General features: G+C 38.1%; 1 protein-coding gene across 1 annotated transcript; it reads right to left on the reverse strand.

Annotated features, from left to right (window-relative positions):
* Positions 1–6411: 6411 nt before the first annotated feature.
* Positions 6412–55060, reverse strand: LOC129367757 (A disintegrin and metalloproteinase with thrombospondin motifs 16). The gene is made up of 24 exons (XM_055042403.1): positions 54736–55060; positions 54499–54586; positions 50169–50527; positions 42318–42738; positions 41540–41742; positions 40275–40358; positions 39687–39846; positions 36390–36495; positions 35803–35940; positions 32791–32944; positions 29085–29180; positions 27447–27595; positions 25745–25917; positions 25492–25622; positions 25049–25172; positions 24198–24442; positions 23975–24116; positions 22625–22751; positions 9557–9761; positions 9042–9236; positions 8860–8916; positions 8523–8738; positions 7989–8136; positions 6412–7903 (listed from the first exon to the last, which is right to left on the reverse strand). Exons 1-24 carry the CDS (start codon positions 54823–54825, stop codon positions 7788–7790), a joined length of 3927 nt encoding a protein of 1308 aa, XP_054898378.1. The 5' UTR covers positions 54826–55060; the 3' UTR covers positions 6412–7787.
* Between the last annotated feature and the right edge of the window lie 17029 nt (positions 55061–72089).

The raw sequence follows: 72089 nt of genomic DNA on the forward strand, positions 1-72089 counted from the left end.
ATTGAGAACGAGCTCCTGGAATCGGAAAATAAACATTATAAAAAGTTGATCAAAAGACTAAATTCTAAATTGGAGAAATCAAACATAACAATTGAGAAATTAAAGGGAAATTACGAGGCGACACTCAGATCATATGTGGTTCTAGAAAGAACACATAAAACAACAATAGAAAACGCTGAGGCAACGTTCACAGAAAAGTGCAGAGAAGTGGAATCTATACAGGTCGAAAATCAGGAGCTCACAAAAGAAATTTGTGATTTAAAGGATAAACTTAAAATGATTCATTCCAGGACGAATACAGAGGCTGTCCTGCCAAGAGAGGAAAAAGCAGACGAAGAAAGTGGCACAGAAGAGCAGTTGACAATCCTCCAGAGAACAGGGCAAACTTTTGTACACATGTACAACTCTGGCACATTGAGATATTGGGTGCCATCGTGGATATTTAAATTTTTCACCGATCTTTGGGGGAGTCATTTTGGGGTCACTTGCACCAGGAGCCATAGGGGATGCTGGCGGCAGCAGAGGGAGACATTTGGGGGGGTCGCTGGCTCAGGAGCCTGGGGGGTTGCTGCCGGCAGAGTGCCGTTATGAAAAATATTTCAAGTTAGTGCACGTTAGTGACACAATCGCTCACATAATAATAATAATTAAAAAACTAAGGATAAAGTTTCAAAGTTTTTGATGTGATTATTTAATTGTTTTGGTGCACAATTTCATTTGATACAGCTGATTCAGATAAAACGTTTTTATTGATAAACACATACACGTTTAGTGGTGTATTGATGAACATAACAATTCCATAATTCAGTGTGCATTTGCTATTTCAAGATATGAATAAAAAAACACAACTTCATTAAAATTTTTAGGCATTTTATTGTAAAAACAAACTTTGATAATAGTTGTCAAACTTTAACTACATAAACTTTAGCGTCGCTGCACACAAGTCGTGACACAACGTGGGCGGCGACACGCCATGGGCTTGACACAAAGTGTAATATGTAACATTACACTGTAATTACATATGAAAGTGTAATATTACACTGTAGGGGCCACTGGTGCGGGGCCCCTAATACTGTAATATTACAGTGTAATATTACTATTACACTATATTGTAATAGTGTACAATATAGTGTAATATGTACACTATATTGCAATATAGTGTAATATTACAATATAGATATTGTAAAATATGTTACAATAAATACACTGCTCAAAAAAATAAAGGGAACACTCAAATAACACATCCTAGATCTGAATGAATGAAATAAATATGAAAATAATTTCCACCTGTTGTCTATTCCATTTGCACAACAGCAGGTGATATTGATTGTCAATCAGTGTTGCTTTCTAAGTGGACAGTTTGATTTCACAGAAGTTTGATTTACTTGGTGTCATGCTTGGTTCAAGTTTGTTAACCCACATGCAAGAAAACGATCAGGAGCAGCAGAGATGAATGTAAAATGATTTATTGTAACCAGGGAAAGGGAGAAAGGGAGTGAATACTGGATCAGATGACCGGTTCGTCTTACTGTCAACGAGAAGGGACAGATTAACTGGCTGGCATCAGATGCGTCTTTCCAAGGTAAGCAGGTAAGATCTTACTTGGTGGAGGACTGTGGTTGCAGGTTGGGCGTCGGAGGAAAAAGACTGGTTGGAGGGCGGACAGACAGGAGATCCAGAACGTGGCGACAGGGCGTCAGGGTCAACGGAGGAGATGGCTTGTTAGTTTTCTGAGCCAACCACGCAGTCAGAAGCAACGGAAATACACGGGTAACCGAAGTAAACAAACACTCAGGCGAGGAAGCGAAGTGCCGCGCCTCCCAAATCCACCACAGGTGCGTCCATGGGGTTGGCAGGGCCAAACTCCAGGGCTCAGTCTCCAGGCGACCTCTGGTGGAGGCCACGGAGACTAGCAGAAGTTCCAGGGAGGAGAAAGGAAACAACAAAAGAAACACAGATCCTGACACTTGGAGTTATATTGTGTTGTTTGAGTGTTCCCTTTATTTTTTTGAGCAGTATATATTGTAATATATACAATATATTACACTATATTATACTAGTGTAATATTACACAGTGAAATAGTGTGATATTACAACGTGTAATATTGCACATATTACAGTATATTACATATTATACTGTAATAATATGTAATATTACATATTACAGTGTAATATTACATTGTAATTACAGTGTAAAATGTAATATTACGGTGTAAAATTGCACTGAAAATTCCTTAAGAAATTTAACAGGGGCCTGCCAAAGTGTGCCCATCGGTTTGGACCCAGCGTTCTGATGCTAAAAATTTGCATCAATGCCAAAGAAAGCTGCAATGTAATCAATAGAATGTGGAGAGTCACAAGCATGTTGACTAACATGGACTTACACCATTAAGTATGTTAAAAGTAGTGTATAAGCCAAAATTAGCCAAAATGTTAATGTCAGTGTGAACACTGCCAGTAACATGTGGGGCATCACTTGCATGTTGTCTAATTGACTTACTCTATTCAGTATACTATACATGGCTAATATGTGAGAGAAATAGCTAATATTTTATTTAAGGGAAAAGGCTAATGCTAATACTCTGCCTGAGAGAAAAAGATAATGCTGGCTAATCTTATTGCACTGCCTATGGCAGTACACTAGTGGGGGGCAGTGAAATGCTAATGTCATAGACAGTGCCCTAACCTGATACTGTATTTGTATCGCCTGGCGGACAGGCGCAGGAACTGCGTGAGAACGTCTGCGGTGGCCAGCACCCGGCGGTGCTGGAACCCTCGTTGTCGCCGATAGGCCGGAGCGGCGCTGAGCTGTGAGGGCTGCCCGACGCCGCTTGCGGCTTTAATTCTCATTGTGTTCTAAAGAACATCTAGAACATGCATACAGAATTGTTTGGCCCTGTAATTACAGCATATTGGTATTGTTTTTATTTGTTCAAATTTCATTGTGAAGATGGCTCTGGGGGAAAAAAAGTTTTTGACTATTGTGACATTAAGCATAAACCAGAAGAACACACGTTGAAAAGATTGTGAGCATGGCAGAAAAAATGTGGTATGTCTTTTACAGGCAGCAGACTTTTAAGACAATTCTTGGTTTGTTCTTTATTCAGTCTTGTTCTTTGTCTATAGAGCTGCTACCAAATCCCAAAAGGATACTCTGGGTGAGGAAACTGTCGTGGAGCGGTTGCAGAACAACAGATTTACCCAAAAAGACTGGCACTTCTTAGTCTTCTCAGAAAATACAGCCTTCTTTTTGCCCCCAACATTGTGCTTCATAAAAATTAGAATCAAGTCACCTTTATGTTGCCTTCTGGTTTATTCATGATCATTTCTAAATCATATTTTGTTCCATGTATTGTTCCTTTGATTTGAAATGTGTTGTTTTGCCATTAGAGGGTGATATTGCATTGCCTTCGCCCTTCTCTCACTCTCAACCTCTCTTTCTAAACACACAGGATCTATTATTGCATGGAATTATAATGAAAGACTAACACTTTGTGTTTAGATGTGCAAACAAGCCTAGCTGAAGGTAATTTCTAGTTACTAAACAACTATAATATAAGGTCTATGGCATTCTTATTTTGCATAATTTTTCCTTCCCACAAAGACTAAAGACAATTTGATTCATGATCCCTTGTCTTTTTTGGGGGGTTTTAAAATCAGGTCCAGACATTTCCCACAGCCATTTCCCACAGTATTTGATTTAGATGTACTGTACAGCATCTAACTGTCTGGGAGATATGTTCTCAATGTTATGAATACTGTTGAGTGGTACCTGGGGGGAAAACAGATGGGAGAAGTTGCATGAAGAAAACAAAGGACACCTCAATTTCAGTTCTGGTAACGGTCTTCAAAGGATGGTACAAAAGGCTGATTTCATCAACATCCATCCCTGGGGTTTTGATATCAGCTGCTCATAATGCAAAGATTAAAATCAGAGCATATTGCTAAGCTTCACACAGACTAGCTAGATTAAGTGAATCTAACATTTTTTGTTTTTTCACGTGCAACTCACGCAGGTAATGTGGAGAAAATGGCAAGACCACTTTGTCTGTGAAAGTGAGTCATGTCTTTGTAACCCTGCCATATGTAGATTTTCATTGACACTATGCAATCACTGCTACTACTGCATTTGTAGGGGTATTAGCATGGACAAATCCCAAACTTTGAGGTTAGGGTAGTGACATATTTCAAAAAGAAATTGGCATCAGCACAGTTTTGCCTTTGAGACTAAGATTTTCTAATACTTCCCTAAATTAACTCATTTAGGATGTGAGTTTATCATATTTTAGAAATAAAGGGACACATTGTTTTTTCTCCCGACTGTTGCTTTTTCTGCTTAAAGTTTTGAGTGGAAGGTTTGTCAGGTTTGCTGTAGGTGCATCCTGATGGAATGATAATTAGCCTGTAACTTCAGATGAACCGCCTGAGTGTAGCCTGGAGGCTAAAGAGCCACCTCTCTCTCCAAACAGATGCTGTTAGAGATAGTCCAGCTTCTTTCAAGTGGAAAGGTGAGTGCTGTGTAAGCTTCCTATCTTCCCGTCTGTCTCTCACAGATAATCTGTTGTGCTACCTAACATGAGTAAGGTAACATTTTGAATGTGGCCTGGTTGGTGTCTGTCAGCTTTGTTACCCACAGGAAGCCTTTATCTGATCACTATCTCTTAGTAAACACAAACGCTTCAGCCTTCTCATCTCTTTCTTTTTGGGTGGTTTGTTTTTTATTTGTCTTCCTTTTGCTGATTATGAAAAGAACAGTTCCAGCATAAGAAGAGTCGAAAGAAATACTTTCATAAAGGTTAAGGAATTACATAAGTGATATTTAACTAAGGGTAAAAAGTTCTACAAATTAGCTGCTGAAAGAATTGGATGCCCCAGGTAAATCGGCACTTTTCCGATCAGTGAGCACACGATACAACAACAACAGTGTGAAAACCCCACCAGCTAAACCTCAAAGTTGGCTGTTTTCAGAGCCAATAGAGTGTTTAAAGATGAAGCCGATGGAAGCAGCACAAAGCTAATTAGACGACCCTGCTTTTTCTATGACACGTCCACACATGTCTGTGTTTCCTTCAGGTTACAGTATAGAGGAGACTTGCTTTAGCAGATAACAGAAAGGCTAAATATAGATATAATAATCCAGAGACTCTTTGTTTGATCCCGTTAAGCTATCAATACGTCTGACATGGAATACGATGAATTTAGGACTTTAAGCGTTTTGGAAGTCTCAGGTTGTTCAAGTAGTCTATATTCTCTAAGATGGAGATGATTGCATTATCATGACCAACTTATTCAAAATAATAATGTTCAGGCAAATAAACATTTTAAACACATGGGACAGGACAATCATAGCTACAACTTTTCATCCTGCTCCAGGGAATGCATTTGGAGATAACTGTTTTAATAACGATAGCCGTGCTAGCCAGAGAATTACGCTTTGGAGAGTTGTGTTGCTTTGTCAGCAAATTTTAAATAAAACCCTTTTTTTTTCACAAAAGAAAATTTAGCAGATGAACAGACAAAATTGTCTTTTTTTTAGTGCATAGGTTGCCTCCTTCTGGTTAATTCATCTTCATCTATAACATCACCATCTCCCCTTCCACCGTTTCTTTCTACATTTTGTCATCTCATACTTCTCCACTTCCTCCCTCGCTCTTCTTCTAAAGGCCTTAGAACTGTGACTGCAGGTTGATGACAATGGCTATTTTGTTTTAACCGTCTGCGTTTCTCTGACTGGAGCTGAAATGAGGAAAGAGCAGGGTCCACTCCAGACACAATATCTCATAGGTGCTGAAATTCCCTAAACCACATTGGCATCTCTGTTAGTCAGAGTCTTGGCTTGGATGCCTCCAAGCCACCTCACTGAAAACTAGATCTGAGGATTAGGACTGTCCTAGTTTCAGGGTTTGCTGGAGAACACAAACTCTGGTATGGAAATTTCTTCCCCAGTATTACATTGTTTGAGTCCCATCAAGAGGCTTAAACCAGTGGTACCAGAAAACATATTTTTAATATAAAAATGTCACAGACCAATGGCGTATTTCTAAAGCTTTGTATGATTTTGGAAGACCCTAATCAGTCAGCACACTGTTCCTCACACTGTCTGCCTCAGCCTAAAGCAATAGCAGGATATATTATATTAAACATCCACTGCTGATTAAAATCTCAAGAGACAAAAATCAGAGTAGGCAAATGACTCAAAACTGCATTTAAAGTCAAGTATGCTGTTCATCAGCTGATCAAAAAATAAAGACCATGGGGAAAAAAAATCCTTGCATTAACTGAATGTGTGTGCATGTAATTTATGTATTTCAAAGCAAAACGAGATAACACAAGGCTGTAAATATGTTCAACGTGCGCCACACACAACAAATACAGTGAATTGCAGGAATTCAAAATTTAAAGAGACAAAGAGAGAGTTAGAACATGTTTATTTCTTTACAAACTTAACATACAATTGTCGAAACCAACTGGTAAAAGCAGAGTATTAAACTATGAAGTACAAAACAACAGTGTAGCCCCTGGGACGAAGATAAAAACAGACAAAGACTTCAACCCATTATGAGGGCAAGGTGACAACACCCTGCTGTGTTTAAAACGTGAGCCAAAGAAATATAACTAAAGAGCTCACATTTCTCTCCTGAGTTTTCTCCACATTGCATCTATATCCACTTAGAGATTCGAAGTTTATACTCCCTGTAGGAATACATTCAGTCCCACTTTCAGCTAAACAGGATGACATCAGACCTCATGTTATGGCACAAAACTGTTGATGTTATTTCATTTTAAATGCAAAAGGTCAGGCAGCCAGATCATTAACTATTGCCTGATTGCTTTCAGACCATAGTAATATGTAATGCATTGCTGTGCCTTATTTAAGACACATCAACTGTCACGAGACAATTTAAATAATATGCCAACAAAGCTACCATTGAAGATTTAACTTAATTGTTCATGTTAAACACAAGTTAGGATATAATGAAAAGCTTAAAGTTGTTGTTTGGTCAGTATGTGACAAAACACATGAAAGTATACGGCTTTAGGTATTGTGAAAAGAGTGTGTATAGAGCTTAATAATACAGTCTTTCAGCAATGCTGTATTGTAAAGCAAATAAATAAAACAAACAATACTGTACACATGTGACACAATTCTTTCCTGAATCCTAGAAAAGGATATTACTGTTTCTGTGAAATCAAAGTGACAACTTGTAGCACCACTAAGTATGAAGGCCAGTTCACACAAATATGTCTTCTTTCAAAATACCTCTCTAATGTATGACGTTTGGTTTCAAAGATACTTGTCTCCAGAAATTCTAACTTTTCACAGAATATTTTCATGTAAGTATTTGGCTACATTTTTAATTGTAAATGCATCCTTGAAACATTCTTTTTTCTTCCTCTTAACACCTTGTGTATTTCCCAAGTCATTAAAGAAAGACTCCATAACACTTGTTGATGCCTTGCAGTGTATAAAAACCTCATCTTGTTGCTTTTTGTCCAGGGGATGGTGAATCTTCTAGGTAGAAACCATCTCTCCTATTAGCTTGCATCTTAATATTTCCTTCTCAGAATTCTGTTCTCCAATGCATTCCAGTTTTTCTGTCAGAATCAGATATTCAGATGTCTGGCATCACAGAGAGAACCAAAGCCACAACATCTCTTGCGTGTTTAAACCTTTTTCAGTGCTTGCCGCATGCTTATGACAAAAACATATCTTTTCAAGCAAGGGCATCAATATAGTCCGTTGACTATTCAGCTACATGTATACTACCGACAGTTGCTTTGAATGGTTATAGGTTGGAATTTGAACAGGAGTGGCAGCATTGCTTGCCATAGAACTTGTGGTTGCAGACTCCATGCTGAGGCACAAGATGGCACCAATTGAAGTAATCCCTACAAGCCAGATCTGTGGAAAACACAAAACAAGAACACAAATTGTTCAACGTTTTCGTCACATTTTAGGGAAGGTTAACAAATTAGGGCTTCGGTACCTTTTTTCTCTGGTTGTGGGCAGAAGTTTGTGTTGCAGGCCTGAGACGATGAGGGTCGAAGATGGAGAACGCAGCCAATAGCAGGCTTTCCCTGGATCTGACACTGCACTGTCCTGACTTGCACTCCTCCTCCACATGTTACTGAGCACTGTGTAAGAAAAGAAGTCCCTTAAAATGAACACAAAGTGGACAATTGCACCAAGTACAAGGCTTTTACTGTCTTGTCTCTTGTCAATCATCAACTGCTCATTTGCAAAACATATTTATACTAGAGATTCACCAAATTGGATCCTGAGTAAGTCAGCCCTGATTAATGACCAACTGATCACAAGATTTCAAAGAAAATTCTGATCTTTTTCAAATCAGTGAACACCAATATGCAAACAACGCCAAGTTCTACTCTTCAGAGAGTGCTCTGTTACTGACTGAAGGAGACTTGGGGTTAGCTAATTTAAGACAATCTTCCATATAAGCAAATCAAAATTTGGATACCAAATTCTGATCAGTCCGTTTCTAATCTACATGTCATCTTACCTGAGACCAAGGAGATGAGACCCACTCTGGTGATGGTGCAGCTTGAGGGAGAGGCTGAGGTGGATAGAGGTGATGAGGCGTCCTCCATCGGTAGAGTGGTGGAGTAGTGCGGGTAGGACACTCAGCCAGGATGCAGGGCCTTTGGAGTTCCACTTTGGGCTTGGGAACATGGTGGCACTTTTTGGCAGTAAGTTCTCTGTACTTTCCTGCAGTGTCCTTTGTTATGAAAAGTGATATCCAAGCAGGGTCATTTTCAATAATGTTTATGGCGAGTGTGAACTTAAACATGGCAGTGCCAGTTTTGTTGCTCACTAAACTAAATGCATACAATACACACCTTTTCAGCACACTTGATGAAGCGTGCCTGATAACCCCGGCCACATGTTGCTGAACACTGAACATCCACAACAAATCACAGAGAGAAACAGCAGACAACATCAGCACAAAATGAACAAAGTTTGTGAACAAACACATTCTAAAGAATGTTCTAAAATCATTGCCATTGTACTGTTGCCTTACCTCTTGCCAAGTGGAGACAAACCACTGGGTCTTACGTTGTTTCTGACAGCGTTTGATGAAGCAGGATTCTTGAGTGGCAGGTTTCTGCAGGCCTGCACACTTGCTGTCAGGCAGCGTGTGAGTCTGAGCACTTGGGTTGCTGCTCGTACACAGCACGCTCCTCTTCTTCAGACCGTGGCCACACTTGCGTGAGCACTGCCAATCGCAGAGCAGCATGAACATACTTAGTGTGCTACTTAAGATCATGTGGCATAAAATGGAAAACTTAATCAGATATAGATTTTATCTGTGACCAAAAGATAGGAGTTCTTCTGAGCTTGTCGTCATCACAAATGTAAGAAAGTAGGTTCATCCAACAACAGTCATGTTATTTTTATCAGGGTTTTAAGGTGCATACATTATTCCTTAAATGTTGACTAAAGCTTTTTGGTATAAGAACATTTCTTTATATTCACAGACGTCTGTCAAAAAACAAAAAAATCTTTCTCAGTGAATGTTATATTTTACATACTCACCTGAGACCATGGCCCAGCGCTCCAGACTGGCGGGCAGCTGTGTGTGTTGCAGGTTTGCCTCGTTGCCGGGGGTGAATGTGGACACTGAGAATCTGCCAGGGTCTCTGCGTTGGTTTGACTGGTTTTCTGGACACACTGAACCTGCCGCGTCTGCTCCCCTCCTCCGCAGCTCTGGCTGCATGGCCCCCAACCCCCTGCAGACCAGCTGGAACAACACAACACAAGTCCACTGAGTAAACATGCACAGCTCCTCAATCACTTACTCAAGACAAGCCTGAAGGACTTCATGAACGAGAGCATGATCACTGTACAACAGCAGTTGCTGAAGACCACCTGGGGTGCTTCAATTACATATTTTCCATTTTGAGAGAATGATTCAAAGGAAGGGTGACTGTAAACCTTATATGTGGTGCTTTATGCTTCTTGCAAAGCATATTTAGTAAATTAATAGCACTTTATAGAAGTACAAATCCAGATTTAACTCCAGAGGGTATAAACAATTTAGCAGTGTATGTCAAAACCACATCCTAAATCCTAACTCAAAAACTTTTACCCCCTGCTTGCCCAAAGCCAGCCTGTGCTACTGCTGACACATCAGCAAATATTTCTGTTGTTATAACCTCCATTTGTGCTGAGTATTTTTAAGCAAATGTACACAAGAATGAAGAACATTTTCTGGCTTAAAATAAACTGTTTATTTAGCTCCCTTCAATCTACTGTTTCTCAGTTTCCAACAGTGCAGTTCATGCTTGAGTCGGAAGAAATAAATTGCACAATCCCCAAGTGCTCTCTCTTAAAGCTTTTTTTGCACCTCCCGCTGACCCCAGATGCATGGTTCAAGCGGCTAAATGTCTGACCTCATCCGAATGTACCCGTACTGTTTCAAACCTATCATGCATGTTTAGCTACGTATTTGACAGGCTGTTGAAATACATGGCCAAGCATGCAGGCATAAAACAAGCATGTAAATTCAGTAAATTGCAATGTTTATTGGGTTGCAATCAGGCTTTTGTGGAGGTCAAATGATATCAAGAATTTTATTTGATTTTGTTAAAGCTTCTTTTGAACCGGCTGCACTAAGATCTTTCTCTATATATTACGTCTTTTACTAACTGGCCACGTGCATCCCTTTTGACCTTCAGAATTGCATTGATGACAAATATATCCCAAAGCGTAGGAAATATTCCCGAGAGTCTATGTTGATGTGAGACCATCATGCATTTATCATTGCACTAACTCCCAAAGGCGCTCCTTTGGATAAAGATCTGGTGACTGTGGAGGGGATTGGAGTTCACTGTTCATGTTCAAGAAATCGATCTGAGACAGTTTGAGCTTTGTGGTACATTATGAAACTGGGCACACTCTGGTTATCAAGAGATGGATATGGTTAGCAGCAACACTCAGATTGACTGAGGTGCATAATCGATGTACAATTGTTTCAACTGAGGATACATCTTGTGATTGGCTGGGTTACAGTTTCTATTCACCATTTAAACCAGGCAGTGAGTGTATATCATGAGTTCTCTCACAACACTGAGAGAACTTTTTGCAAATCAATTTAAATTATGGCTGCCTTTCAAAAGGAATACCATTCATTTCATAACATTTCAAATACCGTGGCACAAGTAAGTTCCGGAACTGGAGTGAAAATCATGAAATTTAATCTGAAGAATTGTCATTGGTATACGTAAACAGAACATTTCATTTGAATTATTTAAGTGTTTTGTAATTTTTTTTATGTTAATAAAAACTCAGCTATTTAATTGATAATCAGCTGGTGACCTAAAAGTTCAAACATAGCAGAATATTGAAACCTAATCACTGAACTTAAATAGTAATTGAGGTAATTTTTCTTATTTTAGTCTCAGCAGCAGTCTGTAAGCGTGATCTAACTATGAGTAAGGGTCAAACTCTCCAGACAGAACCACAAGGGTCAGATGTCCAGTTGAGAGCGTGTCAGGTGCCTCTGAGGAGACGGACCGTAGCGGCATTAATAACTGCTAACAAGTGTTTATAGCTCTCCTGCTGCGTGTGTGTGTGTGTGTGGTTGGGGGTACGTGTTGGTCAACGAGGCTCAACTTTCACGAGTGGATATCAGTGGGGTTTCTTTTTACCTGTGGTAGTCCAAATGCACAACCACACTAAAAAATAGTATGATATCATATCATAATTATAAGCGGGCATCGAGAACCATTCCCCATGATGTAATGCACATTATGTACAAATCACTGGGAGCAGACAGCAAAATTAAATAGCTAAAACATCTCAAAATAGTAGTACATGTAGAGATGACCACAGCTGGCTTGCTTTACCCAGCATGTTATGCTCAGCACAACATATGTTTAATCTTTCGTCACAGTTCATCCAGGAAGGGGTCCAATAAATAAGAAAAAAAAAAAATATCACATCGCAAAAGCTCTCCAAATGTTGGCTGCTCAAAATGAAAGTTATCCTCTTTACAAAAACAATTGAAATTTAATTGCCTTGGAATGCATCTTTTCTACTTAAACATTTTTGGTTGGGCCAATGTGACGCCAGAAACTCGCAATGAGGGAAGTTTCTAAAAAATGTAAAACCCAACTCAGAAACGTGTGACATTCTCAGTCGGTGGAACTGTATTCAGTTCATGGGAAAATGCACAGACTTAAATTGCAGGTAATGCTGGAACAAAAAAAGAAAAAAAAATCTGCTTAAGGCAGTAAATAACTTAAAAACACAGGGGAATTTTAATTTCTATCATGACAGCAACCACAAACATACAACCAGAGTCACAATGGAATGATTTAGAGCAGACAAAGCATGTTTATACAACTGAAAAGGGATTAACTTGAGAACTGTTGTTCACAGATGCTCTACATCCAACTAAGCTTGAGTTATTTCCTAAAAAAGGGGAAAAAACATTTTGCCTTCAGATGCGCAAAGTTGGTAGAGACATACTTGAAAAGACTTGCAGCTGTAATTATTGTTCTAGAAATTGCTGAGTCAGGAGGGCTGACATGAATTTGTAATTTTTGTATCTTCTTTTCTGTCACAGTTACCAATTATTTGTTGTGCCATTTCATTATGTAAAATCCCAAAGAAAATGTAAAGGATTTTGTGATTGTAGCGAGACGAATCCTGAAAAAGTTCAAGGGCTATAAATACTTTTGCAAGATCCTGTCAACAATAGTTCAACATTGATGATAAAATATTTATCTATATTTAGGGGGACTCTTGTAGTATTATGTCACAGAAGTACATGAAATGAGTACAAAATATTAGAGTTGAGTGATTGACATGTAGAATTACAATACATCTATTTTGCTAGAGCAAAAATTAATTGTCTGTAATTGTCTTAACAATCCCTGGTTTTACTACTGTTTACATTCACACAAACAGTATATAAATAGAGATGCATGTGCAAGCACACCTAAGTAGCAAATGGCGGAGATAACGAAGCAGAAATAGCCAAAGAGATGACTGTAAACAGTTGTGGGATTACTTTACAGGCACTATCACTGCTTCCCAAAGCCAGTGTAAACACACCGATCCATTAGTGAGTAAATCCTGATCGGAGCTGTGAACATCTAATGGGGGGGGGATGTGCCTAAAGAGAAAGTAGACGGCAGAAAGGAAAATAAAGTGGAAAGAAATGTGAGAGAGGAACATCCACATCTAAGATAAACACCAGTAAAAAGGCGAGAACGGGTGTTGGTAGATGTAGGTGGGGGATGTGAAGCTGTACATAGTTACGGGTGACTAAAACAATCCAGACAGTGAGACAAGCACAGCAGCCGAATGTCAAAAAGCCACAACACCACTGGGAGATTAAAAGTGTAGCAACATGATCACGACTAAAACTGAATGACAGTTATCCTTGGCTGAGCGCCAGCTGGTATAAGTCTGTGTGCGCAGCTGGACAAGGCTGGACAGGTCATAAAGGGAAAAGACAACATCAAAGGGCCCGGGCCATTAGACTTATGTTTACAGCGGAGCCTCAAACCACCAAGATAATGGACGCGGCAGCGGGGGTCATACAGCAGATTGTGTGTGTGAATGAATGAAGGTGGTTAAGTTCCTCATACTGGTCTTTGAAAGTTTCTCTGCGGGAGAATTAACAAACTGAATGCTTGCGTTTTCTTTTCTAAACACATTTAGTTTCAGTGCTTCACAGTGATTCATTTACAAGTAAGAGCCTAATTTGATGTTCCACTTTCAATGTGGCATTGTAATATAATCTAGTATATGAAGTTGTTCCTTGTGCATACAGCATTCTTATGCATTAACATGTCAGTTTGCATTATCTGATCTACTCAAGGACGTAATCTAACAACATAGCTAAAATAATTCAGTCTGTTTTCATAGAGTTCTTTTAAGGATGTAACATATGAGCAGCTTACGCTTAGATAACGGCAAACTAAATAGCAAGTATCAAAAGCTTTGCTGCGAACATATTTTTAATTACCCTCTGTGTCTTGTCAGCTGTGGATTTCAAAAGATGTAAAAGAAAAAAAGAAAACCCATACAAAATATAATTCAATATACCAACATAGCTAAAAGGAACAAACAGAAAAATCCTTTAGAGTACAATAAACTAATTATGATGTTCAAAAAACACGTTCAGTGCATCTTATTCCAGGCTAATAGCAAGGAAATATAGCTCCTCTTGTTGTATGGAAAGCCTAAGCCCTAAGTGTTTTTGACATTGGAAAAAATCTTCGGTAATAGAAATCTCCCAAATACAGTCCTGCAGTTTATTATGTAGACAGCAGAAAGTAGTAGCCACCCTCACAGATCACTCTACAAGCATTTTCACCCGCAGTGCCTGACAACGCTGACGTTTGTCATCTTGCTGGAAATCATCTGTACAGTTGGCACATGTGGGTTGTGCTTAAAGCATCAGTTTTTTTTTTTCCTTCCCTGGAATTAGCAATGAAAACAAGCTGGTCATGACTACATGACACTCAGCATATTACTGCACATGATGCAGTTAACCACAAACCTGCCACTTTTGCTTAGGGTCTGACAAAGCTCCCGAGAACACGTGCCACAGTTCTGAGTAACCAATGCAGTGAAATCAATAATTCGTAGGTCATTTCTTTCTGTCGCAGAGAATGACTGAACTCTGTGACAGCGCTTCATTTTCCTAGGATACTTTTTCCAAAATGGAGATATACAACATTAAGGATGATGAAAATATCCAGCCAGTCCCACTGCTATGGAGAGGGAAAAAATCCCCTTTGAACAGCTGTTTGTTACCATAAAACATGCTATAAATTCTAATATAGCAAGATTCCATGATTTCATGGGTAATTACATAATATTGGTACGCCAAATAATACTGCACATATCACCGAGACAAAAAACCAAAAACTTTCTACCCCAGGTAGTGTAGCTTCTGGTGTATTGGGGAAAATGATTTCTTTATTGGAATGCCTTTTAAAAGGAAAGTGACAATTCATACATACAGACAAAAAATTGCTATGGTTGCAGTCTGCTCTGATTTGGAAGCTGTTAAAATATGACAGAAGAGAGACAGATGAGGGAATCAGAGTAACTGAACACCACTGCCATTTCTTCACTATGTTGCTTTCTTTCCACTTATATGTGCTTATGTGTCAGAAAGGAATTTTGATTTTGGGAGCAGCAGCAGCAGGGTCACACATTATGAATTTGTTGCATTACACAGGCATCCAAGCACAGACCAAACTGTTGTATTTCTGGCACTTGTTTTAATTTTGTGGTCATGTATGTCTTCTTGCATCACTTAACGCATCACACAGTTCAAATGCTTCTCCCATTTTACTTCATTAAGGGCATCAATACAGAAAATAAGACATGATGGATTATGCACGAGTCACACTTTTCCGCCAGCTAAAATGCACCATAGCCTTTTCGTACCTGGTGCTTGGCTTTTGTAGAAATGAGAAAGATTTTCACACCACTTAGACTTTCTCCTTTGTCCTGCTACAATCGCATGATTCAATGTATTTTATAAAACAAATATGGACAAACACAAAGCAGAGCCCGATTGTGAAGTGGAAGAATAATAATACCTGGCCCTATGATTTGTTTCCCAACCAATTCTAAATCTAATTACATCTGAAAAGTGTGGTGTGCATCTCTACTGAAACTTCTTTACTCCAACATCACTAAATAAAGTGCAGCCCAACCAATTTGCTTCAAAAGTCAACTAGAGAGCAAATGGAGTTCACTAGTGAAGAAGTTAATTTCACCATAAATTCAACTGTTCTGTGAAGGCCTCAGTTATTTATTTATTTATTTATTTTTTTTAAAAATTGTTTTAAAAAAATTGTCAACTAACAACATCCTGAGACCAAGGAACATAGCAGTCAGATCGGAGATGAAGTTGAGGAGATGTTTAAAGCAGGTTCAGATTACAAGGCTTTAGACACCAGAGAACTGTTGAAAGAGCAAAGATCACTCTTCACTGACATGGCAGTCTTCCTAAAATAAAAATCTGAGCAAGGAGAGCAAAGGACCGGACAAGGGGAGTAAGAAAGGACAATCAAAACGACAACGTTTAGTAATTCACTCCACAAATCTGGCTTTTTTAGAAAGTGTCAAGAAGAAAGCCATTGTTAAAAGTCATAAGCTTTACCTATGCAAAAAATGCACATCATACTAAAGGTATTGTTAGGAAAATTATTATCTTTGTTCATTTACTTTTATTTGAATGGTTATGTTTTCATATCATTCCGTGTGTTGTTTTCTTTCCCTTTCTTTTATTGTATATTCTTAACTGCTTTTTAGGGTTTTGTCTTGAGGGTTGGAAATGTCTCACACATTTCTGTGTTAACAATGATCTTTGTCTGTATCCTGAGAGTGGTCATCCTTGTGTCCCAACAATGGCACATCAAAGATCCTGAGAGTGGTCATCCTTGTGTCCCAACAATGGGACATCAAAGATCCTGAGAGTGGTCATCCTTGTGTCCCAACAATGGGACATCAAGGATCCTGAGAGTGGTCATCCTTGTGTCCCAACAATGGGACATCAAAGATCCTGAGAGTGGTCATCCTTGTGTCCCAACAATGGGACATCAAAGATCCTGAGAGTGGTCATCCTTGTGTCCCAACAATGGGACATCCTTGTGTTCCAGAAGACTTCCAGAACATCTTGTAGGATAGTGTATTGGTCAATTGCTTTCATGTCTGAGTGAGAAAGCCAACCTCTTTGTGTATTCACATAAGAATAAAAGGCAGTTGGGGACTAAGAGCCGACGGAGTTGATCTCAGACAGCATTTGGCAGTGGTTCTCTCCGCGTTGAGCTCTTCTCCCCTTTTCTGCGGAAAAGTAATTTGTGTCTTCGGTTGATTCTTGCAGGTTGGGGAACAAAATAAACCCAACGGTATTTATATGCAAATAAATAGATAGAGAACAACGTACTTTTCCTTTCACTTGACAATCATGCCCCATGTTGGGTTAATCTGTCTTAGAATCATAAGAAATACACCCAAGACTTTGGTTGCAATGTAACAAAATCTCAGGGTTGTGAATACTTTTACGAGATGCTGTATCTCGGGATACAGTACAGTTTTAAAAGCAGGAAGACAAAGCCCCATTTGGACAAAAGTTTTCTTTCTGGACACGCTGCTCCTTCTCGAAATGATGTCAGCGTCTCAACTTGAATCCCTCTCTTCTAGTAAATCAAGACAAAACCTGTCAGAATTGTCCCTTTCAATTAAATGAAGCTTGCTGACGCTTCATACCGCTTCTAAGATATGTACATGGGGAAATTTAGAAAAGAGACATGTAATAACTCTACTTTAAACAACAAATGTCAATTTTTTTTAATGTAAATTCCCAGTCCATGAACACTATAATCTACATTGCATCTCTGACACACACTAAGTGGTGGCTTCAGCAGAAAGTACACATTTCTCCAGCAAAGAAGCTTTCAGCCAGAATCAGTCAACTGTGTGTTGAATTGTTTTGAATTGTAGTGCAAAACAATTCAACACTTCCTTATCAAAAGAAAACAAAATTCAACAAAATTAGTATAATGTGGAATATATGTCCTACCAAATACGATTGCCACAAAGCAAACTGCAGGGCTAACTTGTTTTAAAGAAGTCTTTGACATCAGCACAGCTTATGGCTTTTGTTAATATGTGGAAACTCACTAGAAAGAGGCTCAAATCTTTCAGTTGGCCTTTCTGTCTGGAGTTTACATTGGCATCTCTCTACATACTACAGTTTCCCCAACACACCACTGCATGACATACTTGCTAGATTGATTAGAAATTCCAAATGGATTGATAGAGTTGAAGAGTGTTGCACATTTTATTGGACCGCTGACCGGTCCATGGCAAACCCCACAACAGCTAAGGACGGGTTCCAGTCTCCTGCAGTCCAGGCCATGATACAGTGTGCATACTTTGGAAAATTAATGAATGATACATTATATGCCTAAGAGAGTTCACCATCACCTTCCCCATATGTTGTACTGGTTAAGCTCTTACATGAGTTCAAAAGGTTCATGATATCGGGTCTGAGTCGTATCTTGGGGATGCAGAACTCTGAGAGCAACAGCTGCTTTACAAATGACATTGTATATCTCAGCTGGTTCCTGCACAGATTTAACTGGGACGGTGTCAACAACCTGATATGAGTGTTATATATGCAATTTTCCAACCTCAGTGCTCTGTATGAGGTATTTTGGCTTTGAGAACAAAAAAGAAATGATTACCAAAAAAAAAAAGCATCTCAAATTTGCTCTGTGTTGAAGACCACTGTTTTCCCCAGTGCCTCTTTCATTCATATTTTCTGCCCTTTATGCTTTCCTTTTTGACACTGTCCAGAGTGGTGTAGACAAGGCAGGAACATTCTTCTTGTGTGTGCATGACTTCACTTGTGTCCTGTTTGTCATTGGGGGAACCACTCCCTATGATGTCTGCAACATCAGAACCCATTGACTGATCAACTGTCTGGTCCCTGAATATTAGGAGTGTAAGCAATAGTTTATTTAGCCAAGCTCTGACATAGCCCCACCCTGAGACCTGAGTATTTCTTGCGCCGAGCTCTTGCTCTGTCAGGCATTGTTATTCATCAAAGAAACTCAAACTGACACATACCAGTGACAGTTTACAACATAGAGGAACACCTGCTTCCCCACAGCCATTTCAACAGAAACCTCAACATGTCTGATCACCAGCGTTAAGAAGTGAATCAACATGTCCCATCAGATAAACTGGCTGTGAGCACATTTCTAGAAGAGCGAGGTCACAGAACAAGTGTTTCCGAAGGAGCTTGCAAACTAATGTGAATTTAGACATACGAGTCCTTAGTAGGTTGATTTTGACAAGCTACAGAACCTCGTCGTCACTGTCGGATGGTGAGATTTCATGCTCACATGATAAGAAAATCTTACAAAAGTTTATTTTGCTACATCGACTATGCACATATTTTCAACCAGAATGTTAGTTGCTTTAAAATACAGAGCAGAAAATTTCATTCTCACAGCACATGTGCTTCACCAGCCTGACAGCTTTCATTTGCTTTCATGAGATAGAGTGGGAAGATTGGAATTGCCCAATAAACATGTCTTTTGATACACCACATCAAGAAACTACAGATGTGAAGGTGTTGCAGGCAAATAATACATCGCAGTCAAACAGAATGGGGGAGGTTCAAAAAGAAAAGTGTTGCTGTCAGGGAAAAACAAAAAAAAAAAACAAGGACAACTTAATTACAGCTGAAGAATAGTTAGATAGCTGTAGCAATCAAGTAAATGGAGTAACTCAAAAGCTGTGAATTAAAAGGATGAATCCACTACTAAAATTGGAACAGGAACAAATTAATGGATGAGTGTTCAATAAAAGAGGAACATGCAAACCAATAATCAATACCACAATTATTACAAAAACTTTTACAGGAATTAGAATATGGATTAAATCAATAATGAAAAGTCTAATGCAAATAACAGTAAAATAGCAAAATCGATGCTGATAACATAAAAAATGTTGACCTAAAACCTGATGACAACTCTTCAAATGGATATTTAACTGACTGCCATCATGCTAATTAGATACATTATTAACTTGGAAGGCAAGTATAAACAAAACTTGAGAAAAATCTAAAATAATATGGCTGCCAGACTTTAAATTGAACCGCAAATGTGATGGTCAATCTTAAAATCTAGAGGGGTCATTGGGTTATTGGGTTATTTCAAGAAGATTAGAAAAATATCAACATGAATTATATAATGTTTTAGCCATGTTTTGATAGATGGAAGAAATTGGTTAAAACTTCAGTTTTTCTACAAGGATTAAGTAATTGACGGTGTTTAGAAACTTTGTACGTTGCAGATTAGCAAAGATGAATTAGTGTAATGATGAAGGATATCTTGATTGCATAATGTTGTCATGTTTTGGAGGTTTTTTAATCTGTTATGTCCTGTTTTTATCTAAGAATGTTTTCTTCTTGAGCACTTATGATACCTTTCCTTCTCCCAGAACAATTATCAGATTGTTATCAATGATGCAATTTTCCCATTTGTGACATAGTTACCACATATTAGACTCTTCATTAGAGTATTCCCTGTGTGTTCATTGAGTTAGTTTCTGCCTCTTGTTCATTTGTTTCCCTCCCTGAGATGGAAGACTCAGAGTGCACTCTGAAATGGTATTTAGCCGTAATTATTTAATTTTGTGTCACCTAATGAATTTGTAGTTGACAAACCCGAATGGCACCCTGGTTTTGACTTCATGACCAGAGGTAGGAATTACATCCCTAAAGATATATCTCTTCATCCATCAATAAATAGCAGACAGTTATGGTATTTTGGATATTTTCACCTATCAGCTATAATATTAAAATGACTCATGTCTTTAATTAATCTTCAGTAGTTCAACCTTTTGCCAACAAAACATTTCAAGGCTTCAATAACAACTTGTGAACAATTTTGCAGTTTTTGGTACTCTGATCCTAGCAGTAGATTATTTTGAACATAAATTATGTCATCTTTCCAGAAATGCCACCATTGCAAAAGTTTGGAGGTTGAACGTTATGTTCTTCGGTACCTTCCAGAACGATTTTGATTGGGACTTTGGCTAGTTTAGTTGGATCAGTGACCAACCATTCTGGAAGGTGTTCATGCATCTATCCATCCATGGTCTGTCCATCCATGGTCTGTACCCATTTAGTATTTGTATGGGATGCCTATTGTATGCCTGTATAGCATTGTCAAAGTAACTACATGTTAATCTCAAAAAACAGTGTATTAGAGCAGTGGTGCCCAACCCCCGGGCCATGACCGGTACAGACCACGCAAGAAATAATTAAATGTTTCCGTTTTATGTATTATTTGAGTTTGGAGGATCTTTTATTTTGAAAATCCTTTAACTGGTGCCTCTTGGTTACATCTTGCACGCCAACATTGAGCCCACAAGCACCAAAATGAGTCAGAAACAGATCAGATGTCTTTGGAAAGTTTCTGGGGAAAAGGAGAATGGATTTATCTCGATGGGCGATTCCCACATTCCAAGCCTGCTCTGCATAATATGGTGGCCGGTTTGTTAATGAGGCAAAGAAGCTTCAAATTGCTTCTCCACGTAGAGACCAAGTAGCGCCCTGTATATAAGCAACACTTTGGGTGTCATTGTCTCTCATCACTCCCAGATGGGACCATCGCGTTGCAGAGAAACTAGCTCAGGGCTCCCATTAGTCATTATCATGAGTTAAAATTTTCGCGAAAGTAAAATGTTCGTTTTTGTGGTGCATCTGTGACTTATTTTAAAGGGGTACGTAAACATTACCATAGTGAGCATTGTCAGAGAGCATTAGGCCAGTGGTCAAGACGAGATGAGAGGAGTAGAGCATGTGAGCTTTAGGTCTGGTTCACACGGCACGAATTAAGGATTGTCGGCTGATTCTCCAAACCTCTGTGACCACAAACGAGCCAATAAAAGTCCATCAGGTTCGATCGGTTCGTGTGTCCAGCCACATGGCAGGAGCAACACACCACACACAAACCAATTCCACTCATGAACATCTCGATTCCAGAAGAAAATCCAAGTATCCATAATACTGATGTGAGGCAGTAAAACCCCCAACATACCATACGTGAATTTAGAATAATTAAACACAGACGACGGTGTAGAAGCAGCAGTGAAAGTTTGTGGACTCATTTTAAGTGATAAAAGACGAAACAAAAAAAAAAGATGTTTGATAAAAGATGGTGAGAGCAGCTTTATTTGCTGCACTATGATTTGGAAGTGAGTTATGTTTTTTCATAGTTAACATTTTTAACTAAATAAACATAACCACATATAATAAACAAAATTGCAAAGTCTTGACAGGTCCGTGGTAATAAAAAGGTTGGGGACCACTGCATTAAGAGTGATCCGTACTTTCTTTACCAAGATTTGGAGTCTTCTAGCATCTCTCGTGCTCTACTTGTTGTTGATCTCTACCCTGTAGAACATCCATCCATCTGCCCTTTCTGAACCTGCCAGGTGCCCTATAGCTCAGGTTTCCAACCTTCTGTCAGGTGAGCTTGCAGTCATGACATCCAGTGCCTATTTTTCCACTTCACCACTAGCCTTTTGTTCTACCAGTGCAAAGGTTCTGCTTTGAACAATGATGTCTGGTCTGACTGTGCCTGAAGGCTTTACTTGATGCATTGGCATTTTCTACCAGTTTACTTCTTCTACACGTTAAATATATTCCACTGACCGTGCAGGTGGGGAAACATAGGATTAAGATGAAAAATGGTAATAGTTTTATTGGCATTTATTTCAAAAACAAATCTTCATACACATCATTAAGCTTATATGATCCCATATGATCGTTGATAAATGAGTTAAGTGGAACGCAAAAATACTATGTGTATTTTTGTCATCCTTTGGTTAATCTATCTGTTTTCTTCTCGATCTTTATGTAGACCACGTAATACTGATGTGATGCAGTGTTATTTTACTTCACTGTGATATTGGGACTTGGCAAACCCTTGATCTTAAATTCTTACAAGGCACAAAATTCTTGAACAAAACAATCACATTTTATGAAACAACTGTATTAACACAACATGAATTGTATACCACACAAGCACTGAACACAACACTGACCTGGCAGGACATGGGTGGGTATTGCAGGGTATCGTTCCAATTCCTGGTCTAGTTCTGGGATTGCAGTACGTCACATTAACCTGAACTCTCAAGTCTTTGTAGCATGCTGCCTTGGTGTTCATATGTCCTGTTTGGAGGCACAGACCATTAAGTACACATTTCTTGAAAAACAAAATGAATGTTTTTCACAGATAGAATCAACTAACATTGAAGCAAAACTGTAACGTAAAACCTTACAGTACATTGCTGAAGCTTGGCCAGTAATGTACGTTCATCAAATATTTAATTATAATAAAAGCTGCACAAATGTATGCAGTCATGTGAACAGGTCACGTGACTGTAATACTGAGAAAAAAAAGTTTCTGTCTGACAAGCCAACACCATTGAGATAGGAGAAAAGAATGTAGGCGCTCATTAACAATATCTCGCTTTGCCCGTCTGCCATAAAAGAAATTATTTTATTAGATGTTGATCAATTTTTTTTCCATTGTAAATATGACTCTTCTTTATTGAAGTTAAACTACACAACATTTTTCTTTAGTAATTTTTGGTGAAGGTAAAATTCTTGTGTTAAATGTGCATGTACTCCAGTGTTGAGATGTTATTCACCCTAAGGCAAGGTCACTCTGCACATATTTACTCAAAAAGACCAGTTAGTCAGTCACACCCTTTAATAAAGCAGCCCGCCATCCACCCAAACCATCACAGCCTCCAATCAGGACATAAAGAGGTGGAGATGGTTAGGAGTGGACTGCAACAGACAAGAATGGGAACTCTAACCTTCAGGGTCAGCCAGTAGGAATGCTACACTGGGGGCTTTGTTCACACTTATTGAGCCAAGTAAGTGCACGTGCACATATATATTATGCATGTGTTTAAGGAACTCAAAAAGACAAGTGTATTTGAGCAAACACGCATGACCACGCAAAAACGCTCATGTCCCTTAACCTTTGCTCACATATTATTTGCCTAGGCAACAACATCTACTTGTATTCATGAGCATATGTGCATGTATGTGTATGGATTTTTGTGTACAATATCAGGCCTTGATGGGACTAACTCTAGAGATACAAGCTTTGAGAGTGTGTCTAATAGAGGGTCTCTAGTTGAGGAGCTCCCTGCCTCTAATGTCTCATCAATAATGATGGGGATACTCCCCTCTCCATTTAACCTGCAGCTAAAGGCCTTATTACAGGTTGGCCAGGCCAGACTTTTCATAAGCTCATCTGTTCGTCCTCAAACTGTTCTCATGTATTTATTTACTTTGATCAAGCAAATATTTAAATAAGAATTAAAGTGCCTTTGAAATCTGAACTTTATCAAACTCAGCATTCAAAAAGTTAAACATACCTCCAGCACAAGTTGCTGAGCAGTGGGAGCGTACGATAGCCCAGGTATAGCTGTGTTTAATGTGGTTCTTAGCCGCTTTTTCATCCATTTTGTTCAGAGAATATTCCCAACGTATTCCGGGATTCCAACCCTGCAGCAATACCTAAAAGAGGAATCATTTATTGACAATCAGGATGAATATCCGTTATCAAAACAAAATGTCTTTGTTCGCTTATCTGCTTACTTCAACCACCAGTGTCTCATTTGTAGGTCCTGCTGATATGAGACTCTCTGGTCTGTTATATGGTCTCTTGTACTCAAACGTTGTACCAGCAATAGGGTGGCGACCTGGCCAGTCCACTGTCCAGCGACCATTGAGATAGTAGTGTCTCTGGGTGTCTCTGACCGCTAGGTAGGAGCTGGAAGTATTCATTTCCATGACACGGATACTCCGAGCTCCTGCTGGGATGGTGACAACCCCGTAGTACTCTACAAAACAAAATGCAATCTCTAAGCAGATAAGCTGAAAACAAATTACGACTCTAACTTAAGAAGAGTAATGCACAAATCCACAACTCAAAAACAGTTTATATAATTGCTCATTCCATGAGCTGCCAAATGAAATCGATTGACTGATGGATTTCCAGTCAACCAGTTGTCCAATAATGTTTGTAAAACACATGGGAAGTGTGTGAAGTTTTAAGCTAGCATCTGCTATTGATTTCCGCAAGCAAAGTATTTTCTGTTGGCATATATTTGTTAAACATTGGTGCCAAATTAGTTTACAACCAACTCTGAGCCTAAATTTTTATAATCCTTGTAATGGGAAGCGTATTCCAGTCAAAACTGATGCTTGTTTTTAACATGACGCAATTCCTTGAAATCCTATTATTATGTGTAGTTTAGCAGTGCAAAAATGCCCAGCGGGGTCCGACATAAAAAGAAAAAAAAGAGTTCTGAAAAAAATATATTTCTTACTTAAAAAAATAAAAGCTGCTGCACTAACACAGTGGAAAATTAAGAGGGTAACATAAACTTTTTTCAAAATAAAAACATCAAATGCAGTCACTGGAACAGTTTATTGGGTCGACCTACGGTTAGTATAATGCTGCTTTGTGTACTGCCCGTTATAGATCTTGCAGGTGGAGTTGTCTCCTTTACACACACCACAAGCATCAGCCACAGCTGCTGAGCCCAAGACACGGTCACACCCCACTCTCTGTGGAAAAAAAAGACATGCATACATATTTCTTTAAGGCTAGGGAGAATAAGTACATAAACTGTCATGTTACATGACAGATGGAAATTGTCTAAAATGACAAAACGTATTCTGGAACTGGTGACAAGTCAACATTTCATGTACATGAACATGAAAGTAGCTGCGAGACAGGGACACCGCCTACTCCTTAATCCTTTCGTAAAATTTACAGCTCAATCTAAAAGACCTCACTGTTGAGCTCACGCTTTCAGTGAGAAATACTGAACCAACTGTAAGAACTGAAAATTGAATTTCTGCTTTAACATTAAAACAGCATTACCTCACACAACCCATCAATACAGACATTGGAACTATCCTTTGCACAAAGTGTCCCATCCCTAACTTTGCTGGCCAGGGCAAAGAAGAAATCGTAACCCTCAGCAAGGCAGTAAAGCTTGCAAATGTCTTGATCTAGAAGAAAACAGATAGATTTACCATAAGATGACAAAATACACATAGTGTTTTTGTTGGTATATCTAATATTTCCTTAAGTTATATTACTTCAACAAAAATGGGGAAAGCAAGAGTCTCACCATCCACTTTAGTGTACGGTCTCCAGGTGTAGTACCATCCTCTGAACTGCTTGCTGTTAAATTCAGCACACTGTTTTGCTCTGTAATCAGCAGTGTTTGTTGGACAATCCACAGTGTTGCAAAGTTTGTATGACCGAGTGGAGCCATCACAAAACTTCCCACCATTGGTAGGTCTGTAAAGACAAGTGAAAACACATGGTATGCAGCCAAGGTTTCCATCCCTTGTACATTATTTCTGATCACACGTTTGGCATAGTCCTGAAGAGGAAAATCCTTAAGATGCGTCTGACGTACATAGTTAGCAAAAATCTAAACTTAGGAATTACACAAACCACATTGGATTTCATTGTCCTGTAGTGACTAGTACATGAGAGTATATTTTCAATTTGCGCATGAATGTCTGTGAGACTGCCTTTGTTGAGGCTTATATCACAGGTGTATATCCTGAGGCTGCATTTCCAAAAATCCCTTCCAAGGCACAATTACACTCTCTATGCGTCTTTCAATTCACATTTGTGCTTATCTATAACTCAATCGCAAACTCTATCATTTCATATCTTAACATTAATTCCTTCATTTTCTAAATCCCCTCTCTGTAGACGTACTTTTTGATGCCTGTCTGGCTTATTCTTGAGGCCTGTCTTTGTGCATCTTTCATCAGCTTTCTGTCCTTTCAGTGTCTTTCTTTCCATCATTCTCAGGCCAAATTAGCTTACTGCTTGTCAGGATTTAGGTCTGATAAAGACTGGGTCGGGACATTTGTGAGTGGGCTCACTGAATGACTGCCAGAGAAATTAATTATGTAGTTGATGGATAAGTAAGGGAATGGCTGAACCAATAAGCAATGAAACACTTGTGAATGAGCTTTACTATTTTAATAACATATACCAATATGTTCTTGGTCCTAAACTATGGATATTAAGCCATCGATATGCAGGAAACCAAAACACTGCTAAGCCTTATAAGTCAGGAATGTCACAGATAAGGTTAATTTTGAGATGATGTTCTTTTATTCCTTTGATAACGCTGTTCAATCAATTTTACTTCTCTGTAATATGATGAGGTGAGATTAGCTTAGTTTGTCACATTGTTTGTCAAGATAGCAACTTCAGTCATCTATACACCCTCTATTAGTGCCCCAAGTGGCCAAATAAGTTTTAATTAATTTACTTAAAAGAAAGGGCCACGTTGAAAGATTTTTCAGCGATTTGAAACCTTTTGAGTTGAAACCTTTTGAGTTGAACGTTTTGAGTTGAATGACTCTTAATTGATGCAGACAGTGCATCTGTAAAGAATTAATGTTGCGTTGCATTTCTTTTGGAGTTATTACTATGCCATTTCCTTTTCACTGCAGCATTAGATTTCTATTAGATATGACACCTTTGGCTTCCAGTTTTCTCCCCAGGCAAATTCACATTTCATTTTCTAATTCCAAATAATTTTCTCATTTTATGACTGACAAAGACTACACATGATGTCAAAACAAAAGAAAATATGAGAAGACATCAGAAAACCTCCAGAACATTTGAGATAGCTGAAGCAGATAACTCAGATAAATTCAATGGTCAAACATTTTTGTCTTTTTAAAGTCACACATATTCTCATAAGCCTCAGAAATTCAATTTGCACACAAAAGTGTGACAGAGGTAGAGAGAACACAGTGCTGTCTTAATTAGAGACCAAAACCTGGGATTTGCTTCACCTGGGGTTGTTACACTGCCTCTCTCGATAGGTCACACCACTTTCGCAGCTTCGAGAGCATGTAGACCATGATGACCACTCTGACCAATGCCCATGCTGAGGTCGGGGGCCTTCATCGCCCTGCTTTACACAGTGACCTCTACGACACCACTGAAGATGATGGACACATAAAAACAAAAAACAGAGGTTAGGGAATCGCAAAGTTTCTTATGGTCATGGAACAGCCAACTTGGAAGGCTGTGTAATGCAGCTATAAATTTGTTGTACAATATGCAACTAATTACCAAATAGTTAGGTTATAAAACTTGCAGAGCTTCTCTTTATATGTCCTGAAATATGAACACGCATGCAAAAAACCCGCAGACAAGCCTCTGAAAATATTCTCATGGTTTCACTAATCACTAGAACAGCTGATTTCCCCTCACAGGTTTTTCCCTACAGCTAAGTGCCATGGATTCCTATGCAAGACTGTCATTGTTTGTGTTCACGTAATTGCATTGTGAGGGGAAAGAGCAGGATTAAAATTTCAAGTCTAAAACTATGAGCAAACACAGATGATGGGCTGTCAGGACAGGGACTCTTGGGCTTCACTTAGTCATGAAAGAAAGAGGCACAATTAAGGCACATATAAGGAACCCAGTGGCATATGTCTCCAGCAGCAGCTACAAACCAGCTGCTCCTTTGGATAAAGAAAAGTATGTGTGGTTTTTCTGTTCGAAGCAATGATTTAATCTTCTGTCACCGTCAAAGTAAATTAAAAAAGTTCACCCTAGAATATAAGTGCGGTGTCACTAAGTTCAGGGCTTTTGTCTTTAAATGGAAAGACTCCGTGGAGGTATTAGCACCATATAACAGTAAAACACTCAATAAATTTAGGCTTTTATTATAGTATAGTTGCAGGCTGTCCACAACATAAATTATTGTTGCTTTTTGTCTCCTCCAATTTACTGACTCAGGGGTCTGTGGTATCCTTTGGAGAAGGAATGTGTTTGTCTCTGTATGAGACATCACTTTTTACAAGCTTTACCCCCGACTGAACGCAGCACAGTTCATAATGTTAACCAGCGCACTAACAAAAGAAAAAAAAAAAGTCTTGTCACAAAAGGAAAATTTACTCCTGAATCAGCTCAGTCTATTATTTCTAAGTGGAGAACTTTAAAACCGTCACTTTTTATGTTCTCGTTTGATTGGTGTTTTGCTGTTGTATAATTTTCTTTTCTTTTTTTTTTTTTTTACAAAAACCACAAGATGTGTCTTGGAGGCCCTTGTTTGGTGCCTTTTGTTTGCCGATTTATTTGGTAAGATGTTGCCATGGAGCATCGGATTGACCCCAACAAAAAAAGTAAATGAAAAAGAAAAAAGCTGACCTGATATGATAAAAATCTAATTTTCCCAAGCATATGTCAAATGCAAGTTCGTTTTGGGTCAACGCATAGAAAAATGCTTTTTTTTTTTCAATTTTATTTTGGTATTTCTTTCCAAAAACTTGACAGCTGTGCTCTGTGTCTTTTCAAGATGAATGAATCAAAACTGTTTTCTATTGTGGTCATGTGATGTGTTTTTAAAGTGAAAAGACCTTTAAAAGTACGACTGAGTTCAGCCTTACGCTCATGCAAACAGACTAAGCATTTTCAGTCACCATATTGGGGCCACAGGCAGAGCCTTCAGCAGCTGGCATGAATTTGGTTTCACATTTCCTCCCAACGCGATGGCACCAGAGAGCCTTGCAGATATCCTGAAACAACATTACAGAAAAAGAACAGACATGGGATGTCCGGGATTCTCCACCCAACAGCGTTAAACAAAGCTAGCACCTGGAGAAACGATAATTCATTATTATGATTTTATTTTCCCCCCCCCTGGGTGCTTTTATAGCATGTTGATAAATGCTCACTAAAATAGAGATTGTGTGAATATATTATCATTTGGCAAGCTGTGGCTCTGCTGCAATCATGTATCTTGTAAATATTTATGCTTCTGTAGCAACAATAGCAGCAGGGTAGAGCATGTGAACACTTCAGAACTGACCTTTCACCCGCAAGAACACATTTTTCTTTCTGCTAGAACTCTAGGAACAAAATGTCCTTGCAATACCCTTAGATACAGTCATACCTTGTTATTCCACACAAGTACTATCTCAGAAACTCTAAAATGTCAGTGTTTTTTTTATGACACTGAAGAGTTATGCTCCAAAGTAGTTTGACCAAATTCAGAAAGCATTGAAAATAATCAAAATTATTTATAACTTTGAATATTGTTAAACTCTGAAATGTGATGCTGTCTCATGGAATGGGTTTGAGTCTTAGACTCTCTTGTTTGTATGAGTGTTTATTAAAATTAAAAATTGATTTGTGAATAGATCTAAGCTGATTTATAATGCTTTTATCTTATTAGTGCTCATTAATGCTCAGAAAGTCTTGGAGAGTTTCTGAGCAGCTTTCTATTTAACTTGATGTGCAAACGTTCAGGGATTGATCCTGAATTAATCCTAATCTTGAGAAATACATAGAAATCTTCTGATCCTTACTGTGTAACAGAAATTACTTAATGGAAAAATAAATTGATTTTAAAAGCGTATGAGACTGACTGCTTTTTGCTGACTAAGGTTTAACAAGCCTATACCCAGTACATGAGTAATGTCCCTCCCAGCCAAAAAAAAAATTGCATTCTGTAAATAAAAAGGACATCTAAAAAAAAAAAAAAAAAAAAAAAATCTCCATGGAACATAAAAATAACAGAGTTGCGCTTCGACAAAACCTTCATGATGTCATTTGCTCTGCATTGCCTAAAAGATTCTGATGGGATCAGCAGGTGGCTTTTCCTTGCTAATATTGCCTGAGAAATCAAGCCTGCTACTTTTTAACATGTCCACTTTGTTACGGTCTGAATGACTATATCAGATTTTGACAACTTTCTGCAGATGTTGACAAGCACCTTGGCCTTAGCTTGTTGCTGCCAAGAGCCACCATGGAATTCATCCCAAGGCATATTAGTCCAGCTGTTTTGCTTGCTCAGGGTTTTTCGGGCCATAAAACTTATAGACAGGTCCAGTGATTGAATGAGGACACAGACAGAGACAGGGATAGATGATAGATTAAGTTTGACAGAACCTGAGAAAGAAAGAAAACAATGACAGGGAGTCAGTTTTTTGCTTTTTGTTTGGGGAATCCTTCAATATTTACCCACATACACAATGGAAGGTATTATTTGTCTCCTTATGCGTCATAAAATGTTCAAGAGCATATATTACAAATTAGTCCCATCAATCATCAAAATACTCAACAATGGGCATCTTATTAGAGTAATGGAAGGTTGCTTAGTCTGATGAAAACTGTCATGTATATTATTATATGTGGACATTGGTTATCTGGGGAACACATGACACAGTCATGTGACATGGGAAGAACATAGACTTGTGGAGTTGAAAAGCTAATTTGGTTTACTGGTAAACCTTGATTCTTGTCATCCATGTGGAGAATACTCTGACATGTACTTCTTGCCTAAACATGGTTGAAGACCATCTACAGCCTTCTGTATTCCCTGATGGCCGTGACTTCTCCCAGGAAGATAATGCATCCTGGCACAAAACAAAGATTGTTTCAGAAGGATTTCAGGAATGTTGGCTAGACTTCCATCGTCCACAGCTCTAAATCCAATCAAAAGCTTGTGGGAGTTTTATAAGGGTCCAACATACAGCTTTCAGGCCACTCCAAAACCTTACTATGTTTTGTATGTTCAGAGTTAGACTTCCTGGTGTACATCAGATTATTATGCTGCTAAGCTCATGTGTGCTTGAGCTTAAGGTGTCAAACCAATGGCGAACCGTTGGTGTTTTCTGTTTGTCGAAAGAGCAAAATTGGAACTTGCATTGCTTATACCACACTATGCAACCACCATTTGGCTCTTTGGGTAGAGTAGCCATTTTGCAATTGGAAAGTTGCACCTTTCATATGTTATTGATCCTCTGTAGAAAGCCAGTTAACCCTGATTTGCCCATCCATCTGCTTATCAGTATAAGATGAGGGCAGGTTTGTGGGCTTTGATGGCTCTGTGTAACTACAGAAGTGCTATATGAATCCATTCCACTAATCATTTTTGATGGTCAATATGATGATCTTTTTGTTAAATGTGTACGTTTTTTGCGAGATTTAATATGACGCATGCTTGCTAAAAAGTTAGTTTTTTTTTAAAAAAGAACATATTCCAAAATGTCTTGGGAATCATCAAGATGTTTTTGGCAAATACAAAATAGGCTTGCGTGTTCTTTTTGTTCAGCAGTGATTTTTACCTCTCCTGTGAAAAGCTTTTTTTTCCCCAGACTCATTTCTCATTGCTGAAACATGAATACTTATTTTAACAGAGGCAAGTGAGGTCTGCAGAGCTTTAGATGTTGTACTTGTTTGAGCCATGGATGAGTCATTGATGCACTTTTGAAGTCCTTTGTGTAGACCAGCCTCTCCTGAAAAAAAGCTCATCCCTATTTTATGTTTTCCATCACTGTGCGATGGATTGCAAAAGCATTAAAACAGCTTTGTAACTACTTCAAGACTGCTATATAGTTAAAACTCGTCTCTCACCTACTGAATTTTTATTAAAGCAGCACATGATGGTTTCCCCAAAAAATGCATAAAGGTGATTTCCTAGTTCTGAAGGTCACAATGGGATTTATGGCAAACTTTTGATTATTCAGCACTCAAGTTATTAAATAAGAATAATGCCGCGGTTTAGGGAGTAGCAAGTGACCACCTACACATTTCCCTCAACAGAGAAAGGTTAAAATCGTCAACAGAAAGCTTTCAGTTTTCTGTTGAGAAAGCTGGTTTTAGACAGATGCAGAAAATAGCACAACTGACTATTTTATATTTTATTAATTATATAATAAAATCAAAAATGGTAATTTATTGAATATGTTCCAAGGTCAGTTAAATAGCAACATCAGCAGAAGTGGTACAATGGGAGAGCAACGAAACACTGGCAATGTTCCAGAGTACATTTAGTCATCTTTCCCACAGTGTAAGGGGGTCATCTTACTGTTTGCATTGTGAGTCTATGTGTGTCCGTGTGACTGCCTGTGTGTCAGAGATATTAAAGTCAAAGCATAAGTGTTTACAGCCATGAGGATATGTAATCCTAACCAGTTATTTCTTGTCTTTCATCTCCTTTCTACCTCTTCTCCATCTGCCTAATTCATCCCATCTCCCTCTCAACTTCTTTGTGTTTCCTGAAACACGCTACATAAAACCTTTTTTTTTATGCCCCTGAGGTGCTTTGCCAAAAATGTACTGAGGAATTACAGATCAGGTAATGACGTCAAGCACATTAGGTGTACACAAAATGGTTTTTACCTTCTTGAAATCCAGAGTGCAGAGTTTGGCCTTCTCTCCAAACTGCCATTTGCACTGTGTGTCTGCGTCGTACAGTTCACCTGGCAATTTTTCTGGGTACCGGTACTCCTTGACTGCTTTGGGTTCATCCGACAGGCAGAAAGCCTGGGCAGTGCTAGTAGTTGGAAAATGGGAAAACACGGAGAAAGTAAGTGAGGGTATAGGAGTTAAGGAAGAGCAGAAGAAACATAGAAAATAAGTGTCCAAGAGGTGAAAATAAGAGTGCAGTAAGATGAGACAAGAAAAAAAATAAAATAATGAAGGACAAGATACAAACTAGAACCCACAAAACGCTTTCATATCAGTCAAGGGGTCCATGGGGACACATGACAGTTAAGCGGTTTTAAAGAAGAGTCACTACATCAAGCAGCAAGTTGTTCAACTCCTCCTAACATCAGGGGCAACTGTAAGAATGCTGCCATTGTAATATAACATGCTGCCAAACCTGACAGACCCTTGTAATGCATCAGTCACTCAATTATGAGAGACATATAAACTCTTTGCTTATATTGCTCATATTCTTCCATGACCAGACTGGTTTCCAATGTTAACTGATATCAATGGTTTCTATAAAGAGATGTTTTACAGCTCAAACACAGCTGTCAGGGAAAGTTAATGCAAAAATATGGTGGAAAGAGGTTGAAAAGGCAAAAAATATGTTGGAATATTGTTAGTGAGTGGTCCTGATTGCTTTAACAGAATCATTGTGCGTGTGTGTGTGGGTGTGTGTGTGCGTGTGTGTGTCTACATGAGGTTATTCCAGGGCTTTGAGTCCTGTGTCTGCAGAGAACAATGACTGCTCTGCACATTTGATATTCTGTGATGTTCATTTAAAGGAGATCATGAAAAATTGATTCCATAATAACAATGGACAGACATGAATGAATTAATTCATTTAAACAGACAAAATATCCCACAAAATGTTATTTTCAAAGGACCTCATGACAAAAGTCAAATTTTCATATTCAGCGATGGCTCCACATGATCCTCAAAATAAAATGTTTGCCCCAAAGTTTCAGTTTTTAGAACACTGGTACACATTATGTGGAGCATAGAGAAGAATATTGAAAAAGATCCTTTTTTTAACATTCTCCACAGATCTTTTGACTCATCTCTGCCTGAGGAAAATGTCTGGGCCTTTCACACTCAGCACAATTTGCCGGCGCAGGAAGCAACAATGTCTTGTTAAATGGCAAATTTTAAGAGCCTGAAAGGTCTCAACAACTTCCAACCACAGAACCACCACAAGGACCACCGGTGGACATTGGTGCAGAATGAACATCAATTGCTTAGCTGAGTCAGTAACTGATTAGTTATTTAGTAGCGTCACCTTGAAGCTGTAATCAATACAATGATTTTGTTCAAAGTGTATTTCTGTGATTTGAATGACCCAATCACAATCCAGACCTGAATCTAATTGAAAATCAATGAGATTTTAAAAAATGTTCCTTCTTAACACTTACATTTTGTAAGTGTTAATATATATTTGTATATTTGTAAACAACTATACACACATATTTGTTTACATGTAAAAATGTAAACAAATTTACATTTCTATATGTGCGAAACTGGTACTGACAGACTCAAAGTCATCCAGCTATACATAACTGCAGTAAAATTTGGAAATTAAACTATTAAGCAGAGGATCAAAAATAAGTGCACCAAGCAAACACTTTTGATAAACACTGTCTCTTCAGTTGGCACCTATGTACTACCTTTATTGTACATGAATGTATGTTAAAGGCAAATAAATACCTTTACTTATATTGAATCCTATGTTGGATTGAACACCTGTTTCTTTGTTAAAGAAAAATTTCTACAGCATTAATGTGTGAAAGAACATATAGGTTTACATATTAGCCTCAGACAATTTTTGACATGACAGACTTTAATTAAATCTTCAGACTAGCTCAGACCTCCATAGCAGCAGACTAATGAAACTTAGATTTAAGATGACACAGGAGGCGAAAGCCCCCCCCCCCCCAAAAAAAAAAACCCATTAAAATCCATTAAGAAGTCTTACAAAACTCAGAGATACATATATTCCAAAAATACTTGTATATCACAACTTTCTGTTGATTGCAACAAGGAAAAATGTTGAGAAATTCAGGAGTTTTACAGGAAGAAGATCCTAAGCATTTGGTGATGTTAGGGGTCATTTCCACATGGCTTCAATGGGTGATGGGACTTTAATATAAGGCTGACAGGCCTAACAAGGCTGAGGTCACCCCAGCTCTAATAACTCAGCAAGGAAATACACTGTCTGTCTCCACCACTCAGAGAGGGGAGACCTGACAGTTCAGTTAACACACTGGTAAATTTAGTGCAGGGCACTGCCTCGGAGCTATCTAGTTTCAAGCACACAAAACTTCACACACGAACACGCACATACGCGCTCACGCACACACTGACAGACGCAGAAACACCGCCAGACATATGGACGCTATGTCAGTGGTGGTTGTGTTCCTGCTTTGGTGAGCAGCCTGTTTGCCTGGAAATGCAGTCACTGCACAAAAACACACGTAGCTCAACACATAATAAATATTATTTCTGTAAAACATCACAAGCGAAGGCCGTCAACGCATTAGTTCATGGAGTTGCTACGCCAGCTTAATTGTGTATTTCAGCTGGATCAGATGCAACGATCCGGTTTGTCTAATAGCTATTAGATGAGTGCATGTCCTCACATAGCCACACTGCATTCCAGTTGGAGGATTGACAATATTTTTTTCTTTACAAAATGTACTCAATCAATGATGCATAATGCAAATGAGTGTTTATTCCCAGTTTAATATGACCTTTGACCACTGCAGTGCTGTGCATGTGCCACATCGACACAAAAAGTCTTGTTACACTTCCACTACTATGTTTTGTAAATTTACAAAACCTCTGACAAATGTACCTTTCAGTGTACATTTTAATGTTAAGAACTTCTAACATAGATCAGTAGCATTAAAGAGTAGAGCTACTTACTTTAGAAAGCGACTGAGATACTGGCGACTGCAAGGAGACCAAGAGAAGATACCATTGTGACCGGCTAATGTTGGAGACATAATGTTGCCCTCTGACTTTTTACAAACGTTGCCCTCACCGTCATGGACCATTCCAAAGCTGGAGAAATGACAAGTGCACACAATATTTCCTTACATAAGCATCTGTGCTCTAGAACATTGTGGAACAGAAAAGTGCTGCGGTGGTTGGTCAGTAGAAGTATTTGCATTGTTGCAACAGCAAAGACCAAACAAAAACAAAGCCTTTTGTTTTTTGATGCAAATCGGAGAGTTATGTAGAACAATAAGAATTTACTATGCATGAGAAAGAACAGTGATTTACACTAAATGAGAAATGTCATTAACATCAAATATTTGTTAATACGTTCCATGTTTTATTCTTCATCAATGTTTTTCAAATGACTTATTTATATTACCACTAGTTCTTTTCTTTTCCTTGTAATCAAAATAGAAATAAACACGATGAGGTAATTTTATTTCAGCTATTGATAAGTGCATTTTTCCAGTATCTGAAATATTTTCATCTGCGGAGGTGATGGCCGTTCTTACTTGTGTCCTGATTCATGTGCAATGGTGAAGGCCAGACCCAGGCCAGTGTCCTCATTGACTGTACAACTGCGGTACTTGCTGCACATCCCACTGATTGGAGCAAAGCCTGCAAAGGAATTAAAGCTTATTATTTTTTTAATCCGCTTTATGTTATTATCATCGAATGTAATCTTTAAAAACAATAGCATTTGACAATAGGAATGTCTTCATCTCATCCTAAGTATCAGAAAATGATTCCACTTGAGCGAAGAAATTCCTGACTAAGTTCAACTTACAAAATCTATTATGTTGTTTGTGACATCCCCGAGGCAACTTCTAAAAAGATCTCAGTCTATTTACAGATACATGGTTTACAAAACTATGAAAGGTTATATATACTATATTGTTGGTTTCACAAATCTGTTTAAGTGTTTATGTCTCAGTGACAGAGAGACTGCATTAGCTGCTGCAATGTGATGTGATATTTTACGAAGTGTAAAAACCAATATGTTTAAAGCATGGATACAATTTTTATTTTCTTGAAACTGGGATTCTGCAGTTTCTTCACGGACAAATTTCAAAAATCCAGATCCGAACATCCCTCATTGACAAACTGTGTTTCTTTGCTCAATTCACAAAGAAAGATGAACTCCAAAATAGTAAAAAGAAATCTGCCACAAATTTCTACCGTCTATGAACTGTGTGTGTAAGAAAATCGAACAAGGACATCGCTTAGCAACAATCGCTCCCACTTTGCAAAACCCTATGCTACTCATTATTCCAAAAATAAATCCCAACCTTTTTCTTCTATCTCTCATTCTCTATTAAACTGCCTCTGTGCTCGTCTCTGTCTATTCTCCCTCTGTCTCTGTTTTCCTGGCAGACACATATATGTGGCTGTGAATCAAACGGGATAATGCATATGGGGGCCCCCTAACTGTTTTTGTCTCAGTGTTTCTTGGAGATATAGCCTCATGGTTTACTTTATTTACGACTTACAACCATTTGCCACGAAGTGAAAACCCCCAAAGGTAATGTCCTCATGTATATATTTAATGTGAGCAATGATATTACACATAACTAGGCACATTGACTGTGAGAACTACGATTTAGTCTATGTCAATGTCAGGAAAGCAGCAGGTTATGCATTATAAATTGCTTTTGAAATATGGACAAAAACACTGGGAGAAAGTGACGCATTGGCAACACAAACAAACTTTGTTTTATAATGACTATGTTTATTAGGGGCCATGTTATCTTGCACCCTTGAGAATCAGTCAGCACTAACTTTTTTGATAGATAAAAAACAGACACCTACACAAACAATCACATATATAAGGCCTTCACAGCAAAAACTGAAGCTAAAGGTAAACAGTTTGAGGAGGTCAGAATGAGGCTGAGGTCAGAATGAGGCTTAAATATGCAACAGAAGTCTCCCTTTACTAATAATAATAACGGACAAACTCAGTCCAGCAAACTTTTAATTGCCCGAGGAAATGCTTAAGACTTAAATTGTATCTCTTCTGCTTACTCTTCCAATTGAAAAGGATTTCTGGGGTTTGTTTACGCTTTCAAATCCTCCAGCTGGTTGTTCATAAAATCCTACATAATCCCCATAGCACTCCTTCAATCTGCAAAGCTGAAATGCACTTCTACAGCCAGCCGATGTGGGGCTCTGACTACCCGAGTCAGCGGTGTACCAAAGGTTGACTTCTTCTATGCTCACTGCTTTGGTCCAAGACTGCAAAGATGATCTTTAGTCCTGTCTTGAGGTTTTGCAAAAAGGATTTCAACACTGAGATTACATTTTCATTTGTTTTGGCAGCAAGGAAGACCAACAGTTCCCCCGTTCATATCATCCATTCATTTCTATATCTATTATATCTCTCGATCAGCTGCAAGGTTGCAACTTGATCCAACAATGTTACCTCTGGGGCCTGTAATAAACATGTAATCACTACCAAATGCACGGGGTAAGATGTCATTGCAGAACAAGCTTGAATCATTGCAAAGATGCCAGCATCAGCTGTTCAGTCTCAGGGTACAGAACAGACATCCTCCAGTTTCCATCTGATCTGACAACAATGTTGATCTGCTCACTGATTTCAAGACTAATTCTGTCCTCAATTTTCTGTTTTCTTTTTTTTTTTGGCTATTGTGGAACTTTAATGCGAAAGGTGCATCTAAACAGACAGTCCCAAGCAAATTTGAAGGTTGTGATTAGCAAAATATCTTTCATTATGTCTAGTGGAAAACCTCACTTTTATTCCCTCCAAGCCTGAAAAATTGTTACCATCTGGTTTGGAAAGTGCCATGCCAAGTCACAGATTGAGAGGTAACAGGAGCATCCTGGCAGAACACAGCAGAGCAGATTTGTAATAGTAGGCTGGTGTGACATCGTATTATGCTGTGTATGTTTGTGATTATTTTAAAAGTACAGTCAGCTAGACTGTACTGATTTTTTTTTAAACTTTTGCTTCTCATTAAAATCTGAAACGCTAAGTATTTTATTACATTAAAATGATTTTTGATTTAGGTCAAATGTAACTTCTTCTGGCTTTGTACAAATATTGGGTTTCAACCTGTCACTTTTTTACGGAGACTAGATTTGTACATGATGAATAATTGTCCTACCTGGCGGAATTTCGGATCTTCGCATCTCCTCGAGTGTTATCATTGCCACCTAAGCTCCTTTTCTGCTTATTGCTTTCCTTATCTGGCCTCTCAAATTAGCATTCCAGTTGGCCCGTCCCCTTTGATTTTCAGCTTATAGATTGACCAGTGATTTAAGGCCTGAGCTCTTGATTCATAACCTAACCCTGTTTTAAACTGCTGTGCTACTTAAACTCAAATCTCTTTGCTTTGTTTTAGTCTTTGTGATGTTGTTTTCCATTCAGTTCTCACAGTTATATCACTTTCTGTTGATCTGTCACATAAAATCCAAGTAAAACTCAATGATGTTTGTGATTTTAGCATGTTCAAAGTGCCAAAAATCTAGAGGAGTATGACTACTTTTGCAAGGCATTGTACCTTTGCCTTGTTGTACAATGGCCTCTGTGCAGCACATTGCCTGGCTGCCAGATCTCTCAATGTGGACAGCACATGTTCCTAAAAAAAGCTGTCAGAGTGTTTCTTTGACTTGAGAAAAACTTGTGAGTTGAAGTACCGATGTTGGTGTTAGAGTGCATATTACGTCCTCAAGAGTTCATCGCCACACTACAATCATTACAATCACTACTCATCAAAATTTCAAAGTAAGTGCTTGCTGTTTTTCAAATTTTGAACACTCCAGCTGCAATCAGGCCAATGAAGTCATACCAAGGGTGTCGCAGGGTTCATTCTTCCAAGAGCAGATGTCGAGTCCTGTAAGCAGGATGGCATGATCATGGTGTCGGCCTTCTCTGCCCCCAAGAGTTGACTGCCAGTGGCAAAAGCTGTTTAAAGTGTGGTCAGCATGGTGATTGATTACCAAGCCATCCTGAAAGAGACAGTAGATAAAAAAGTAGAGCATAAGACTGCATAGTCTTCACAAAGATAAAGAATTGTGAACCATCTGTTATTGCAACACTTCCTAAATTCATCAAAATGATCTTTGGATGGATTTTAAAGTTTCATCCTTCTATTTTCAAGGAAAGATGAAAATCTATTTGATGTACTTTACTGTTCGTGGGACGTAAAAGTCTATTCTCCGACTGAAGCATGCGTTTCTATGCTTTATTTCTACTCCTGCCCTCATTTTTCCCTCATAAAACTTACAGCAATCCAACGAAAATAATGCTAATATTTACCCTTTAAGAATGAGAGACCTGACACATGCAGTCTTTTTCTTTCCATGGCTCCATGCTACTTTTACATGGCTCAGTTTTGATGATGTGCGGTCATTTTACCTGGCATGTATATCCTCACCTGCTCTTCATCCAAGAGAACGAGACCCACTATGACTATGTTTATATTGCCTCCTATAGTGCCATCTTTGAATAGACTGGAAACCTACAAGGAAGAGCACACAAAGAAGACAACATTTATTGACACACCTTGTTTGTTCTTTCTTTTATCTATAACTTGCTTTTCAGCGACACATTATGGCAGAGCAGCGGTGTTTGACAGATTTGCACATCCTACTGTGATCAAAAGAGTCCCAGTGACTCAGCATGTTTTGGCAGCCACCTGTTCAGCTAAGGAAACAGTTTCCATGGAGCATCTGTGTTTTCAGGTACACATCATAAAATACGTTATTTTAAATTAGTAATTATAAAACACATTTGCCTTTTCATTCTGCTTCAGGCAAAACAGAAACCTATGTGATTACTGTATTTAATTACCTTTTCAAGAAATACCAAATGTTCTTCTTAACACTCGAGAGAGCTGGCAGGTAGAGTTAAGGATTTGGGTGTTTTCTGTGGATCTTCACTCTGTATTTAGGTGACTCCTCCATGGCGGGTCTACTAGACAGAGCTATGTTTTGCAAATAGAGGGATTATCTTCGGATTTGTCAGTCAGTCATTAAGAAGCAAAATGAGCGTGACGGACCTTGCTTGCAGATGAGCTAAGATCAGCAGAGGGACACTGAAAGCCGTTCCAATGACCTCACTCCGTATCAGTTTCATGTTTGTAGATGTGTGCTTTCTGATAGCTGCCTGTGTCTTTCAGACTTTATAAAAGACATGGATATCCAGTTACTAAACCCTGAGCCTTCACACCTCAAATCAACTGCATGTTCAGCTAAAGTTACAATCTGTGGATTGACAACACATGAAAGGACTCTTGATTAAATATACCCAAAAAAGAAAACAAACCACTGCCAGCTCACAACCTTGTATTTTATAACTAGTCTACTGTCTTGATCATTTGGAATATGATAGGCTACCATGACTATGTTTTAAAAAATGTATGATGGACTGGACCACTATTTGAAGGTTAAATGTTTCCCATATTACAGTGCTATGATTATGTTGCTTCATATTGATTTAATGCATCAATTTCAGTTTTAAGCTACCAGAATAAAGCTTTTTAGCTTGTTGCAGAATAAAAACAGTGGCACTCATTGCCCAAAGAACTATCATAGCTTGCATTTTTTTTTTTTTTGGACTTTCCCATGACAGTCTGGTGTTAACTAATTCAAACATCCATGGCCCATAGCCTGTTAGTAGCAGCATAGAAATTTATCTCACCATGTTGAGCACAGTAAGAACATATGTAGTGATGTTCGAATGGCCGTGGTTGTCCATCATCTTTTTGTCAACTACAACCAGCATCTCCACATTGAGCTTCTGATTGGGTTGATCCTTCATCAGCACTGCCCGCTTGTTCCTGGGGACAATCTTATACTCCTCTGGAAGGATAAAAACGTCCTCCTCTGGAGGTTTAGGCATATCTGTGAAAAATAATTACAAGACGAAAAATGAGTAATTACATCAAGTAACTAATTCCAATTTTTCATTTTGTCACAACTGATCAGATAAGTTGGATAATGTTAAGTAATTTGTCTAGTAAGTCTTTCACACCTCAAATAAGCGTCATGTTCAGGTAAAAATTACAATTACCATGAAATGTATAAACACTTAAATCAAATCTATAAATAATAAAAGCAAAGCACTTCCAGTGCAGAACCTTATATTTTGAAACGTTCACTGTCATGATAATATTGAATGTTACAGTCTACCATTGCTATGTTTTTAAATTTGTGGATGGAAATGACCAGTATAGAAATACAAACAACTTAAATGTGGGGAAAAAAGTTGCATATTTTGACCTGGTAATAAATTTACTTACATCATAAGTGAAAAAAAAAAGAAATGTTAATGTGGTTTTTCTGCAAGTCTTCATTCTAAGTCTTTTGTTTGATGTGTGGGCTCAAAGCAATTGCAGAAATTCTAAATATTTGTAAGCACAATGAGGAAGATGAATGTTGCTGGTTTGGAAAATGAATGAGAAATTGCCCTTACATACATTTCTTCCTTCTGCCACAGAAGTGTTGCCTCTGCCTCTCCCCGTGTCTGTAATCTCTGTGGTGATGGCTGCTTTCTCGATGCTTCAGTCGGTCTCCAGGACTCGTGCTGTTAATTTTCCCACGCGGGTTTACGTGGATGTAACTTTTTTGCTTTACAGGTGGTCTGTATTGATCTCCTTTGTATGCCATGTAGGTGGGTTCTGTTGAGGAGAGGAAGCTTCTGTGTGCTTTGTGATGAGATGCATCAGTGGATCTCTTCTGCAGCTTGTGATAACTCTGCTTTGACCAGGAGTTTCCATCGCTCCTGTAGAGGATGTGTGGCTGGTGACTGACGGGAGCGGTGAAGTTCTCCTTCTCTGCCAGGCTACGTGATACTGGTCTCAGAAAGTAGTCTGCATCCTGCGTTCGGATCAAACCAGACTAGAGACAAAACAAAAAGTTGACTCGACTTACTCCATTACTCTTGGGCAGACTGTGACTTTTCAAAGAATCCATCAGCAGTGAATAAATATGTCAGGCTTTGGTGCTTTTTTATTATCACAAAATAGTTAAAAATGATAACAAGGGGGGAAATTATCCTGCACACTTGGGAGGTAGATTTTTTTCTTCTAACGAACATAGCCTAAGGGCTGAACTCACTTAATAGCTACAGCATGTTACCTCGCTTCTGCTGTCGGTTGAGCTCCTCAACTTGTCTTGGTCAGCAATTAGACAGAATGTGACCTTTGGTCACTCCAAACCTGAACCCATTAAACTTCTGCGCAGCTCAATTATTAGCCTAGGCTCTTCACCCCTAACATCTGTTTTCTTGTTTTAGGTCAGTTGCTAGTTATCAGCAAGACTTGCGTAGTGAGAGAAACATTCACTCATTCACAACTTACATTCTTGCTTACAACTCAGGTTAGACACGTTTACTGCCTTGACTGTGTTAAATGTTTTAAATTAAGTTTCAGAATACATTTTTCAAATAACTTTGCAAATCTTGCAGAGTTATTTATAAGATAACTTTGGTTGTTGGAGTCAGACATGCTTGTCTGAGTATTACAAAAGACAAGCTACTTCTATGATTTACAGGAAATGGTCTGAAGAAAAGATGTCCAGTTATGTGTGGATGAAAATGCAGTGTTTATGTCAAAGGGAAAAGAAAAATAAGTACCACTTGCTCTCACCAAGATATGCAGATCTGCTGAACCTTTAAGCAGATGGCTTACGACAGCAACAGCCCGTATCAGGTCCTCTGTCAGCTCAGAACATTAAAGCCATAATTCCCACTGGCTCACTAAAATTGGCCACTAACAGATCGAAAGAATTTTCCCTGGTGTGAAGAATTTTAATATCCGATGTGACATTTCAATGGTAGATTTTTGTTGTAAAACATAAAAGCATGCCTTACATTCATGGCTCACTCTTGTGGTGGTGCAATGCTGTGGTGGATATATTTGGCTGTAGGCCTCTTACTATTAACTAAGCATTGTCTAAACATCATAGCCTAACTGAGCATGTCTTCTGGAAATGTTTATTCCTTTATGACCACAATGTACCAGTCTTCTAATGGCTACTTCCGGCAGTATAAAGTGCTACATCGCAAAGCTCAAGTCTCCTAATTTTCATGTTTCTTGAACATAAACATGAGATCATGGTCCTTAACTGGCCTCCACACGCACCACATCTCAATCCAACTGAGAACAATGAGGATGTGGTGGCACAAGTGATTTGCAACATTGGTGTGTGGCAATAAAAAAGCAACTGTTTGACTATTAGCTCATGTTTTTTTTTTATCAAGATAGCAAAAATTTTAATGCCCCATTTCGTACATCAGTGATTACAAGTTTCCTTTTTTAGGATTAGGTAAAGAGGAAATGTTTTAATTTTAGATATTAATTTTAAAGGTTAAATTCAAACTCTTAATCTATTGGCAAATTTGTCTTTTTCTGAAAAAAAAAAAACAAAAAAAAAACGATCCTCTAATGACTACTGCAGACTCAGGGACTTGGATGCACTTTTCTCTCCTCTTTCATGATTGTCTCTTTCAATCTCTCCATAGATGCAGCATATCTGTGCTGACACTCAGCTGGCTTTGGAGCATTAGACTTAACGCATTTGGCAAATTCTGTCATTTCTTTGAAACGCATTTAATTGACTGCAGTCCCTTTTTTTCCTTTTCCTTTTGGTGAGTGGAGTGTGAGGTCTTTTGTCATTACAGACAGAAAAATGGCCTGAAACACATAGTAAAAGCTGTCTGACAAAAAGAGTGTTTGGAGAATGTGCAGTATGTGCAAGTATGAAGATCTGAATACAGTATAACATTTATGCGTATATGCAAAAAAAGGCAATAACATTGTTACAGTTAGATGAATGTTTGCAAGTGTAAATATAAGTGCATACTTTTTAATTTTTTTATGGCCTCAGAACAGACTCATGGAAAGCAGTTCCTGTTTTCAGGTGTTTCTTTGTCAGCTGCAAAAGTAACCATAAAGTTACTGTTGAACACATAGAGAGAGCGAATCAGAGCTGGAGACAATCTTGGACTTAAGCCCTGTATTAAAAAAATAAATAATCATCCCCTTATGCATATGTTTTAATTGTCTTTCCTCAAAAGCTGGGAGACAGCACAACTTTCTCAATGATTTAATAGTTTGCACAAAATGTCTGCAAAACGTGACTTTTTGCAGTCTTTTTGTCTATCTCAGGAGACTTGGTCACATTGGTCGCAGTTCTACATTGCCAGAGTCATCAGATTACACACTGTCTTCCACTAGGTGCAAATAGCCGTCATAAAATGCTGAAACACTTCTTGGGAGGGCGCAAACAGCTGGGCTCTCCAGAGTCAAGACTCACACGGACAAGCAGCAGCATGAATGGGGGTGGGCGGGTGAGAAAACTATAACGGAAAGTAAGGGGGGCATTCAGTGCATTACAAGGTGCACCTGAATGTGCAGTATGAGTCTCTCTTATTTAGTTCTCCAAATTAATTGGGGTTTTCCACCAGGACACGACTCTGATCCACCTCAAATCTAATTTTCTTGACTAGGGAAACAATGATTGATATTCACACATGATAAAACAGGTAAGACTGTTTTTTCTAGATTTGTTCATGAATGGTATGCAACAAATTGGATATAGAAACATGTCAAGACCACGCTATTCTCTTTTCAAAGCTCTATCAGATCAGTAGAGCATCCCTCATATAATCCTGGAAATCCCAGAGGTGGGACAAGTGTGCAGCATAAAATTATCATTGCTTCTGCTGGCCTCAGGGCGAAAATAATACACCAGCACTTTTGCAGAAGAAAGAAAAAAAAAAGGTTTGTGGTAGAAGTGGGAGAGAATAACTTTGTACAAAGACATACAGAAGAATTTGAAGGGAGAATATCAATGAGAATTTGAGAAAAAAAATCCTGAAATGCTAAATTTTTTACTCAACTAATGTCTTATTAGCACTTTAGAAAATAGTCTTAAAAAATCTCCAAATGTTATTTTTCCACATACCACTACTATTTTCCACATGACTATATAGACAAAATCTTATTTAAAAAAATAAAAAAAGTTATTGATTAACTGTATTGATTCGGGTTTTATTCCCAAAAATATTACAATACTAGACTGATCTTAGATATTACAATATTACAATATTTCTTTGACATAACCTGTGTCAGATTTAATTATTCCAGTCCGACACTGGTGTTCTTTTTAGAAACCAACAACTTTAGGGTTTTGTAAAAATAACTACTTTTAAAATTCATGTTTTATTTAAAACAATTATGTAGTCTACAGTCATGCTACCAGTTTTGGAATAATTTTAATATAGAAAATTGGTAAACTGTACATAATCATAACACCACTATCTTGACAACTCAAACCAGGATGTTGAATGCTTGGAGTCGATTTCAACAGGATGATAGTCTCATCTGTTTTGTCATCTTATTTCATTTAATCAAGGTTAGTCTGTGGAGCATTGAACGTTAAGTACGACAAGAGCAGAAACATAAGACAGTAGTATGACAAAAAGTTACTTGCTAAGCCCTTACACTGCATCTCTGCATTTTACACTATTTATTTAAAAACACACATTGCAAAAATAGAGGTGTAACATCAGCTATGTTATTTATGTTTATTTAGAAACTTCGCCACACATAGGAACATAACATGTACCGTCACAACTCCACGCAGAGGGACTGTAAGATGAAAACTAAACAAAAAAGATTTATGTTGCTAAAGTGAAAATGTCTGCAAAGCATTTTGCTGACACTGTCATACCCACCCTAATATAAGCCAGACAAGATGCAGCAACTTAAAGTCGACTCAAAGAAGGAACAGAAATACGATGTTTCCTTTCACCTTTGTCTGACCATCCAGAGTATGAAAATATTTGGCAGGTGAATTGTGAACTTAGTCAGACTGGCATGCTATATTTCTTCCACCAATGTCTTGGTTGTGAGAAAATGGACTTTCATGGTCTATATCTCTACTGTTATCAAAACTGGAATGACCACTTGCCCTTGTAGGGATTTATTGTTGTAAAGACCCTTAAAACCTTCATCTCTTGATCTTTCTTTTTTAAAATATTATCTTTTTTTTAAATATGACTTCTTATGCTTTCTTTTTTACATTTACCAACCAGAGATATCTGTGCTCTGCAAAGGCTTTGAAGCAACTTTTTTTTTTCTTTAAGATAAAAGACCCAACAACGGTTAACAAAAAGCAGATCAAAGTTGTAACATGGTAAATTTAGTTTCACTAGGGAGATTCTGTTGCCAGTATTTGCTTGTTGCCAAACTTAACCTATATAGGTGCATCCATAATAAAATAGAATATTGGCTAAAAAAAAATAATAATAATAATAATTTATTGTAGTAATTACATTTACAAAGAAGATGCAGATAGACTGTGACAATGCTAAGGTTTTAAGGAAGCCTCAGTTGGTTTACTTCTGGCGTGTGCCTCGTTGCCCTGTTCATCATGTACGTTATATACACACGCTTTTTCCTTCCACTATTCTTTTTGCTAATATGCTTCAATATAGCCCTAATAACTAGCTTCTTTATGAACAAAAATTTAAGACTAATTCCTCCAAATGAACAGAAATAAATGCCTGAAAAAGCATTACTTTGTGTGTAATGAATCGATGTCATGTTTTTATGTTATTGTCAAGCTAGACTAAAATAACTCTTGTGATCATGTCATTTGTTGAGATACACTTGTACATCAATCAGCCACAGCATTAGAAGTAAAAAAAAAAAAAAAAAAAAAAAAAAAAAAAAAAAAATTGATGACTCTCTTATGGACTATTGACAAGTGAGCAGTCCTCTCTTTGCTCTTTGTTTGTTTATGTAGGCTGTGGCATAGCATCTCTCTAAAAAATTATTATCAATGAATTAAAAATGTATTCACTGCTTAATTATTGATGGTGATGTATAAGACATGCACCTATGCATTAAGACACATGTGTCAAACTCAAGGCCCGGGGGCCAAATCCGGCCCGCCGTAGCTTTTTATGTGGCCCTCCACAGACTAGACTAAACACTAAGTGTGATTAAATATTATATTATCAAAGCAGTTTTTATCTGTTTACTGCCAATTTATATCAATCAATCCCTCCAGTTTCTTGAAAATTTAGTTGATGCATGATTGTCCATGATTTATACAGCGAGTAAATAAACAGTCGCATTTATTATTAGTTCCTGAAGGGACTGAAAAGATCTTCAAGAATATTATGTAATTTTAAGAATTCAATGACATATTAATAGTTTGTGAACAGGTTTTATCAACACGGCCCTTTAAGAGCTTTCATGATCTTGATTTGGCCCAAAACGAAAATGAGTTTGACACACCTGCATTAAGACATGCTATGATTATTTTCTTCTAACCTAAAACTAGCTAAATCTTCTCGACATAAAAAACCCACTAGAAATACAAGTAAATATAACTTGTGTTATAGGTACTTCTTCTGGGGAGTTTAATTTAATAGCTAGATTAATGTTAATATTTATCTTACAATCAGTTGCTTTCGGTGGGATAATTTTGTGAAAATATGTGCTTATAAAAACAAAACCGACATGGTTCGGAGCCTGGTATGGAACATGTGGACATTTTGGGAACCTTATCTTTATCTTTCCCCTGAAGCTTCGATATCTTTGATTGCAGACAAATAATTGTAGTTCCCCAACTTGCACCAGAAAAATCCCAAATCCCTTTGGATGCATTGCCCCACTTTGTCCTGCCCAACATCAACCGTGAGAACCACATTTATTGGCACTGCATGACTAAATCTTTTATTTGGAACTCCTCTGAGCGGATACACACGTACAGATGAGCAAGTGTCCCTTGAGATGTGCCATTTGAAACCTCGAGTTTCAAAGGGCAATTCTCAGACAGAGCAGTGGTTTCTACAAATCTAAACATTACCAGTGTGACTCAGGCTTTTAATACTGTTAAAGACAGAAAAGCACAAGACTGTGGTTAAAGTGAGTCATATTATTATTTAAAAAAGTGTTCCTTGTGAAAACTGAGAAAATAATATGTATAGGATTTTAAGACTAAGAGAATTATATCAACGGAGCCCTCCAGGGGACATGGGCTTTTTTTCTTTTCTTTTGCATTTTCTCATCGAATGTCATTCTTTCAGGATTATTATTGTTTTGTATTATATCATATTTGTGTCAGACAAAGACCACGGTGGTCACTGTTAAAATCAGGCCATGCTTCTACACAAACTAACAAAAAAAGTATGAAATTCTTTTTAGCGATGCAGTTTCTGAACAAAAAGACTTTTATTAAACTTGGGAGGGGTGCCTGTTTGAAACAAAACATGCAGGTAGTGCTTTACACACTTAGATGGGATTAAACACAGTTTATGGTTTCTGAATGTACATTGTTTTTATTCTGAAAGGTTTGCATAGACAAGTGTCACTTCTATAAGGTGTTTCACCAGATTTCCACTGATATTACCTCATGTAAAATGATATTTGGGGAATACCAAATAAAGTTTTCAAGGCTTTCACTGAGCATCAAGTAGTCCAGTGCCTAGTGTCTATTAAGTATTTCTGGGTTAAATGCCACTTTTCTCCTCTCAATTTACAAATATAACTGTAATATGACCATGTTGTCTGATTTACTTTTGATTAAATCTTAGTCTCCCAAAATGGGTTGCTAACTTCTTTGTTTCTTGAACTGTGAGCTTCAGTGTGTTTATATATATCACACTATCGAGACCAGTTCATTTTATTTGGTTCCCAAACTCCTGATATTTTGTAGTCCGGGGAGTGAGATTAAAGCACTTCATGACAAATGTAAATGCTGCCAAAACCTAAACTAAATCAAGATAGCCCAGATATGCACTCTCAGTTCAATTGACCTCTTGGCAGATTAAAACAAAAACAAAAAATAAGTTTGTTGCAGCTGTTTGGTGACCTACTCTGCCATATTGCAACTTCAAACATTGAGGTATTTATGGTATTTTATTTGATATGGAAACACAAAATATCACATAATTGTGAAGTGGATGGATAGATTTTTAAACTACTTAAAAAAAAGACTGAAAGAATTGGTGGCACATGTATTCAATTCAGTTACTGTTAAACAAACTCAGGTGTCGTCAATTGCTTTGAGAACACACCTAATTAGTAAATAGAGTCCACCTGTGTGTCATTTCATCAGCCTACAACACAACTGTTCCTTGACAGTTTCTCAGTTTAGCTAACGGACATCCCAACTAAATACGTCACAGTGTGCGGTTGTAAGATTAAAAAGTGAAATAAAAGTTCTTGTATAGCTCTACTAGGTAATGGATATTCTCCCTTCTTTCTATCCAGCATAGGCTGCAACCTGATTCTGAGCGTGTTCAGACTCACCATTCCCAGGCATGTGGACAGTGCCACTGAGGAGTTGACCCTTGACCTCAGCGACCCCTGGTAAAAGCAGTGGTCGTCTTGGTGGTAAACCCTTAGGCTCTTTGTGCCGTTTCTTCCCAGGACCTGAACAGTGAAGCCAGGTGCCATGAGGCTCTCCGAAGCCTCCCTCAGCTCCAAGTGGAAATCCTGGCCCAAGCCCCTGAGCTGGAAGTGGACTGCTTCGCGGCTGCTGTCAGTGTCTGGATGTTCTGCGTCTGAAGTCAGGGATCGATGTCGTCTTCTACGCTTGTGATGGGCGATTTCATGAGAAATGTACACACCTTGGTGGTCAACCTCATATGGGGTTACTATTTCATATTCTGGATGGAAAATAAAAGAGGACAGGAACAAACGGGGAAAGACAATTATTTATGAGAAACTGTATAAACACTGAAGCCTTTGAATTAGAATGCAATCTAAGTAACTACACAAGGATCCCAGTCATTTAACGGCAGTGTTTACTCTTTGGATATAGAGAAGGAGTGGAAAATGTTTTTGTGTCATTATCAAAACTTCAGACTTTTAAGAAAACCTTGAACCCAAACAAGCAAAACACAATTTAAGAAATATGTGGTGATATAAAACTTGGTCTTTTACTCAGTGAGGCAAAAATAAGCCCAAATATCTTTTATGTTACCATAATGGATTCAAGAGATTTATGATGTTGTAAAGGGACTCTCAGCATAAAAAACACAATAATTATCCAGTCCACTTAAAAACAAAAAAATGTAATCTCCTACTAATTTATACGATGCAATACCCTAAATTGCTATGTTGGTGTTATTGCAAAGCAATGCCATCTGATTAAAGTTTAAAATATTGTAACATTTTCACAACATTGTGTGTTTGAATGAATTTTGTTCTACATTTATTTTAGAAATGCATAGACACAAGAACTTAAAAATCCCTGCAGCATCAATGTTGACAAATCATTCAGCTGCAGCAGCAAAACGGATCCAATCCATGAACCTACCACCCCCATGTTTCACCCTGGATGGTCAGCATGCGAGTATCGACGCTTTGATTTGAAAACATACCACTGCTTCTCTAACTCATTAAAAAACAGAAATGAGAGAAGTAGTTTTTTTCTGGAATGATAGGGCATTTGTGTGCAGATGTTTTATGAGAGAGATTAATACAATTTGAAATGAGGCTGTAACACAACAGAATGTGGAAAAAGTGAAGCACTCTGAATAATTTCCAGATGCATTGTAAATAGGCTGACACCATGAAATTGGGTCCATGGCATTACCAAATCAACTGAAACAACCCGAGGTCTTAACAATACTTCCAGTCTTATATAGTAGGCTCTAACAGGATGATTGGTATATAATTTCACACAATATCCTTTTTCACATCTACATCTTTGTTATCACACTTGGTCTGTTTAAACTCAGAGGACCCAACTGCCTACCTCGCTCCTAGAATATTTCCTTTTAGATAATCTTGAATAAAAATCATTGAATATAAATTATGGCGAATTAAGTTCAATATTAGTAGCTTTGATATTCGGTTTTTCTTTGTGGGAAATGACTCAGAAATGACTGGAATGCAAGAAAAAACAAGCACTTTTTTAATTCCTTGGCAAGAATGGAACACTTTTCTCCTAAGTCTTTGCTAATTACAACAAAGTCAACATTGTTCTCCTCGCTGTATTTCGTCTAGAATAAAAACGTATAACATATTTTTTTTTTCCCCCATTTCTTTTTTTATGTTCTCCTTGACCTTACTTGTATATTTCTGCTGGCAGGGTCAAGACATAATTAAAAGTAAAGCAGGCTTTTCCAAAACAGACCCCTCTGCAAAATGTGAGTTATGTTAGACTTGGTGTTTTACTGCATTTCAGGCAGCATAACTGCAGGCCATACAGAAGCATGGTAGGGGGTCACAAGCCTGTCCCCTCAAACCTTTATACACACAATGGTCCTTTGGTAAGAGAAACTAATGGACAGTTCTCCAAAATGTGATGATTGCTTAGTAATTCCCTTAAAAGGACAAACCCTCAACCACCAAACATATCAATAGTTCTATTATTTATTGTAGCAGAAAGACACAATTTAAATTGCCTGGTAAAAAATTCCTACTCTGTAGTTGTAATATTGCATCTGAAAAGTTCAGAGTAGTTAAGAAGGGTTTTATGTGGTTGACCAATAGAAAATGAAGCATGATTTTGATTTGGGAGAGTAAAGATTTTTGGTTTTGAAATAAAAATCCATTTCTAAAGCGCACTGCTAATTTGAACAGTGAAGTTTTAAGTCTTCACTGTGACCTCGTCATGAAGGTCACGTTGTTGCAGTGAAACTTAAAACAGGGTTATGTCATAAAACAAAGTTCCAAGTTCTGGATGTATAGTACAGTGTTCACCAATCATTTAATATTTAACAAAGGAAAGAATACTTCAATATCCAACTCTTGAAGAGTTGTAGAGGTAAAACAGATCTTGTAAAATAACCAGAGGAAATAAAAATAACATTGAAAGAATGCCACAGAAATCAGTTTGTCACCAACCATTGGGGGCAATGCAAACATAGGGCAGACGGTACCGTTAAACTAGACCAAAATTAAAACGGGACAGAGAGCTAACTTGGCAAATCACCCTGACATACCTCCACCATGTCAAGAGTTTTCTTCAGCAAGGACAGGCTAGCAGGTCAGAGTAAATGGTTAAATAGATGGATCCAATACTGGAAGAAAAGCTGCTAGAGAACAGAGTGGAAGTTTACCTTCCAGTAGGACAATAATAACGAACAGCAGCTAAAATGTAAAGGTTTTTGATCAAAGCTTCACATTTGAGCTAAACCTGACAGATCAAATGTAGTCAAGCTCAAATGTAGACACTAGCTCATTATTTGCATTTCACGTGTCATATTTGTCATAAACTAAAAGGCAATTTAATAATAGCAATCTTGAATGTATTCTGAGTTATAATAATTTTTTGGTCATGTGCAGGGTGAGCTGCTTTAATAGTAAGTAAATATAGTCCAGACACATGGTTTGGCTCTGCAGCCTGGTAGACAGTGTGTCATCACAAGCAGTGCTACTGACTGGGGATTTGAACTTTGTTGTGCGGTCCATCTGGAGGCAGTCATAAAGGTCTTGCCCACAGAATGATGTACATGCACTCTCATTAACACATGCATATATTTTAAGCACCTTGCGTAGACTGCACCAGTTTCTAGCTACAGCAGAAGGCAACCATCGGGTCTTTAAGCATTAGCCATTGCGATTAATCTGTTTGATTGAGTAGAAATGCAGCGATTGGGCATGTAGAAATGTAGGCAAGTGAAAATGGATCCTCTCAGACACAGCTTTGTCCCGCATCACTAGCACAGGCACACACACAGTTATATGCAGACACCCCCTCTTCTAGTTAGCAGTCCCACTCCAAGTTAAAAAAAAAAAAAAAAAAAAACAGCTGCACTGACCCGTGTCTGACAATACTCAAACAAAGAGTCTGCGGGAAAAAGTGCACACAGACACACAAAGTTTGTCTGCTGACGTCTGCTGAACTGAGACAAGATCTTGCAGTTTGTTAGTGTGTTGGTTTAGTGAGTCCTGACGGTCATTAGCACTGATAAAACAGTGAGCAGTCTGACTTAAAGTCAACACCGGTGTGAGCAGTTATGTCCTCCATTATAATCCATTTTGACAGTGTCAAACATATTGTGAGTGTTTGATGCAGATGAACATCTGACGTACCAATGAAACCATAATGAGGAAGTGGAGTATCACACATAGAAGTGACAACATATTAAACAAAGTATTTCTTAAAAAAAAAAAAAAAAAAAAAAAAAAAAAAACAGACAGCCTTGAAATCCAAACTCAAAAAGCAGATGAACATGCTGGCTTACACTAATCATTAGCTAATAGGTAATTAGTGCATTTTCTCAGCTCTTTGGCACAGTTTAGAAATCTTTGCGTAGTCTATTCTATAGTTTTAGTTAACATGTCTCGTTTTATAAATGTCATTCACACAGAAGGTAAAACATTTTAATCACTAAAACAACAATGCGGACAACAGAGATCAGCTGCAGCAGCAGCAGACGCTGCCGGCTATTTTCTGCCAGGTTGCGTGTCGCCACCCTGCGGTGAAGAGAGGAAACGCGTCGCACAGGTGAGCGGTGGCTCAGAGATGCAAGCGGCGGCGGAAAGACTTTCTTGGACTCGGGACACTGCAGAAAAGCCCGCTATGATAAAAAGTGCGCTGGCACGCGCTAGTTTTCACAACGCGAAAACTAACATTTGGGCCGTAATCAGTGAGATATTTATTAGCTTTAAACACCTGACCTACCTGTGTGGAGAGGCAAATTAAGCGACCGAAGAACCGCCGAGGCACCTTGATATCCGGCTCGGTCTGCACCATTATCCAGAAGCACGCTCTGCGGAGAAAATGGGAGAATGTGCGTGTCTCCCGGAAACCTACTGGTATGCGTTCAACAATTACATTATAATGTGATGACTTAATAAGATCTGCAGACATGTGCGTACGTGCGCGAAGGAGATAATTAATCCACTGCAGCAGACTTACTTTGCTCGATGGGACAAAGCAGATGAAGCACAAAATCCACCACCGCGAGAGGTTTATATCTACTCCATGAAAAAGACGCAGCAAAGCCATCTCTGTGGATCACCTTTTTTTGGTATACAATATGTTAAGAAAAAACAAACAAACAAAAAAGAGATTCGGGAGATCTTCCTGCAGCTTGAGTTGAGAAGTCAAACAGCGGCTGCAACAGTTTGAAGAACAAAGCATCAACCAGATTAAGATGTAGTCTTTCTTAGATGAACCACTTTGGTATCCATTCCTCTCCAAGCGCAGAGTCCAGATGGAAGAAGAAAGTGCATGAACTCAGGTCCTCTCCTCTGTTAAGTCATGTTTCCTTTTCTCCCAAGAACAATCATTGCCCCCACCACCCCCCAGTCTCTCTCACTCCCTCTGCCGCGCTCTGTGTCTCTCGCTGCCCACTGACCCCCTGCGGACCACTTGGACTCCCAGTGGAATCATGTGATCGTCATAAATAGGCCGTGATTCTTATTGGCAATAGCAGACTTCAATGAGAGTCGCACTGAGCCCTTTTCTCAGTGGAGTCTGCCGAGGCAGCACTGAACGTAACAGTGTGTGTTCAGAGGAGTGAGCGCAGGGGGTGGCGATAACTAGACTCCGGCTTGCAGCCAATCACGTTTGGCACCTGCGTTTGTATCGATTGCTCCCGCAACCCATTCATAACAAACGGCAGTAATTGATAAAAAAAAACAATACAAAAAAAAAAGTTCCTGTATCCCATCAAATCAGTTGGGATGAAATGTAATTGACACTTTTTTGTGTAGATGTCCCTAAATTCTATGACAAAAAATGCATTTGCCGCCATTACTTGGTGATATGCATGATCAATCACCAACACAAAAATGTTCCCAAGTTGTTTTTTTTTTAACTTCCTGAGATCATGTGCACATGTCTTAATTTGCTTTCTATTATTAATTAAGTGATTAATTAATACTGCACTGAGCTAAAATCAATGACTTTCAGTTTCCATTCTTAATTGCAACTGAATATGTTTTAACTGTTAATTTATTTATTTCAGTACAGTGTATTTACAATAAATATTTCAGTACAATTCACAATAAACATCATCTTAAGACATTTTACTAGATAAACATAGACAATTTATTTGCAGAAATAAATAAATCTGATCAGGTCAGTCATCCAGAGAGATTCAAATTGTCTTGAAAACTTGGTTACAATACAGTGCAGTCAAATTCATTTAATGCCAATTTACATATAGATATGTAAAAAAAAGTCATCCATTTGTGGAAGCCCAGCCGAATAAATGATGTTAGGAACTTTGCCACAATTTGTTGTTACAAAAGAGGAAATTAACATTTAACAGGAACAAACCTCTACTTGAATTGGGGTCAGTTTGAATGGCTACCTGCTGCAACGGGACTTGAGAAGCCAGAAGGGACACATACACACAAAAAGAACGAAACACAAGAAGCAGTGTGAGTTCACTTTCTATGTTAGCAAAAATCTACCTTGCAGCAGTAGCTCCATGTAGTGGCAACTAAACAAACTACAAGTAGATTGTGACTAAGTTACTCATTCAGCTGCTTTGTCCACAATAGACAGTGCTATAAATGAAATAAAAAAAATATGTGCAACACTGAAATGCAAAAAGGAAAACACTGAAATGCAAAAAGGAAAACAACTTCAGAAACATTTCACAGATAGCAATTTTTTTTTTTTTTTTTTTTTTTGCAGAAGAAATAAAGTAGCGTCTCTTGTAACAACATACATTTAGACAAAATATATGACATGTCAGTCTCCTCAGATGAGGTAACATGCGATTCGAAATGGGCGGCACATAATTATAAAGAACTGCACAACTCAGAATATAAACTCAGATCCACTCACTCACTGGCTGAGTGAGCGAGTGAACATTTCAAACTCCGCAACTCTCACCATAAACTTTCCAGATTTGACTCCGACTGGCACAATCTCCTGCCTTTGGTGTAAAGGAGTATCTGCAGTAGAGTAAGAAAACTGCAAATTTTTTTTTTTACCACTTCGCTTTCTGGCCAGGTTTACAAGATCTCGCGACAAAAAACGACAGCACGGTGCCTGCAAAGCAGACTGACATTTGTCTAGTTGTGCACATACTGATTAAAAAATAAATAAATAAATAAATAAGTTTCTACATGCAAGGTGAAAACCAAGAAAATCTGCTTGAGAACAAAACAAAAAGTAAAATGTCATTTCATAGGATTTAATTTCCATCCCTTGGCATCTATTATAGTGTATCTGATTATGCAGAAATAAGACTTCATAAAATCCTTCTGGTGTTTGCTCATTTGCTGAGATTTCAAAAGCTCCAACTGGTTTTATTATACAAATACAGTACATTCTATTAAAAATAAGTCATAAATATAGAATACCAGAGACACAAAAAGTAGAGCTTTGGCCAGCATGGACAAAATGACAAAACAAAAAGAAATAATACAAGACTTACCAAAACTTTGTATGAACTAAAACTTCACATGGAAAGCTCAAGATGAGGATTGGTTTTTATGTTCCAGTATCGCAGTGAGTCCAAGCAGATATCCACTTCAATAAAAGAATAATTTCATAAGAGGAAAATGTGCCTCTTCAAAAGATTTGCATTGACTCAGCCAGACTCCAGAATTGAATTCTGCAGAAAATCTGTGGCTATCAAGACGGCTGTGGACATGACGTGTCCTCACAATGTGTTGAAGAACTTTTGCCAGATTTGAGTGGCCAGATATTTTCAAGTCAAGAGATGGCATGCTGCCAGACTGTTGCCAACAACAACACAATGCAAGACTCAAATTAAAAGCTGCCTCAAAACAGTTGATGGGTTCAAGTTGTTTTCATTTTGGACCACATATATATCATGAATGACCTCAAACAGCTGGTTCTGGCAAAGTGTAAAGGTAAAACTACCCAGGAACAAATAAAATATTATAGCTTTCTCTGCATTCAATTTGCACTACTTCTCATCCAACCCTTCTTTTAAGAATGGTTGTAAACAGCATAATGGAAATATGAGGTTATGATGACATGCTGAAGTCACGAAAAGAGTAGGAGCTTCTGAAAGACACAGAATCCAATCTGAAGTCAAATTGCAAAGTGAAATTTTTTAAGTCATGTTTTATACAGACAGCATTTTTTTTATAACTGAAGGTAACATAGTTTATTGATTGTGCTATAAAATATCACTATGTGCCTGGAAAACACGATAGCCTTGCACATGAATTAATTTGTTACCTTTGTTCCGCATGATCATTTGTTGAACAATTCTTTTCAATGTGCACAAGAAAATATCTGAACTTGAACTTGGTGATCTGGAACTTGTAACCCAAAGTTGATGTGAAAGTTACACCCTGAAGCAGGTAATTAGTAATTTGCAAGGGTTTAAAGCCCAAAATGTAACATTTGACCCCATTTAATCTTCTCGTCATTCTCCTCGTCTCAGCTGTATTCCACAGCTGCACTGATAGGCAGCATGCCAACGTCTCCTTACTCCCTACAATCATTCATAGAAGTGCTCAGAGTGTGGGAGCCAAAGGACCTGTAGAATGATTCTTGAGCATTTTACTCTCTATAAAAGAAAACCAGATGAGATTCTTTGCTGCGCGGCAGCAGAAATAAATGTGGATTAGGTTTTGTTGATGAGCTGCTTTTAGCTGTAAATCTGAATATGTGCATCAAGGTGAAAGGAATCTGGTTCTGCTATAAACACAAGTCAGCAGAGTTAACTACATTTTGACTCTGTAGCTAATAAGACTACTTATGAATTGGACTTTTATCATTGAATATGGACTAACATTTAATTATGTTTTATTAATGAGGGCTTCAAACATTTTCTCTCCATTTTATTTTGTGTCCATCTGATCTAATGCTTGTGGAGAGGATTTAGATTTTATCCCATTAGTCATTGGAAAGAAAGTTGGCTAAACTCTGAACAGGCTGCCAGTCCATCACAGAACCAACAGGTTGACTCAGTCCCACAGTCAATTTAAAACCAGTAGCTTGACAAAATACTGAAGGGAACTCAAAAAGCCCACACAGCTGTAAGAGTAATAAGAGAAATGCTGACAGCCACAAATATATAATACCTTCCAAAGGAAAGCTTTTAGGAGGTGGACCTGAAAAATGGCTCATTAATGTAAAGAGTTTGGAAAGTTTTTCTTGGTTTAAAAAATAAAATCAAAAACCAAAATTTAAGAAAATAACATAGCATACATTTTAAAATTAAACACATAAATAAAGTACATAGCAATCACCTATGTTCCAAAGCAACCCGTTTGTTAAAAAAGGCTGCTTACCTGTGATTATTTGTGAATATACTGAACAAATGCAGATGGCAGAGGAGTTGAGTAAATGCAGAAGAATTTTAATGAAAATACAACAAAAACTACAAAATATGCACTTAAGAAACCAAGGAGTCACAAGGGAGAACAAGGAAGTTGATAGAAGTAAACAAAAGGATCTGGTGAGTAGTGAGTGAAAATGAGAAGCTTAAATACTGAAGAGGTTGGACGCTGAACAAAAGAGCCAGACTGATAAGCTAAATGATTGCAGGTGCAAGTGGAGGGAGCAGGAGGCAGCGTGATGATAGAGAGAGGAGACAAAGGGGACACAGGGGACGAGACAAAGTACACAGGGGATCAGGAAATAATTCTAAAACTAAAGAATAATCAGACTAAAGCAACCTAGTAGCACTAAACTAACAAAGAATAATTCTAAGAAATGAACATAACCAGAAACACTAAGAACTGAACTAAAGAAAAACAGGAAAAAGACAGATCTGACCAAAAATAACAGGAATAAACAAAACTCAAAACAAAGTCAAACAATATGACAAAGACAAGCAACTGTTCATGTTTGTAAAGAGATAATTTTTTTCGAAAGACAACCAACTACCAATCAAATGTTTAATCCCACTGAATCTTAAATATTTATTTAAAAAAAAACCAAGTAATCAACCACAAGTTGACTTTGACACTCAACCTAGTGGTTGTAAAATAGTAGACCAATTGTAACATAGCACAATGAAGAACTTATAGAAGGGGGGGTGAATGGATATGATGGAGATATCAAAGCCAAACAGCTAACCTTTTTATGACGAAAGCTCTTCTAAAATAAGTGAAATGATAAGTTAGTATGAAAGCATTGACATCCTCAGAATGAGATGTTCTAAGCCTGTAAAACTGATATGTATGAAGAAAAAAAAACATTGCCTAAGCTTGCCAAATACTGGTTTCAATCATCGATAAAATACCACAATAAAAAAACAAATTTTAACCATATGTTTGGAGGCTCAGGAAATTTGGGCTTTTACAGTGTCAGCAGCGGCTCACACTGTAAAGCATCCCTTCTTCTCTGACATAGCACATGCCAGGCACACATGTGCACTAGCTGTAATGCAGCACTTACTATGTATCTATGGAGCAACTGGTGTGACATGATGTCGTGAAGCAATACCCTTAGTGCTCTGCATGAGCCAGTTTTTCCTATTTGTTTTGCAAATCCAAGACAGCTGATTGGGCCGTAGCCAACCATTTGAACTTTTTAACTGTCTCAGAACTTTGCTTAGGGGCGTACAGAAGTTTATGGGGGTGTTGGGTTAGATCAAATCGCGAAATAAAGAAATAAATGAAAAATGCTGAAGTAAGCGTACCACATCCAGTAGATTGAACAACTGGGTGTGCTGGGAATGTTTTTGACATCTGAACCGGACAGCTCCTGTAAAAGCCTCTCTGTCTGTCTGTCTGACTGCTTATTCTTCTGGCCGCTTGTCTCTATCAGCTTGGCTATTTGCCAGAATGTATGTCTTCAATATCATCTGGGATGTAGACAGGCAAGGTACTGATTCAGAAAGGAAGTTTCTTCAAGAGCAGGTATTTTCTGATGGGTCAGATACATAGTAGGAAAAGTTCGAACCCAAACTATGTTCTCCCAAATACTTTCACAGGACTCATTATTATGTACACCTTACTAGTTCTGGGCTTGATTTGACTTGTAAGTTGTATATAACTAGATTCCATGAAGGACATTCTGTCCTTTCCTAAAATTACGCTGTGGGATTGAGATCCAGTCTCTGTGGAGGACATTTATTCATGTTTTCAAATTGTTTATACTAAATTATGACTCTAGTATCCAAAGGTGAAATTAATTGTAGTTATTTGGACCATATATCTATTATTTACCAGGAATGGACAGTCCATGTGAGTTGTCAATTACACCTGGTAGGGTCTTCTACTCATCTATTGCAAGATTTGACAATAATATTGTGCATTTAAAAATAGCATTCCCCATATCTTAGTTGTAGCAATTGGTTCTTCGATCTACTCTTACGTTTTTTTATAGAGTTTTTAACCAGTCTGGAAATTGACTGCTTTCCTCTGAGTTGAACAAAGCAAATGGGACACACTGGGTGTTTTCTCCTTTTTTGATCATTCTCTATGAAACGTTAAAGATGGTTGTGAGTTTACTCAGATCAGTTCACCTGCAACCATGTCATTTTCAACAAAGCCTAAATCCACTTTCTGATCCTCACTTTAGCAAATTGTTTTCTTCACATTTAGATGACTAAACACATTGGATTGCTGCAGCATGATTGGCTGATTTGGTGTTTCCCCATAATCAGTAGAGGTGTTTGGTTGGGGACATTTAAACAGAAGATGATAGACATCAGGATAACTAATTTGCTGTATATAAATACACTTTTAGAAACAATTTATGTAGTTTTACTACACTTTGCATCTATTTGACTCAAATAGATGCTTTGAGTCATCTATTTAGCTAGCTAATTCTATCATCAAGAGAACTCGCTTGTCTGTGTGCGTGTGCATGAGTGCATACACCCTCAGTTAATGCACTCTCGTGATTTGTGTGTGTGCATGTGTGTGAGAGCGTTTGACGGTGTGCTCATGCATGCATTTTTATGCTTAAGAATTATGGTCTTTAAATGTGTCTTTGTGCAGCTGACAGCAGCTCTGAAATTCCTTTCTGAGCATCACAGAGGGGAGGCTAATGGGAGCTGACAAGGAGCAAACATGAAGGGAGGCAAGAAAGGAATATGAAGGTGAGAGTGAAACGAGAGGAGGTGGTGGCTTCCAGCTTTGCTCATGACTGTGGGTTTACTTTGTCTTCGAAAAGCTCAGCAGTCTGTTAAAGAACACCGACATGTTTAGAGCTTTTATCTTAACCTTATCTAGTTTAACCTATTCACATTGGACAAATCGGCCCTTCTAAATCAGTTCCATCCTAAACACTTTCAGTTGCTCAAGTTTGGCTGTTTTTTTTTTTTTTTTTGTCAGAAGACACACTGATTTCATTCAATTCCAAATTATGCAAAAAAAACAAAACAAATAAAACAACAATGGGAATTGGCTGCTTTCCTCTGAGTTGAACAAAGCACTTTTGGACACAAAAATGGGAAGAAGACAAGGTCAAATACCAAGAGTAAAATACTTTTATAACACATATCTATTTTTAAGTTGTTTGGATTCTCTGGTCTGTGAATTGAATTTCTTGTTCTAATTTTTTTTTTGTTCAGATTACCAGCAACCTCCATAGGTTCTAATAAATAGTTTTTTACCCCTTTGTTTTCTAATGTTGTCAGTCACCACCTCACCCTGTTTCCTTTAGGAACACCTGCATCCACTTACCTGATTACCCTTCATCAAATCTAAACTCCAGTTTTCCATAAGCTGCTTCCAGAACCTCTGGTCAGTTTCCAGTTCAGCTCAGTGGTCCCATAAGCCAGCTGTGCTTACACCTAGTTTGCTTTTAGAACTTTTTTTCATGAATTCCCTTTTTCTCATTTTAATTTATATTTTCTTTTCCCACCACACATAACATTATCTTAATGTATTTGCCATGGCACCAATTATTCAATCGTGAACACAATTTCTTTAGTTGTTTGAGAGCTACAATTGACAAGTGGATGACTTTTGTAACCCAGATCAGTTAGAAAAGATATAGAATAACACAACAACAGGTTCAAAAGATTTTCTGACAAAAAAGGACTGGAGTTCATACACTATCACTTGCATGGTATTCAACTGATGTATGCACAAACAAATCCAGAGGTATGAAACGGTGGGTACCCATGTATCAATGGTTTATCAACTTTAAAATTCTAAGGATAAAAGCAATTTCACAAAGAGTTTGTCCTTTTATTTTCCAGAAGGCTTTTAAGATCTCACATTTGCCAATTTTCTTTAAATCTGGGAGTTGCAATCCCAACACTGACACCTTGTTTTGTAAGGGACCTGAGATGTTTTGTCTTCTTTTGCTACTATAGTTTTTCATAATGTTTCCATAATCATGTGCACATTCTATTATCTTTATAGAACCACAGTATATCTAGTGCTATTGTGCATAAATGTTAGGCTTTCGGGAATGATTGGGGCAATTAGAGAAATAAACAAAACAAAGTATTGTGCAGGACCGAGTCTATAGTCTTTGCAAACCTTGAATTTGTTTGGGCCTCTCAACACCTCAGTGATAACTGGGAATTAGACGTGTTGCTGTTGTATTAACATTAGACAACATTCGGGACACTCAGACTCAGGATTTAGTCCTCCATAATAATGACTGATTAGTAAAACTATTGTGCTGATGTCAGCTCTCAACATTGGTTGGTTCACAAAGTGTTGCAATGTGGGAGGTCTGCTTGACCCCATAAGTAGTTATAGTTCAAAGTGGGATGCAAGTTGATGTTTGTCCTGATTAATCTGATTAATAGCAGCAATCATTGTGGTGTTCTTTCTCTTTCCAAGTAGTGCTGCAGCTAATTAGTCCCAATTATCTGTGTTTATTTTTAGCAACAGTTTTACAAGAAAAACACTGTCTTCACTGTAAGCATGTCACATATAGTGTATGTGGCTGAAGGCAAATTTCTCCATGAAGATGCGAGCTATCAGATGAAAGAGATATAATTCCTTTACTTTTGTTATAATAAATGAGAAGGCAAAAAGTCACTTGCATGTAAATAAAAACCTCTTTGCTCAAAAGCTCCCTGTGAAGACCATGCTACCTACTCAGGCTTTTCTCTCTTGTAAATTTGCCCAAAATATAAAATGAAGGCCAGAGGAATTGTGCTAATTATTGGAAGTCAGCTGTATGTGTGATCAGTGGGGCAGAAAGAGCATCTCTGGAGGGGTGGATCATGAAAACAAAGTGGCTAGTCTTATGACACTCTGCAGGGGTGAAAGCTTACTAAAGTTCACCACCTCTCTATTTTGTAAGCAGCCCTGTTATATGAAACTGCTTTTATCTTGGGCAGGCAAAAAGTGCAAATATTTTATCGGAGATGGCAGTCTAGCCAAAGTTTATTTTTTTCCCTCCCAAATTGGGAATCCTCAAAATCTTGACTTGAAACGATACTGAGTGCAGAGGTATCAAGAAATATTTGCATTAGTCTGTTACTCCGGGAGCTTTGCCCAAACCATGCAAAAACGCAGGCTAACTGCAGCGCCTGTTCACTGGGGATGCAAATGCCAGTCTCTCCTCCTGTGCTGTACAGTGGGTCTATTTTACTGTGCCAGAACTGAAGGAAAGTATTCGTCTCTGCACTCAAACTTTTGCATGTTTACAAACCAGAAGGAGATTTCTGCCACGCAGGAATTAATATTTTGGACAAGAATCTTGGTACCAAACAGTTCACTACTGTCCAAGGGACGTGTAGAGAAGGATCTGATGGAGGACACATGAGGGAAAGCACAAACCTCCTCATTTAGTTCAAACCTCGGCCATTTAAAATGCCCCGCTGAGATGGATGGCACTTGCAACTCAGAGGTCAAAACTGACCCAGTGAGATTCACAGTAATTTATACTTTATTAAAGTTTCAATGCCTTCTCCAATCTGGTAAACACTTGCATTGCATGGATATTTTCCTCCTTCTACAAATGATTGGCAAAGTCAGGGACATGTACAATACATGCATTAAAATTTAGTACCTTTGAGAAGCAGTAGAATAACACAAAACCTTTCACCAGTATTACATGGTCGACCTTCGCTCACTCAACTCACCAGTGTGTCCTGGTAGTTGACATGTTTTTCCACCAAAAATTTTTGCCTGTGAGCTGCTGGTAACTATAATTTCCTGAGGGAGTCTTCCCAAGGGATCAATAAAGTCAAGTCAAATGGCAGCCTTGACGCAAATCTCTTGTTTCACTACATCACGAAACATCCGGTGAATTTGGAGACCTATGTGGAGAACAGCAAACTTTTAAGTACATAAATGAACGCCTTTAAACACTTTGCTTTAGAAGTTTAACTATAATTTTTCTCCCCAGTGCTTTGAACATGTCAAATAACAATAGCCAATAACAATTGCTCCCTTTCATTAGGAGAACACATCCAGAATACATGAGAAGGAATGAGTCACACCACCAGACTATTGAAAGCTGCACTGTATTTGCTCAAATGGATTAAAATTTTGTTGGCACATAATACTGACAGACATCAATTCGCCACTAGTCACCAAACCAACAATCCAACTCTGCCACCAGTGGAAATCAAAGAACAGAACATTTTCAGACCACCCAGGAAGACACTCAGCCACACACAGAGACATACCATCACTATGTGACTCAGAAGTAATTGTCTTTCCAAATGTGAAGTTTGTATTTACCTGCAGGTCTTTAAAAAAAAAAGAAAAAAAAAGAAAATAAGTTGAATTTAGGACTATCAAAGAAATGTTTTGGGAGTAATAGACGAACAATCCCATTGTTACACACTGACTCACACTGAACTGGCACAAAAGTTGTGCTCTGCTACACGGTGGCATAGCTCTCAAGGAAATTATCCTGCAACTGAATAATGATTCCTTTGAGCCTCCCTGCTTGTTAAATATCCACAACCATTTATTTGCTTCTAAAGTCAAAGGATTGTGTTTTGATCACACATAATTTGCTAAAAGGGCTTTTTTGTTTGTTTTTGTTTTAATTAGAATATGCTTTACTGTTAGCCAATCAAACAAAGATTACACTTTGCTTGAAATCAACTGTCAATGAATAAGAGACCTAGGAACTTAGTACAAGCCATGAAAACTAAATGATCTTAGAAAACTGTTGCATAGGTGGAGGAGTTTTGATTCAAACCTGTAACCTTGAAAGTGTTTTGTCAAATCTCTCTGTAAAAAGATGTCTCTAAGTTTTGCTGAATGAAGGGCAAGAAGATGATCTGGCCAGATGAGATCTTAGGTCAATGTGCAAACTGCAAATCACCATGAACGATGTACAAACCTGATGGTGGCTGCATCATGCTATGGGGATGCTTTTCTCCACAGCATAATGGGGAAAAGCATCATGCTGTGATGCATGATGCTTCACAGCATGATGATGCATCATGTTGTGAAGGAAGACGGTTCCATGTAAACCTTCTTTCCAGCTTTACATGGAAAGAAGTGTAAACCTATAAGTTCTGGGTAATCCTTGAAGAAAACATGTTGAAAGGTAAGGATGATTTTAGACGTAGGAGGTGGTTCACCTGCCAGCAATACAATGATCATAAATATAGAACCACATTTAATGTCGAATGTATACTAAGACTTGGATTCTCTCTATTAAATCTGAGTTTTAACTGTATAGCAAAAAAGAATGAAGTCTCTAGATTGGCAAATTTAAACACTAAAATCTATAGACTTGCCACTGGCATGGCAAAAGTTAAGAAGTGAAAGTGTTGACTCAGAGGGGTGGATGTAAACAAGATGCAGGGTATTATTTGTAAAACATTTTCACAACATGTTCTTTTTCCTTCCACTTCATCATTATGTAATTTGTGCTGGATTAACGTAAAATCTCCACAAAACACATCAAAGCTTGTGTGACTGAATGGACCCCAACATGTCCCTTGGAAATATTTGCTAGAGAATATGTTATGACTGTCACTTTGGACTTTAACCTGCAAAAACCTTCACAGTGGAAAAGCTCAAAGTTGAACGTACTTCCTTTGCAGTTGCTCACCCAGACTCTACAAACAATCTCTTTTGGGTCACTCATCTGACACAACCAGGCAAACACACAGACACACACACACACACACACACACCAACACACACACACACGCACGCACGCACGCACGCAAGCACACACACAAAGAGAAAACACCAACACTCTCTGTGCAACGGACAATCATCACAGGTCACCACCTCTGTCAGCATGTGTTCTCATCAGTGACAGAATAGGTGACCATTTGTTGCAGGAGGGAAGTTCTATTTTGGTTGCAATGTTCAAAGATACTGAGACGCAGGTCGGCAGACAGTGCAATGGCTGCCGGCGTGGTGAGGTCAGTGAACCAGAAAATATCTATGTCGGGTTACTATCCGCTAACAGAAACCTGTTGGTGGGAAAATGACTCTCTAAAATGAAAGCAAGCATTTCTGTGAAATCCCAGAAATGTGTCAAAGTACTCATATTCTGTGAGAGAGCTAAGAATTTGATGTACCAACTCTTGCGTTCATAATTTTTTTAGGATCTTCCTCAAAAAGGAGAAGACCGCTTTTATGAGTGTTTGAGATTTGAAATATGACAATGGACAGTAAAAAACAAAACTATCTCCCATAAATTCACCCTTGAATATATTTCTGCTTTCAATATTAAGGGGTTCCTTTGGAATGCGGTCTGCCCTGTGACCCCACAGTGCAGGGAGTTTACATATCCATGTCTACACTAGTTAAAACCACATTCTGTCCTCTGATCTGGGTGAAAGATAAAAGATGACAGGTTTGATGCTGGCAAGCGAAACTGCTCTGACATTCAGATGGTTTTCGGAGGGGGTGGGGGAAAAGTTTAGGAGGGAAAATGCTTACATACAGATGTCATGTAATTTACTGCTTAAGCTTTTGATCTGTGTTTCCTTTAACCAGTTCTTGGAGTGTTTCAGCTTTTCATTGCACATCCTTCCTCTTGATCACACTTTCTACATGGAACCCTTAAACATATTGTTAACACTTGCTGTTGCTCTTAGACCCAGTCCTACTATGTGGGGATAAAACAGGAAGTGCCTAGATCTGCTTTTGCTTAGGGAGGCAGGCATAAAGAAAAATGCTTGAGGAATCTTTGCACCGGTCCTAGACAGCCACGAAGCTTAGAGCTGTCAATCACTTTTGGCTTGTAGTGGTGTTATTTAATAGAGTCCCGGAGATAAACATGGAGACTGTTTGGCTGAATCAGATATAGTTGGCATCTGACGTGTGCAGCTAAACTTTCCATTTACTGTGCTGAAGTTACAAAATCATTGTCACACTCCTGTGGAAAAGTGAAGTCATTCCGCAGTAGCCATGTCTCCACTAATCAAAGTCTACCACTTTGTTATAAGAACAATTATATTAATGATCTTATTAATATAAGATCAGCATGTCATACCGTACAATGTAGAAAGTAACAAAACCTTTCTGACTGGAGACTAAATGAGTAATGCTGGCTGCTTATCCACATGAAATTAAATTTAATGCCTACAATCACTCAGTTATAATTGGATAATGTGCCCAAATTAAATGCATGTTTTACCAGGAAGACTGACAAAGACTTTTGTTCTAGACGATGGCTTAAAAATAGTCATATCTCATGTTGATCTTCTTCACTCACTATCCGTCTTGATCAAAACCGTGTGAAGATGTCAAATGTGCCTGTTCGGTGATCACAGACGACAGGATAAATCAAACCAACGACAGTGCATCACTACGACAGTGCATCACTACTGGCTTTATTCTAAATCATTCTATTCTATATTATTTCTATATCTATAGCCTGTCTATTGCTATCCTGTGCAAAGCTGCTCAGAAAGAAACTCTTGCTTACATCACAGTCTGGGCTTTCACACTCTGATTTGGATTGTCTCTGGTAGATTCTCCACCAATCAACAAACAGAAGGAGAACATATGACATTGGTTTTCTGTGTTGTTTTATAGTCTGCCAGTAGCTTTAGCAACGACGGTGGAAGAGGTGAACAAAGCCACTCAGTCCATGTTGGCCACGCTTCTTTATACTGAATTAACATTAACAGCTGCCTCATTCGGATCGACACGTCTCTCTTTCAGTGAAGGAGGAAGTTTCCAGTTTGATGCTTCTTAGCATCAATCTGGCATGTTACATATGACATGGGCAAAAGTTAGAGATTGGATCAAATTTAAAACCTCAGCACAGTCCACGCCTCCAGGAAGCAGCCGTCTCAACAGCTGAGAGCCCAGACTGTGTTTTTCTTTTTTTTTCTCCATTTTTTTTTTTTTTTTTTTTTTAACCAGCATCAATAAATCAGGATAAGCTTCATCACACAACTAGAGAGACCTGATGTGAAAGAAGCAAAGCATAAAATGAATTGAAAGTTTACGGCACTTAGTGTCAGCGCAGACACTGAGATTTCAGTCTCAGATTCCTCAATGTTGATATGCAGACATTTACTGTTACCAATACTGTTCTTAAGTAGCTCAAAATGAGAAACACAACCATTCCATTATTGCATTATTATTATGCTAATGCTGTGAACTTTATTACTGAATGCAACACAGGAGAGTAAATTAGCAGATGAAAAACAGGTGTCGAGAGGCAGGAGTCACAAGATGGACCAAAATAGTTAAAATAAGCAAAATAAGTTTTTGTTTTGTTGTTGTTCTTTAAAACTGCGACTACTTTATGCATGAAGTCACATCAAGCCATTAGCTGGCTCCACAAAGTGTTGTCTTGAACCGATTGCTTGGAAAACAATTGGTAAACAAGCGGAAATAAAAACAACCTCATTATTTTCCTGCCACGCATATTTATCATAACCAACACAAAAGAAGGAAAAAAAAAATGTTTATTTGAGTCTTAGATTATCAGGCATTAAACTGAATCAGCACCCATTTGTTTCCAAATGTTGTTTGTGTAAAACATGTTTCTGAGTGGGCAATTCCCAAAGTTGTCAACTTTTTCCACATTACTAGGGCAAATAAAGGACTATTATCTATAAATGTCAAGGACTTGTCTCCTTGTGCGATGAGCCTTATACAGCAGACTCCACATGAAAGAACTCTGCAGATTCAGTCGGAAGTGAAAGGGGAGAAAATGGGACCTTTTAAAACAGTCTGAAATAAAGAGGAACAGCACTATAAATCTGTCTTCCATAAATGTCTAAAAAATAGAGAGTGCTCTGTGCTTTCGAATCGGTGAATTTTCAAGTATTTATGTAAAAATCAATTGATCAGAAACCATCCATCACAGAGAGATTTCCCATCAGAACAGTTTATTTTAACTGTTTCACATCTGTAGTTAAATAGAGAATTGAGCATTGTTTTGTTTTGCAATGCGCTGATGCAAAAGGTTTTCACTTGCACTGTTGTCATTTCAAGAGAGAACTCAGCTGCCGATTTATAATTCAAGGATACTTTGTACACATGTATGTTTTTTTTTTGTTCCCATGACTCTCATTTTCCACTGACAACTGGTTTTCACTAATCTTTGCCACTTGAAACAGACTCCTTTGGTAGCAGCTGGTCCGGCTATGAGTTTGCAAGAACATGTCAGTCCTTGTTCAATTAAATAGGAGTAAGAACTGCTTTGTCATGGTTTTAATTTACCACTATGCAAAGAATATGAACCCTGCAGTTGCCAGTAACCTAAGAAGAAAATGCCACTTGGTGCATATGTTTTTGGGAAGCTGCGTAATGTATATATCATCAGCTGTGGCTCTGAACGTTTAGGAATTGTAAGTACACCTGGGTATTTACCTGCTTATTGCATCACAAGTATGACTTTTTTGTTTGTTTCTTTGTTTATGCTAGCTTAAATTTGAATGTGAACAGATATGACATCAACCAAAACAATATTTTTGAAGCAAAAATGTAATTTGTTAGTGACTACAGTAAAGACTCCTTTGTGGTGCAGTTGATAGAACGTTTACTCTAGGGCAAGATTGTGAACATTATTACACCGGTAATCTCAGTAAAACCAAAGATTATATTATTGTAGCTAAGGTGAAGAAGCCAGGGCAATTTTAAGTTAAGTTTACTGAACCCTATCATCCAATGTGGTGGATGGAAGCATCACCACATTTAGAACTGAATCACTCTCCATGGCTTAATATCAATTTATCATTCGATAAATAATGCACTTTTTGCTTATGTACACAAAGCACATGAAAGGAAATGAGTAAATAGTCAACAATGTCAGAAGTATACCCAGTGGACATGTGTGTATTTTTGGGTATGTTATAATCAGATGTGGGCATGATTGTGTTTATGTTTTTTGTTGTTGTTTTGGAGAGTATTTTTTTTCTTCTCTGACAAAGAAATAAGAAGCAGAAAATAATGTTTTTTAAAAACAGTTGGATACTGGCTGTTAATCCTACTTCCCGTGGCAAAAATCCAAATATGTTCATAATTTCCACATCACTGTTGGTCTGTAATGAGACAATCAGTTCACGAGATTAAATTATACACTGCATTGGATTTCAGAGAATGAGATGGCAATTTTCCAATATTTGCCAACTTCAAAGGTAAAACATGTGACTGAGGGAAAAAAAAAGGTTTTCTTAAGAACTCATGGGGGTTTTGCCACAAATGCAACTGGTTGGCATGACTGCATAAGTCTACCCACAGAATGACAATTTCTCATTAAAGATGTACATCACCTGTCCTAAAATATACCAAACAAAGTAAGTGAAACATGTAAACATTCCTCATTCTTACCTTAAGAAGGACAAGAATGAATTTCACTGCAATGGTCTTGTCAATGTTTAATGACAACAGAGATTGAATACATTTTTTATAGATAAGTCAAACTAAGAGATGGCTGCAACTCTGCACCTCAAACTGCTGTTTGAATTGATCAAGATCTTTATCAAGAATTTCATGATATCCATCTTTACTCAAAGTAGTTTAGGGACTAAGTCTGTTAAGACATGCTTGCTTGAAAAAGAGAAAACCAAGATAAAAAAAATTATACTTTTTGCTAGTAAAGTATAATTTCAGCCTATTGAAGGACAGCTAACAATTTCAATTGATGTTCCTCTTCTGTAGTGATATTATTAGTAATTCGGTGCACTCTTTCGGTGTAATAGTCTCCCAGTTGACTTGGACAGACGTTCAGTAGCTTGTTTCTTTATTTCTGGGATGCAGACATAAATCATTATTTCCACCCTCTTCAGAAGTTGTGGTCTTTGAACAACAACAGCAAAAATACTGACAGACATTAAAAGCATGATTAATGAAGCTGCATTCAGAAAGTTAATTTATCAAGTTACAGTCAGTAAAGTGTAACTAAGCTAATTGAAAGTTCAACTAAACTAAGTTCAAATGAAATGAATAAGAAACACAAGCAAGAATGAACCTGGAACCAATGGGCACTGAAATGATGCAGTGATATCACAGTTC

This window comes from Poeciliopsis prolifica, unplaced genomic scaffold, assembly GCF_027474105.1.
Source record: "Poeciliopsis prolifica strain line A6 unplaced genomic scaffold, Auburn_PproV2 SCAFFOLD017, whole genome shotgun sequence".
NCBI lineage: Eukaryota > Metazoa > Chordata > Actinopteri > Cyprinodontiformes > Poeciliidae > Poeciliopsis > Poeciliopsis prolifica.

Excerpts from the sequence above, each read along its gene's own strand:
- LOC129367757 (XM_055042403.1), bottom strand. The coding sequence starts at position 54,825 with ATGGCTTTGCTGCGTCTTTTTCATGGAGTAGATATAAACCTCTCGCGG. Across the intron at positions 25,173-25,491 it reads GTATTGATGGGTTGTGTGAG|AGAGTGGGGTGTGACCGTGT; the intron begins GTAATGCTGTTT and ends TTTTTTCCACAG. Across the intron at positions 8,917-9,041 it reads TTGTCTCCACTTGGCAAGAG|TGTTCAGCAACATGTGGCCG; the intron begins GTAAGGCAACAG and ends GTGGATGTTCAG.